Here is a 72089-nt window from a genome sequence, read left to right as displayed (position 1 = left end):
GTTGATTCAGTTCGGCACTTCGGAGCTTGTTTGTAATTTTTTTTAATCCAGATCTGGAAATCGGAGCAGGAAGTTTTTGTCAAACACTTCATTGGTGATAAATGAATATTTGACCTGAGGCTTTTTTTAACCTGTCGATTTGATTTTTAAATGATTTCAATGACTTTTTGATGTCAATACTTCTTGTAGCTCAGTTGCATGTGTTGTGTTTTATGAATTGTGGATGGATTTATCAACTGAGAAATAAAGTTGAACAGAAATGATCATGAACTCTTAAAGATGATGATGAAAGAAAAGGTAATATTGCATATAAAATTAAGTCTAAGTATGAACTAACTTGCGCAATACAATTTTTGTGGGGATTAGTGCTTGGGCTCACAATTATTTTTTTATGTTTTTTTTTTTTTTACAGGAGTATACTCATCAAATCTGCATTTATTTGATCAAAAATACAGGGTAAAAAGTGGAACATTATTATGAAATAAAACAAAATGTTTCTATTTAAATATACATTAAAATCTATTTTATTTCTGTGATTTTCAGCATCATTACTCCAGTCTTCAGTGTCACATGATCTTCAGAAATCATTCTAATATGATGATTTATTATCAGAGTTGTGCTGCTGAACTGTGATACTTCTTTCAGCATTCTTTGATTAATGAAAGTTAAAAAGAAGAGCATTTATTTAAAATAGAAGTATTTTCTAACAATAAACACTAGAGTTCAAAAGTTTTGGGTCAGTAAAGTTTATTCTTTCTTTCTAAAAAAAAAAATAGAACTCTTTTAGGATGTATTGTTGATTGTTTTGATTCAGATCGGCGCTTCGCAGCCTGTTCGCGACTCGGTTGATTCAGTTCGGCACTTTGGAGTCTGTTTGTGATCTTTTTTTTTTTATTCAGATCTGGACATCGTAGCAGGAAGTTTTTGTCAAACATTTCATTGGTGATAAATTAATATTTGACCTGAGGCTTTTTTTAACCTGTCGATTTGATTTTTCAATGATTTCAATGACTTTTGGATGTCAATACTTCTTGTACCTCAGTTGCATTTGTTGTGTTTTACGAACTGAGGATCGATTTATCAACTGAGAAATAAAGTTGAACAGAAATGATCATGAACTCTTAAAGATGATGATGATGAAAAGAAAGGTAATATTGCATATAAAATTATATCTAAATATGAACTAACTTGCGCATTACAGTAAATATTCTTACTCTAACCTTAAATCAGTGAAAAAATGTTTGGCTCAGTTTACAGAAAAGTGTACGTTACACATCCTTGCATTATGATGCAACATTATTTCCTCCTCAGATGAGTATTTAAACATCTTTATTTTTGTGGGGATTAGTGTGTAAGTGCGTGGGATCAGAATTATTTTTTTATGTTTTTTTTTTTTTTTACAGGAGTATACTCATCAAATCTGCATTTATTTGATCAAAAATACAGGGGGGAAATTTGGAACATTATTATGAAGTAAAACAAAATGTTTCTATTTAAATATACATTAAAATCTATTTTATTTCTGTGATTTTCAGCATCATTACTCCAGTCTTCAGTGTCACATGATCTTCAGAAATCATTCTAATATGATGATTTATTATCAGAGTTGTGCTGCTGAACTGTAATACTTCGCGACTCCGTTGATTCAGATCGGCACTTCGGAGCTTGTTTGTAATTTTTTTAAATTCAGATCTGGACATCGGAGCAGGAAGTTTTTGTCAAACCCTTCATTGGTGATAAATGAATATTTGACCTGAGGCTTTTTTTTTAACCTGTCGATTTGATTTTTATATGATTTCAATGACTTTTTGATGTCAATACTTTCTTGTACCTCAGTTGCATGTGTTGTGTTTTATGAATTTTGGATGGATTTCTCAACTGAGAAATAAAGTTGAACAGAAATGATCATGAACTCTTAAAGATGATGATGAAAAGAAAAGGTAATATTGCATATAAAATTATATCTAAGTATGAACTAACTTGCGAATACAGTAAATATCTTACTCTACCCTAAATCAGTGAAAAAATGTTTGGCTCAGTTTACAGAAAAGTGTACGTTACACATCCTTTTTATAATGATGCAACATTATTTCCTCCTCAGATGAGTATTTAACATCTTTACTTTTGTGGGGATTAGTTTGTAAGTGCTTGGGATCAGAATTATTTTTTTTATGTTTTTTTTTTTCTTTCTTTTTTTTACAGGAGTATACTCATCAAATCTGCATTTATTTGATCAAAAATACAGGGGGAAAAAATGTGAACCTTATTATGAAGTAAACAAAATGTTTCTATTTAAATATACATTAAAATCTATTTTATTTCTGTGATTTTCAGCATCATTACTCCAGTCTTCAGTGTCACATGATCTTCAGAAATCATTATAATATGATGATTATTATCAGAGTTGTGCTGCTGAACTGTAATACTTCGCGACTCCGTTGATTCAGATCGGCACTTCGGAGCTTGTTTGTAATTTTTTTAAATTCAGATCTGGACATCGGAGCAGGAAGTTTTTGTCAAAACCCTTCATTGGTGATAAATGAATATTTGACCTGAGGCTTTTTTTAACCTGTCGATTTGATTTTTAAATGATTTCAATGACTTTTTGATGTCAATACTTCTTGTACCTCAGTTGCATGTGTTGTGTTTTATGAATTGTGGATGGATTTCTCAACTGAGAAATAAAGTTTGAACAGAAATGATCATGAACTCTTAAAGATGATGATGAAAAGAAAAGGTAATATTGCATATAAAATTATATCTAAGTATGAACTAACTTGCGCAATACAGTAAATATTTTTACTCTACCCTAAATCAGTGAAAAAATGTTTGGCTCAGTTTACAGAAAAGTGTACGTTAAACATCCTTTTATAATGATGCAACATTATTTCCTCCTCAGATGAGTATTTAACATCTTTATTTTTGTGGGGATTAGTTTGTAAGTGCTTGGGATCAGAATTATTTTTTTTATGTTTTTTTTTTTCTTTCTTTTTTTTTTTTTACAGGAGTATACTCATCAAAACTGCATTTATTTGATCAAAAATACAGGGGAAAAAATTTGAACATTATTATGAAGTAAAACAAAATGTTTCTATTTAAATATACATTAAAATCTATTTTATTTCTGTGATTTTCAGCATCATTACTCCAGTCTTCAGTGTCACATGATCTTCAGAAATCATTCTAATATGATGATTTGTTATCAGAGTTGTGCTGCTGAACTGTGATACTTCTTTCAGCATTCTTTGATTAATGAAAAGTTAAAAAGAAGAGCATTTATTTAAAATAGAAGTATTTTCTAACAATAAACACTAGAGTTCAAAAGTTTTGGGTCAGTAAAGTTTATTCTTTCTTTCTAAAAAAAAAATAGAACTCTTTTAGGATGTATTGTTGATTGTTTTGATTCAGATCGGCGCTTCGCAGCCTGTTCGCGACTCGGTTGATTCAGATCGGCACTTCGGAGCGTGTTCGCGACTCCGTTGATTCAGTTCGGCACTTCCGGAGCGTGTTAGCGACTCCGTTGATTTCAGTTCGGCACTTCGGAGCCTGTTCGAGACTCCGTTTGTGACTGTTTGTGATCTTTTTTTTTTTTTATTCAGATCTGGACATCGTAGCAGGAAGTTTTTGTCAAACATTTCATTGGTGATAAATTAATATTTGACCTGAGGCTTTTTTTTAACCTGTCGATTTGATTTTTCAATGATTTCAATGACTTTTGGATGTCAATACTTCTTGTACCTCAGTTGCATTTGTTGTGTTTTACGAACTGAGGATCGATTTATCAACTGAGAAATAAAGTTGAACAGAAATGATCATGAACTCTTAAAGATGATGATGAAAAGAAAGGTAATATTGCATATAAAATTATATCTAAATATGAACTAACTTGCGCATTACAGTAAATATTCTTACTCTACCTTAAATCAGTGAAAAAATGTTTGGCTCAGTTTACAGAAAAGTGTACGTTACACATCCTTTTTATTATGATGCAACATTATTTCCTCCTCAGATGAGTATTTAACATCTTTATTTTTTGTGGGGATTAGTTTGTAAGTGCTTGGGATCAGAATTATTTTTTTTATGTTTTTTTTTTTATGTTTTTTTTTTACAGGAGTATACTCATCAAAACTGCATTTATTTGGTCAAAAATACAGGGGAAAAAGTCAAATATTATTATAGAGTAAAACAACATTTTTCGATTTTAATATACATTAAAATCTATTTTATTTCTGTGATTTTCAGCATCATTCCACCAGTCTTCAGTGTCACATGATCTTTAGAAATCATTCTAATATGATGATTTATTATCAGAGTTGTGCTGCTGAACTGTGATACTTCTTTCCCGCATTCTTTAATGAATGAAAAGTTAAAAAAAAGAGCATTTATTTAAAAATGGAAGTCTTTTCTAACAATAAACACTAGAGTTCAAAAGTTTGGGGTCAGTAAAATTGATTCTTTCTTTCTAAAAAAAAAAAATAGAACTCTTTAAGGATGTATTGTTGATTGTTTTGATACAGATCGGCGCTTCGGAGCCTATTCGCGACTCTGTTGATTCAGATCGGCACTTCGGAGCGTGTTCGCGACTCCGTTGATTCAGTTCGGCACTTCCGGAGCGTGTTAGCGACTCCGTTGATTCAGTTCGGCACTTCCGGAGCGTGTTAGCGACTCCGTTGATTCAATTCGACACTTCGGAGCCTGTTCAAGACTCGGTTGATTCAGATCGGCAATTCAGAGCGTGTTCGCGACTCCGTTGATTCAGTTCGGAACTTCCGGAGCGTGTTCGCGACTCCGTTGATTCAGTTCGGCACTTCGGAGCCTGTTCAAGACTCGGTTGATTCAGTTCGGCATTTCAGAGCCTGTTCGTGACTCGGTTGATTCAGTTCGGTGCTTCGGAGCCTGTTCGCCACTCCGTTGATTCAGATCGGCGCTTCGGAGCCTGTTCACGACTCGGTTGATTCAGTTCGGCACTTCGGAGCCTGTTCCCGACTCGGTTGATTCAGTTCGGCGCTTCGGAGCCTTTTCGCGACTCGGTTGATTCAGATCGGCGGTTGATTCAGTTCGGCACTTCGGAGCCTGTTCGCGACTCGGTTGATTCAGTTCGGCGCTTCGGAGCCTGTTCGCGACTCGGTTGATTCAGATCGGCGGTTGATTCAGATCGGCACTTCGGAGCCTGTTCGCGACTCGGTTGATTCAGTTCGGCGCTTCGGAGCCTGTTCGCGACTCGGTTTATTCAAATCGGCGCTTCGGAGCGTGTTTGCGACTCAGTTGATTCAGTTCGGCACTTCGGAGCCTGTTCGCGACTCGGTTGATTCAGTTCGGCGCTTCCGAGCCTGTTCCCGACTCGGTTGATTCAGTTCGGCGCTTCGGAGCCTGTTCGCGACTCGGTTGATTCAGTTCGGCACTTCGGAGCTTGTTCGCGACTCGGTTGATTCAAATCGGCGCTTTGGAGCGTTTTCGCGACTCCGTTGATTCAGTTCGGCACTTCGGAACCTGTTCGTGACTCCGTTGATTCAGTTCGGCATTTCAGAGCGTGTTCGCGACTCGGTTGATTCAGTTCGGCATTTCGGAGCCTGTTCGCGACTCAATTGATTCAGATCGGGACTTCGGAGCCTGTTTGTAATTTTTTTAAATTCAGATCTGGACATCGGAGCAGGACGTTTTTGTCAAACAGTTCATTGGTGATTAATTAATATTTGACCTGAGGCTTTTTCTTAACCTGTCGATTTGATTTTTATATGATTTCAATGACTTTTTGATGTCAATACTTCTTGTACCTCAGTTGTATGTGTTGTGTTTTATGAATTGTGGATGGATTTCTCAACTGAGAAATAAAGTTGAACAGAAATGATCATGAACTCTTAAAGATGATGATGAAAAGAAAAGGTAATATTGCATATAAAATTATATCTAAGTATGAACTAACTTGCGCATTACAGTAAATATTTTTACTCTACCCTAAATCAGTGAAAAAATGTTTGGCTCAGTTTACAGAAAAGTGTACGTTACACATCCTTGCATTATGATGCAACATTATTTCCTCTTCAGATGAGTATTTAACATCTTTATTTTTGTGGGGATTAGTGTGTAAGTGCTGGGATCAGAATTATTTTTTTTATGTTTTTTTTTTTTTTTTACAGGAGTATACTCATCAAATCTGCATTTATTTGATCAAAAATACAGGGGGAAAAATTGGAACATTATTATGAAGTAAAACAAAATGTTTCTATTTAAATATACATTAAAATCTATTTTATTTCTGTGATTTTCAGCATCATTACTCCAGTCTTCAGTGTCACATGATCTTCAGAAATCATTCTAATATGATGATTTATTATCAGAGTTGTGCTGCTGAACTGTAATACTTCACGACTCGGTTGATTCAGTTCGGCGCTTCGGAGCCTGTTTGTGATCTTTTTTTTTTTATTCAGATCTGGACATCGTAGCAGGAAGTTTTTGTCAAACATTTCATTGGTGATAAATTAATATTTGACCTGAGGCTTTTTTTTAACCTGTCGATTAGATTTTTCAATGATTTCAATGACTTTTGGATGTCAATACTTCTTGTACCTCAGTTGCATTTGTTGTGTTTTACGAACTGAGGATCGATTTATCAACTGAGAAATAAAGTTGAACAGAAATGATCATGAACTCTTAAAGATGATGATGAAAAGAAAGGTAATATTGCATATAAAATTATATCTAAATATGAACTAACTTGCGCATTACAGTAAATATTCTTACTCTACCTTAAATCAGTGAAAAAATGTTTGGCTCAGTTTACAGAAAAGTGTACGTTACACATCCTTGCATTATGATGCAACATTATTTCCTCCTCAGATGAGTATTTAACATCTTTATTTTTGTGGGGATTAGTGTGTAAGTGCTTGGGATCAGAATTATTTTTTTATGTTTTTTTTTTTTTTTACAGGAGTATACTCATCAAATCTGCATTTATTTGATCAAAAATACAGGGGGAAAATTTGGAACATTATTATGAAGTAAAACAAAATGTTTCTATTTAAATATACATTAAAATCTATTTTATTTCTGTGATTTTCAGCATCATTACTCCAGTCTTCAGTGTCACATGATCTTCAGAAATCATTCTAATATGATGATTTATTATCAGAGTTGTGCTGCTGAACTGTAATACTTCGCGACTCCGTTGATTCAGATCGGCACTTCGGAGCTTGTTTTTAACCTGTCGATTTGATTTTTAAATGATTTCAATGACTTTTTGATGTCAATACTTTCTTGTACCTCAGTTGCATGTGTTGTGTTTTATGAATTTTGGATGGATTTCTCAACTGAGAAATAAAGTTGAACAGAAATGATCATGAACTCTTAAAGATGATGATGAAAAGAAAAGGTAATATTGCATATAAAATTATATCTAAGTATGAACTAACTTGCGAAATACAGTAAATATTCTTACTCTACCCTAAATCAGTGAAAAAATGTTTGGCTCAGTTTACAGAAAAGTGTACGTTACACATCCTTTTTATAATGATGCAACATTATTTCCTCCTCAGATGAGTATTTAACATCTTTATTTTTGTGGGGATTAGTTTGTAAGTGCTTGGGATCAGAATTATTTTTTTTATGTTTTTTTTTTTTTTTTTTTTTTTTTTTTACAGGAGTATACTCATCAAAACTGCATTTATTTGATCAAAAATACAGGGGAAAAAATTTGAACATTATTATGAAGTAAAACAAAATGTTTCTATTTAAATATACATTAAAATCTATTTTATTTCTGTGATTTTCAGCATCATTACTCCAGTCTTCAGTGTCACATGATCTTCAGAAATCATTCTAATATGATGATTTATTATCAGAGTTGTGCTGCTGAACTGTGATACTTCTTTCAGCATTCTTTGATTAATGAAAAGTTAAAAAGAAGAGCATTTATTTAAAATAGAAGTATTTTCTAACAATAAACACTAGAGTTCAAAAGTTTTGGGTCAGTAAAGTTTATTCTTTCTTTCTAAAAAAAAATAGAACTCTTTTAGGATGTATTGTTGATTGTTTTGATTCAGATCGGCGCTTCGGAGCCTGTTCGCGACTCGGTTGATTCAGTTCGGCACTTTGGAGTCTGTTTGTGATCTTTTTTTTTTTTATTCAGATCTGGACATCGTAGCAGGAAGTTTTTGTCAAACATTTCATTGGTGATAAATTAATATTTGACCTGAGGCTTTTTTTTAACCTGTCGATTTGATTTTTCAATGATTTCAATGACTTTTGGATGTCAATACTTCTTGTACCTCAGTTGTATGTGTTGTGTTTTATGAATTGTGGATGGATTTCTCAACTGAGAAATAAAGTTGAACAGAAATGATCATGAACTCTTAAAGATGATGATGAAAAGAAAAGGTAATATTGCATATAAAATTATATCTAAGTATGAACTAACTTCCGCAATACAGTAAATATTTTTACTCTACCCTAAATCAGTGAAAAAATATTTGGCTCAGTTTACAGAAAAGTGTACGTTACACATCCTTTTTATTATGATGCAACATTATTTCCTCCTCAGATGAGTATTTAACATCTTTATTTTTGTGGGGATTAGTTTGTAAGTGCTTGGGATCAGAATTATTTTTTTTATGTTTTTTTTTTTTTATTTTTTTTTACAGGAGTATACTCATCAAAACTGCATTTATTTGGTCAAAAATACAGGGGAAAAAGTCAAATATTATTATAGAGTAAAACAAAATGTTTCTATTTAAATATACATTAAAATCTATTTTATTTCTGTGATTTTCAGCATCATTACTCCAGTCTTCAGTGTCACATGATCTTCAGAAATCATTCTAATATGATGATTTGTTATCAGAGTTGTGCTGCTGAACTGTGATACTTCTTTCCGCATTCTTTAATGAATGAAAAGTTAAAAAGAAGAGCATTTATTTAAAATGGAAGTCTTTTCTAACAATAAACACTAGAGTTCAAAAGTTTGGGGTCAGTAAAATTGATTCTTTCTTTCTAAAAAAAAAAATAGAACTCTTTAAGGATGTATTGTTGATTGTTTTGATACAGATCGGCGCTTCGGAGCCTATTCGCGACTCTGTTTATTCAGATCGGCACTTCGGAGCGTGTTCGCGACTCCGTTGATTCAGTTCGGCACTTCCGGAGCGTGTTAGCGACTCCGTTGATTCAGGTCGGCACTTCGGAGCCTGTTCGAGACTCCGTTGATTCAATTCGACACTTCGGAGCCTGTTCAAGACTCGGTTGATTCAGATCGGCAATTCGGAGCGTGTTCGCGACTCCGTTGATTCAGTTCGGAACTTCCGGAGCGTGTTCGCGACTCCGTTGATTCAGTTCGGCACTTCGGAGCCTGTTCAAGACTCGGTTGATTCAGTTCGGCATTTCAGAGCCTGTTCGTGACTCGGTTGATTCAGTTCGGTGCTTCGGAGCCTGTTCGCCACTCCGTTGATTCAGATCGGCGCTTCGGAGCCTGTTCACGACTCGGTTGATTCAGTTCGGCACTTCGGAGCCTGTTCCCGACTCGGTTGATTCAGTTCGGCGCTTCGGAGCCTGTTCGCGACTCGGTTGATTCAGATCGGCGGTTGATTCAGTTCGGCACTTCGGAGCCTGTTCGCGACTCGGTTGATTCAGTTCGGCGCTTCGGAGCCTGTTCGCGACTCGGTTGATTCAGATCGGCGGTTGATTCAGATCGGCACTTCGGAGCCTGTTCGCGACTCGGTTTATTCAAATCGGCGCTTCGGAGCGTGTTTGCGACTCAGTTGATTCAGTTCGGCACTTCGGAGCCTGTTCGCGACTCGGTTGATTCAGTTCGGCGCTTCCGAGCCTGTTCCCGACTCGGTTGATTCAGTTCGGCGCTTCGGAGCCCGTTCGCGACTCGGTTGATTCAGATCGGCGGTTGATTCAGTTCGGCACTTCGGAGCCTGTTCGCGAATCGGTTGATTCAGTTCAGCGCTTCGGAGCCTGTTCGCGACTCGGTTGATTCAGATCGGCGGTTGATTCAGATCGGCACTTCGGAGCCTGTTCGCGACTCGGTTGATTCAGTTCGGCGCTTAGGAGCCTGTTCGCGACTCGGTTTATTCAAATCGGCGCTTCGGAGCGTGTTTGCGACTCAGTTGATTCAGTTCGGCACTTCGGAGCCTGTTCGCGACTCGGTTGATTCAGTTCAGCGCTTCGGAGCGTGTTCGCGACTCGGTTGATTCAGTTCGGCACTTCGGAGCTTGTTTGTAATTTTTTTTAATCCAGATCTGGAAATCGGAGCAGGAAGTTTTTGTCAAACACTTCATTGGTGATAAATGAATATTTGACCTGAGGCTTTTTTTTAACCTGTCGATTTGATTTTTAAATGATTTCAATGACTTTTTGATGTCAATACTTCTTGTAGCTCAGTTGCATGTGTTGTGTTTTATGAATTGTGGATGGATTTATCAACTGAGAAATAAAGTTGAACAGAAATGATCATGAACTCTTAAAGATGATGATGAAAAGAAAAGGTAATATTGCATATAAAATTAAGTCTAAGTATGAACTAACTTGCGCAATACAATTTTTGTGGGGATTAGTGCTTGGGCTCACAATTATTTTTTTATGTTTTTTTTTTTTTACAGGAGTATACTCATCAAATCTGCATTTATTTGATCAAAAATACAGGGTAAAAAGTGGAACATTATTATGAAATAAAACAAAATGTTTCTATTTAAATATACATTAAAATCTATTTTATTTCTGTGATTTTCAGCATCATTACTCCAGTCTTCAGTGTCACATGATCTTCAGAAATCATTCTAATATGATGATTTATTATCAGAGTTGTGCTGCTGAACTGTGATACTTCTTTCAGCATTCTTTGATTAATGAAAAGTTAAAAAGAAGAGCATTTATTTAAAATAGAAGTATTTTCTAACAATAAACACTAGAGTTCAAAAGTTTTGGGTCAGTAAAGTTTATTCTTTCTTTCTAAAAAAAAAATAGAACTCTTTTAGGATGTATTGTTGATTGTTTTGATTCAGATCGGCGCTTCGCAGCCTGTTCGCGACTCGGTTGATTCAGTTCGGCACTTTGGAGTCTGTTTGTGATCTTTTTTTTTTTATTCAGATCTGGACATCGTAGCAGGAAGTTTTTGTCAAACATTTCATTGGTGATAAATTAATATTTGACCTGAGGCTTTTTTTTAACCTGTCGATTTGATTTTTCAATGATTTCAATGACTTTTGGATGTCAATACTTCTTGTACCTCAGTTGCATTTGTTGTGTTTTACGAACTGAGGATCGATTTATCAACTGAGAAATAAAGTTGAACAGAAATGATCATGAACTCTTAAAGATGATGATGAAAAGAAAAGGTAATATTGCATATAAAATTATATCTAAGTATGAACTAACTTGCGAAATACAGTAAATATTCTTACTCTACCCTAAATCAGTGAAAAAATGTTTGGCTCAGTTTACAGAAAAGTGTACGTTACACATCCTTTTTATAATGATGCAACATTATTTCCTCCTCAGATGAGTATTTAACATCTTTATTTTTGTGGGGATTAGTTTGTAAGTGCTTGGGATCAGAATTATTTTTTTTATGTTTTTTTTTTCTTTCTTTTTTTTTTTACAGGAGTATACTCATCAAATCTGCATTTATTTGATCAAAAATACAGGGGGAAAAATTTGAACCTTATTATGAAGTAAAACAAAATGTTTCTATTTAAATATACATTAAAATCTATTTTATTTCTGTGATTTTCAGCATCATTACTCCAGTCTTCAGTGTCACATGATCTTCAGAAATCATTATAATATGATGATTTATTATCAGAGTTGTGCTGCTGAACTGTAATACTTCGCGACTCCGTTGATTCAGATCGGCACTTCGGAGCTTGTTTGTAATTTTTTTAAATTCAGATCTGGACATCGGAGCAGGAAGTTTTTGTCAAACCCTTCATTGGTGATAAATGAATATTTGACCTGAGGCTTTTTTTTAACCTGTCGATTTGATTTTTAAATGATTTCAATGACTTTTTGATGTCAATACTTCTTGTACCTCAGTTGCATGTGTTGTGTTTTATGAATTGTGGATGGATTTCTCAACTGAGAAATAAAGTTGAACAGAAATGATCATGAACTCTTAAAGATGATGATGAAAAGAAAAGGTAATATTGCATATAAAATTATATCTAAGTATGAACTAACTTGCGCAATACAGTAAATATTTTTACTCTACCCTAAATCAGTGAAAAAATGTTTGGCTCAGTTTACAGAAAAGTGTACGTTAAACATCCTTTTATAATGATGCAACATTATTTCCTCCTCAGATGAGTATTTAACATCTTTATTTTTGTGGGGATTAGTTTGTAAGTGCTTGGGATCAGAATTATTTTTTTTATGTTTTTTTTTTTTTTTTTTTTTTTTTACAGGAGTATACTCATCAAAACTGCATTTATTTGATCAAAAATACAGGGGAAAAAATTTGAACATTATTATGAAGTAAAACAAAATGTTTCTATTTAAATATACATTAAAATCTATTTTATTTCTGTGATTTTCAGCATCATTACTCCAGTCTTCAGTGTCACATGATCTTCAGAAATCATTCTAATATGATGATTTGTTATCAGAGTTGTGCTGCTGAACTGTGATACTTCTTTCAGCATTCTTTGATTAATGAAAAGTTAAAAAGAAGAGCATTTATTTAAAATAGAAGTATTTTCTAACAATAAACACTAGAGTTCAAAAGTTTTGGGTCAGTAAAGTTTATTCTTTCTTTCTTTCTAAAAAATAGAACTCTTTTAGGATGTATTGTTGATTGTTTTGATTCAGATCGGCGCTTCGCAGCCTGTTCGCCGACTCGGTTGATTCAGATCGGCACTTCCGGAGCGTGTTCGCGACTCCGTTGATTCAGTTCGGCACTTCCGGAGCGTGTTAGCGACTCCGTTGATTCAGTTCGGCACTTCGGAGCCTGTTCGAGACTCCGTTTGTGACTGTTTGTGATCTTTTTTTTTTTTATTCAGATCTGGACATCGTAGCAGGAAGTTTTTGTCAAACATTTCATTGGTGATAAATTAATATTTGACCTGAGGCTTTTTTTTAACCTGTCGATTTGATTTTTCAATGATTTCAATGACTTTTGGATGTCAATACTTCTTGTACCTCAGTTGCATTTGTTGTGTTTTACGAACTGAGGATCGATTTATCAACTGAGAAATAAAGTTGAACAGAAATGATCATGAACTCTTAAAGATGATGATGAAAAGAAAGGTAATATTGCATATAAAATTATATCTAAATATGAACTAACTTGCGCATTACAGTAAATATTCTTACTCTACCTTAAATCAGTGAAAAAATGTTTGGCTCAGTTTACAGAAAAGTGTACGTTACACATCCTTTTTATTATGATGCAACATTATTTCCTCCTCAGATGAGTATTTAACATCTTTATTTTTGTGGGGATTAGTTTGTAAGTGCTTGGGATCAGAATTATTTTTTTTATGTTTTTTTTTTATGTTTTTTTTTACAGGAGTATACTCATCAAAACTGCATTTATTTGGTCAAAAATACAGGGGAAAAAGTCAAATATTATTATAGAGTAAAACAACATTTTTCGATTTTAATATACATTAAAATCTATTTTATTTCTGTGATTTTCAGCATCATTCCACCAGTCTTCAGTGTCACATGATCTTTAGAAATCATTCTAATATGATGATTTATTATCAGAGTTGTGCTGCTGAACTGTGATACTTCTTTCCGCATTCTTTAATGAATGAAAAGTTAAAAAAAAGAGCATTTATTTAAAATGGAAGTCTTTTCTAACAATAAACACTAGAGTTCAAAAGTTTGGGGTCAGTAAAATTGATTCTTTCTTTCTAAAAAAAAAAAATAGAACTCTTTAAGGATGTATTGTTGATTGTTTTGATACAGATCGGCGCTTCGGAGCCTATTCGCGACTCTGTTGATTCAGATCGGCACTTCGGAGCGTGTTCGCGACTCCGTTGATTCAGTTCGGCACTTCCGGAGCGTGTTAGCGACTCCGTTGATTCAGTTCGGCACTTCCGGAGCGTGTTAGCGACTCCGTTGATTCAATTCGACACTTCGGAGCCTGTTCAAGACTCGGTTGATTCAGATCGGCAATTCGGAGCGTGTTCGCGACTCCGTTGATTCAGTTCGGAACTTCCGGAGCGTGTTCGCGACTCCGTTGATTCAGTTCGGCACTTCGGAGCCTGTTCAAGACTCGGTTGATTCAGTTCGGCATTTCAGAGCCTGTTCGTGACTCGGTTGATTCAGTTCGGTGCTTCGGAGCCTGTTCGCCACTCCGTTGATTCAGATCGGCGCTTCGGAGCCTGTTCACGACTCGGTTGATTCAGTTCGGCACTTCGGAGCCTGTTCCCGACTCGGTTGATTCAGTTCGGCGCTTCGGAGCCTTTTCGCGACTCGGTTGATTCAGATCGGCGGTTGATTCAGTTCGGCACTTGGGAGCCTGTTCGCGACTCGGTTGATTCAGTTCGGCGCTTCGGAGCCTGTTCGCGACTCGGTTGATTCAGATCGGCGGTTGATTCAGATCGGCACTTCGGAGCCTGTTCGCGACTCGGTTGATTCAGTTCGGCGCTTCGGAGCCTGTTCGCGACTCGGTTTATTCAAATCGGCGCTTCGGAGCGTGTTTGCGACTCAGTTGATTCAGTTCGGCACTTCGGAGCCTGTTCGCGACTCGGTTGATTCAGTTCGGCGCTTCCGAGCCTGTTCCCGACTCGGTTGATTCAGTTCGGCGCTTCGGAGCCTGTTCGCGACTCGGTTGATTCAGATCGGCGGTTGATTCAGTTCGGCACTTCGGAGCCTGTTCGCGACTCGGTTGATTCAGTTCAGCGCTTGATTCAGATCGGCGGTTGATTCAGATCGGCACTTCGGAGCCTGTTCGCGACTCGGTTGATTCAGATCGGCGGTTGATTCAGTTCGGCACTTCGGAGCCTGTTCGCGACTCGGTTGATTCAGTTCAGCGGTTGATTCAGATCGGCGGTTGATTCAGATCGGCACTTCGGAGCCTGTTCGCGACTCGGTTGATTCAGTTCGGCGCTTAGGAGCCTGTTCGCGACTCGGTTTATTCAAATCGGCGCTTCGGAGCGTGTTTGCGACTCAGTTGATTCAGTTCGGCACTTCGGAGCCTGTTCGCGACTCGGTTGATTCAGTTCAGCGCTTCGGAGCGTGTTCGCGACTCGGTTGATTCAGTTCGGCACTTCGGAGCTTGTTGGTAATTTTTTTTAATCCAGATCTGGAAATCGGAGCAGGAAGTTTTTGTCAAACACTTCATTGGTGATAAATGAATATTTGACCTGAGGCTTTTTTTTAACCTGTCGATTTGATTTTTAAATGATTTCAATGACTTTTTGATGTCAATACTTCTTGTAGCTCAGTTGCATGTGTTGTGTTTTATGAATTGTGGATGGATTTATCAACTGAGAAATAAAGTTGAACAGAAATGATCATGAACTCTTAAAGATGATGATGAAAAGAAAAGGTAATATTGCATATAAAATTAAGTCTAAGTATGAACTAACTTGCGCAATACAATTTTTGTGGGGATTAGTGCTTGGGCTCACAATTATTTTTTTATGTTTTTTTTTTTTTTTACAGGAGTATACTCATCAAATCTGCATTTATTTGATCAAAAATACAGGGGGAAAATTTGGAACATTATTATGAAGTAAAACAAAATGTTTCTATTTAAATATACATTAAAATCTATTTTATTTCTGTGATTTTCAGCATCATTACTCCAGTCTTCAGTGTCACATGATCTTCAGAAATCATTCTAATATGATGATTTATTATCAGAGTTGTGCTGCTGAACTGTAATACTTCGCGACTCTGTTGATTCAGATCGGCGCTTCGGAGCCTGTTCTCGACTCGGTTGATTCAGATCGGCGCTTCGGAGCCTGTTCGCGACTCGGTTGATTCAGTTCGGCGTTTCGAAAGCCTGTTCGCGACTCGGTTGATTCAGATCGGCGCTTCTGAGCGTTTTCGCGACTCGGTTCATTCAGTTCGGCACTTCGGAGCCTGTTCGCGACTCGGTTGATTCAGTTCGGCGCTTCGGAGCGTGTTCGCGACTCGGTTGATTCAGTTCGGCACTTCGGAGCTTGTTCGCGACTCGGTTGATTCAAATCGGCGCTTTGGAGCGTTTTCGCGACTCCGTTGATTCAGTTCGGCACTTCGGAGCCTGTTCGTGACTCCGTTGATTCAGTTCGGCATTTCGGAGCGTGTTCGCGACTCGGTTGATTCAGTTCGGCACTTCGGAGCTTGTTCGCGACTCAGTTGATTCAGATCGGGACTTCGGAGCCTGTTTGTAATTTTTTTAAATTCAGATCTGGACATCGGAGCAGGACGTTTTTGTCAAACAGTTCATTGGTGATAAATTAATATTTGGACTGTGATATTCTTTCAGCATTCTTTGATTAATGAAAAGTTAAAAAGAAGAGCATTTATTTAAAATAGAAGTATTTTCTAACAATAAACACTAGAGTTCAAAAGTTTGGGGTCAGTAAAATTTATTCTTTCTTTCTAAAAAAAAAATAGAACTCTTTTAGGATGTATTGTTGATTGTTTTGATTCAGATCAGCGCTTCGGAGCCTGTTCGCGACTCGGTTGATTCAGTTCGGCACTTTGGAGTCTGTTTGTGATTTTTTTTTTTTTTTAATTCAGATCTGGACATCGTAGCAGGAAGTTTTTGTCAAACATTTCATTGGTGATAAATGAATAATTGACCTGAGGCTTTTTTTTAACCTGTCGATTTGAATTTTCAATGATTTCAATGACTTTTGGATGTCAATACTTCTTGTACCTCAGTTGCATGTGTTGTGTTTTATGAATTGAGGATCGATTTATCAACTGAGAAATAAAGTTGAACAGAAATGATCATGAACTCTTAAAGATGATGATGAAAAGAAAAGGTAATATTGCATATAAAATTATATCTAAGTATGAACTAACTTGCGCATTACAGTAAATATTCTTACTCTACCCTAAATCAGTGAAAAAATGTTTGGCTCAGTTTACAGAAAAGTGTACGTTACACATCCTTGCATTATGATGCAACATTATTTCCTCTTCAGATGAGTATTTAAAATCTTTATTTTTGTGGGGATTAGTGTGTAAGTGCGTGGGATCAGAATTATGTTTTTTATGTTTTTTTTTTTTTTTTTTACAGGAGTATACTCATCAAATCTGCATTTATTTGATCAAAAATACAGGGGGAAAAATTGGAACATTATTATGAAATAAAACAAAATGTTTCTATTTAAATATACATTAAAATCTATTTTATTTCTGTGATTTTCAGCATCATTACTCCAGTCTTCAGTGTCACATGATCTTCAGAAATCATTTTTATATGATGATTTATTATCAGAGTTGTGCTGCTGAACTGTAATACTTCGCGACTCCGTTGATTCAGATGGGCACTTCGGAGCCTGTTCGCGACTCGGTTGATTCAGATTGGCGCTTCGGAGCCTGTTCGCGAGTCGGTTGATTCAGATTGGCGCTTCGGAGCCTATTCGCGACTCGGTTGATTCAGATCGGCGCTTCGGAGCGTGTTCGCGACTCGGTTGATTAAGTTCGGCACTTCGGAGCGTGTTCGCGACTCGGTTGATTCAGTTCGGCACTTCGGAGCCTGTTCGCGACTCGGTTGATTCAGTTCGGCGCTTCGGAGCGTGTTCGCGACTCGGTTGATTCAGTTCGGCACTTCGGAGCCTGTTCGTGACTCCGTTGATTCAGTTCGGCATTTGGGAGCGTGTTCGCGACTCGGTTGATTCAGATCGGGACTTCGGAGCCTGTTTGTAATTTTTTTTAAATTCAGATCTGGACATCGGAGCAGGAAGTTTTTGTCAAACCCTTCATTGGTGATAAATGAATATTTGACCTGAGGCTTTTTTTTAACCTGTCGATTTGATTTTTAAATGATTTCAATGACTTTTTGATGTCAATACTTTCTTGTACCTCAGTTGCATGTGTTGTGTTTTATGAATTTTGGATGGATTTCTCAACTGAGAAATAAAGTTGAACAGAAATGATCATGAACTCTTAAAGATGATGATGAAAAGAAAAGGTAATATTGCATATAAAATTATATCTAAGTATGAACTAACTTGCGCAATACAGTAAATATTCTTACTCTACCCTAAATCAGTGAAAAAATGTTTGGCTCAGTTTACAGAAAAGTGTACGTTACACATCCTTTTTATAATGATGCAACATTATTTCCTCCTCAGATGAGTATTTAACATCTTTACTTTTGTGGGGATTAGTTTGTAAGTGCTTGGGATCAGAATTATTTTTTTTATGTTTTTTTTTCTTTTTTTTTTTTTTTACAGGAGTATACTCATCAAATCTGCATTTATTTGATCAAAAATACAGGGGAAAAAAATTTGAACATTATTATGAAGTAAAACAAAATGTTTCTATTTAAATATACATTAAAATCTATTTTATTTCTGTGATTTTCAGCATCATTACTCCAGTCTTCAGTGTCACATGATCTTCAGAAATCATTCTAATATGATGATTTATTATCAGAGTTGTGCTGCTGAACTGTAATACTTCGCGACTCCGTTGATTCAGATCGGCACTTCGGAGCTTGTTTGTAATTTTTTTAAATTCAGATCTGGACATCGGAGCAGGAAGTTTTTGTCAAACCCTTCATTGGTGATAAATGAATATTTGACCTGAGGCTTTTTTTTAACCTGTCGATTTGATTTTTAAATGATTTCAATGACTTTTTGATGTCAATACTTCTTGTACCTCAGTTGCATGTGTTGTGTTTTATGAATTGTGGATGGATTTCTCAACTGAGAAATAAAGTTGAACAGAAATGATCATGAACTCTTAAAGATGATGATGAAAAGAAAAGGTAATATTGCATATAAAATTATATCTAAGTATGAACTAACTTGCGCAATACAGTAAATATTTTTACTCTACCCTAAATCAGTGAAAAAATGTTTGGCTCAGTTTACAGAAAAGTGTACGTTACACATCCTTGCATTATGATGCAACATTATTTCCTCCTCAGATGAGTATTTAACATCTTTATTTTTGTGGGGATTTGTTTGTAAGTGCTTGGGATCAGAATTATTTTTTTTATGTTTTATTTTTTGTTTTTGTTTTTTTTACAGGAGTATACTCATCAAAACTGCATTTATTTGATCAAAAATACAGGGGAAAAAATTTGAACATTATTATGAAGTAAAACAAAATGTTTCTATTTAAATATACATTAAAATCTATTTTATTTCTGTGATTTTCAGCATCATTACTCCAGTCTTCAGTGTCACATGATCTTCAGAAATCATTCGAATATGATGATTTATTATCAGAGTTGTGCTGCTGAACTGTGATACTTCTTTCAGCATTCTTTGATTAATGAAAAGTTAAAAAGAAGAGCATTTATTTAAAATAGAAGTATTTTCTAACAATAAACACTAGAGTTCAAAATTTTTGGGTCAGTAAAGTTTATTCTTTCTTTCTAAAAAAAAATAGAACTCTTTTAGGATGTATTGTTGATTGTTTTGATTCAGATCGGCGCTTCGGAGCCTGTTCGCGACTCGGTTGATTCAGTTCGGCACTTCGGAGCCTGTTCGCGACTCGGTTGATTCAGTTCGGCACTTCGGAGCTTGTTCGCGACTCGGTTGAATCAAATCGGCGCTTTGGAGCGTTTTCGCGACTCCGTTGATTCAGTTCGGCACTTCGGAGCTTGTTCGCGACTCGGTTGAATCAAATCGGCGCTTTGGAGCGTTTTCGTGACTCCGTTGATTCAGTTCGGCATTTCGGAGCGTGTTCGCGACTCGGTTGATTCAGTTCGGCATTTCGGAGCCTGTTCGCGACTCAGTTGATTCAGATCGGGACTTCGGAGCCTGTTTGTAATTTTTTTAAATTCAGATCTGGACATCGGAGCAGGAAGTTTTTGTCAAACAGTTCATTGGTGATAAATGAATATTTGACCTGAGGCTTTTTTTTTACCTGTCGATTTGCTTTTTAAATGATTTCAATGACTTTTTGATGTCAATACTTCTTGTAGCTCAGTTGCATGTGTTGTGTTTTATGAATTGTGGATGGATTTCTCAACTGAGAAATAAAGTTGAACAGAAATGATCATGAACTCTTAAAGATGATGATGAAAAGAAAAGGTAATATTGCATATAAAATTATATCTAAGTATGAACTAACTTGCGCAATACAGTAAATATTCTTACTCTACCTTAAATCAGTGAAAAAATGTTTGGCTCAGTTTACAGAAAAGTGTACGTTACACATCCTTGCATTATGATGAAACATTATTTCCTCCTCAGATGAGTATTTAACATCTTTATTTTTGTGGGGATTAGTGTGTAAGTGCTATGCGCACACACACACACACAGTTTGGGATCAGAATGATTTTTTTATGTTTTTTTTTTTTTTTACAGGAGTATACTCATCAAAACTGCATTTATTTGATCAAAAATACAGGGGGAAAAGTTAAATATTATTATAGAGTAAAACAAAATGTTTCTATTTAAATATACATTAAAATCTATTCTATTTTCTGTGATTTTCAGCATCATTACTCCAGTCTTCAGTGTCACATGATCTTCAGAAATCATTCTAATATGATGATTTATTATCAGAGTTGTGCTGCTGAACTGTGATACTTCTTTCAGCATTCTTTGATTAATGAAAAGTTAAAAAGAAGAGCATTTATTTAAAATAGAAGTCTTTTCTAACAATAAACACTAGAGTTCAAAAGTTTGGGGTCAGTAAAATTTATTCTTTCTTTCTAAAAAAAAAAGAACTATTTTAGGATGTATTGATTGTTTTGATTCAGATCGGCACTTCGGAGCCTGTTCGCGACTCCGTTGATTCAGATCCGCACTTCGGAGCATGTTCGTGACTCGGTTGATTCAGATCCACACTTCGGAGCCTGTTCGCGACTCTGTTGATTCAGTTCGGCGCTTCGGAGCCTGTTCGCGACTCTGTTGATTCAGATCGGCGCTTCAGAGCATGTTCGCGACTCCGTTGATTCAGATCGGCACTTCGGAGCCTCTTCGCGACTCGGTTGATTCAGATCGGCGCCTCGGAGCCTGTTTGCGACTCGGTTGATTCAGTTCGGCACTTCGGAGCCTGTTCGCGGCTCGGTTGATTCAGATCGGCGCTTCGGAGCCTGTTCGCGATTCAGTTGATTCAGTTCGGCATTTCGGAGCGTGTTCGCGACTCCGTTTATTCAGTTCGGTGCTTCCGGAAGGTGTTCACGACTCAGTTGATTCAGTTCGGCATTTCGGAGCCGGTTCGCGACTCAGTTGATTCAGATCGGGACTTCGGAGTCTGTTTGTAATTTTTTTTAATTCAGATCTGGACATCGGAGCAGGAAGTTTTTGTCAAACAGTTCATTGGTGATAAATGAATATTTGACCCGCTTCGGAGCCTATTCGCGACTCGGTTGATTCAGACTGGCGCTTTGGAGCCTGTTCGCAACTCGGTTGATTCAGTTCGGAGCGTTTTCGCGACTTCGTTGATTCAGTTCGGCATTTTGGAGCCTGTTCGCGACTCGTTGGATTTCAACATCTAAAAAAACAAACATTATTTTAATCCTAGTAAAAATAAAGATAACTTGATGTTATTCTGAAGTTTACTCTCCTTAATGTATCATCATTTTGATTTGGTATGTAATAATTTAGAAACTTTGTTATCACTTATTCTAATTATTACTTAATGTCATAATTTGGACTATCTAATAGTTTTTACTTTTTTGTCATAGTTATGACTGTCAGTTTTGGCTTAGTAAGTTATTTTGATTTTATTCTCATTTTAACCTTTTTTGACATTTTATTTTATACTTATGACTTTATATGTCAATTAAGCTTTTTTTATTTAATCATTTAAACTTTTTGGTCATAACCCTGACTTAATATATTGTATTTTTGATTTAGCATGTCATAATTTAGACTTTTTATCTAATAAATTCCACTTTTTTGTCATAATCATGATTTAATTTAAATATATGACTTGTATTGTTTTTTTTTTCTGGTCAGAATTATGACTTGATTATATACACATATAATAATTTGTACTTTGAATCTCATAATTCACTTTTTTTTTTATGGCACGATTTCCACTTTTCTATCTAAATTTTTACCTTTTTCTCATAATTTCATTATGATTTACTATATGTCATAATATAGACATTTTATCTAATAATTTAGATTTTTTTGTCAATTATGATTTAACATGTCAGAATTTTGACTTTCTGATAGATGTTAAATCTGAGTTCTGACATTTTATTGAAATATAATTTTACCTTTTTTTCATAATTTTGATTTAGTATAATTTGGACTCCTAATTTATATATATATATATTTTTATTTATTTTTTACCTCAATGTCATTTTTTCTCAGAATTTAGAATTATTTCCTAATTATTACTTATTACCTATTATTACCTATAATTATTCCTAATTATTATTTTTGTTGTTGTTGTTGTCATAATTAATATGTCATACTTTGGACTTGGCAGACGTAATAATTTTGATATTTTGTCAAAATGTCAACTTCTTAAATCTAATTTTTGACTTTTCCATTAAAACTGACATTTAATTTCATAATTGACTCATAAGGATCAGCATATAATAACCTGGACTTTTCAATCTCATAATTTGGATTTATGTCCATTCCTCTGAAGTTGTCGGACTATTTTACTCATAGCAGAGAGGGTTTTTTGGTCAGGTCATTCTGACACAATCTTTCCGTCTCTTTTGGTTTCTGGTGCTTTGATAGAAAGCTGTGATTTAGCTGCTAACCCGAGCATGGCTCACGGATGGAGAGAGACAGCGGCTGAAATCTCTGATTGATGGAGGAGCTGAATAGACGAGCTGGCAGCGAAGCACAGTATCATTCATTGTAATGCATTCACCCTGAATATGAGCATGACTCTGCTGCACAGATCAGAGGGGGGAAATAAAAGCCAAACAGACAAAGTACACTTAATAGACGCTACTGATGATTTCTCTACTGTAATTTAGTTTTTCTTTTTCGAGATTGAGATTTATACAACATCTGAAAGCTGAATAAATAAGCTTTCTATTGTTACAATATTTGGCTGAGATACAACAATTTGAAAATCAGGAATCTGAGGGTGTAAAAAAATCAAAATATTGAGAAAATCACTTTTAAAGTTGTCCAAATGAAGTTTTTAGCAATGCATATTACTAATCCAAAATTAAGTTTTGATATATTTACGGTAGGAAATTTACAAAATATCTTCACGGAACATGATCTTTATGTAATATCCCAATGATGTTTTACATAAAATATATACTTTTTTAACTTTGACCCCAAAAATGTTTTTATTGCTACAAATAAACCCCATTTTGTGCTCACATATGTTCAAGTAAAGTGTACTCAACATTTATTTCAAAGATCAAGGAAAATCTTATTTTCCATTATATGAAATACCACTGAAAATAATCAAATGACCACAGCAGAGAACCACACATGATGGATTGTATGTTGTGATAATCTCATAAAAATGTTTGTGTCAATAACCGTCAGATGCAGAGAAACTATAAATGTCTGTGTGTTGTGTTGTAATATGTCGTGTTATGTCATAGTTGCATTTTTTTGGCAAGCCAAACCCTAGTAATCTGCAAACATTTGCTCATTGCAGTTTGGCTGTATTCCCAATAGTATAGTGTTGAATTCTGCAGCATATTGAGCTCAGCAGGTTGTGTTGTGGTTGATGATCAAGTCAACATCCTGAAAAACAGTCCTTCACAAACAGACCACAAAAGAAAAATCAATTGTTGCTTAAAAAAATAAAATAAAAAATAGAACTAAGTTGTAAATGTGTACTGTATATTTTGCAATTCTGACTTTTTTTTGTCTGGTTTAAGGTCAATGTTTTTTTCAGTTATAAATTTATGGATAAATGACTTGATGAAGTATGGTTGTATGGTTGTTTACAACAAAATCAATAGTTTTACAAATTTCAGTTCTTTGTATCAAAAGGAACTAGCCTGAAAAGTATTCTAGCATCAGTCCCTCCAGAAAAACGCAGATTTTTTTTGTGATTGTTGCGGGCAAAAAACCTTGATTTTGCGGCAGGTTTTCTTAAAAAATGCGATGGAATATGCGGGATATTTTTGCAATTTTATGCAGTGAAATTGCGGGAACTTGCCAAAACTGCGGATTGATGAAAAAGAGAAAAAAAGGTGACCCCCCCCCCCCCCCCCCAACACCCTGTTATCACTAGGCTACTACCTTACTGTAAAGAGTCATTTCTTATGACTTCCTATGATAAGCAAGCATACTAAATCACATACTATTTAAGTTCTCATTCTGTTTTATTTCAGACCTTAATTAACACATGGCTCAAACTTACAAAACATTGAGTCAAACAAGTTCTCTAGCTTTACAAAAGGAATATTCAACTACTTCCTACACACAAATATACAAATGCTGTTTTACAGGAATTGCAAAGTGCAATCTCTTATTGCAACGTAAATTATTTTACATACTACTAATATACTTACAACTGTAAGGTTTTGGTACTATTCTGTAACAAAAAGTGCAATCTTACAACTGTAGAGGTGAATCAACTTCTGAATTAACTACAACAGTCCGCTGTGAAAATGAAAACTAACTGTGTAGCCTCTAACACTGGCCTATCATTCGCCATCCTCATCCCTCTCTCAAAATAATTTGCCCCCACTGTCAACACACCGGTAACTGCTTCGCGCGGTCTTTTGCGCTTATTTTTGTTGGCAGATGAGAATGCGTCCTTCACCCTGGTTTCACCGCGGGGTTCGCCGATGATGTTCACGTCGCGCAATTACGTCACTTCATAAGGTTCCCATTGGGAAATAATGGCGATTTACTTGTGTGAAGTAAACGCAACATTTTTCAATTTTCTGCTAAGATATATTTGACTTTTTTGCAACGAAAATTATTATTATTATCAAATCATGCTACCTCCGCATATTTTGCTTCCTGAAATTGGGATTTTATGCGGCGAAAGTGCAGCGTATTTGAAAATATGCGACCCCCGCATAAATATGCGGCCCTTGGCTGATTATGCATTAAATCACGCGATCGCATAATCGCGTTTTTCTGTTGGGACTGTAGCATTAACTGAGTGAAATGTATGATGTATGTATGTATCAGATGTATGTGTATTTAGCAAAAGCATAAGTAATCTATTTTCTGAGAATGCACAATACTTATGAATCATTAGCCTATTAAACCATAAAACCAGTTTGCTTATAATTACTATAATACGTTAAAATAATGATATGAAATAGTCTAAGTCATATGGAAGCCAACGGGAAGCCTTGCACATTCAAGTTACAACTACCACTATGGACGGAAAATATCAATAAATTAAAGTTGCTAACTAAGGCTAGGCTACTATCTATTAGACTGAGTTTTGTTAACATCTACACCAGCCCTAAACCTAACTTTGCATAAATGCAAATACAGTATTTAACTGTTGTTAAGCTGACAAACACGTGTGTGTGGATTGCGCGCGAGATTCAGGGGGCGTGGCCAATATGACTTCGATTCGTCCTAAAGTGAGTTCTTGTTTGTGTCTCGTTCTGTTCCACATTATGGCCTCTAAAAAAACAGGGCGTCAAACACTCGTTCCGTTCTTCTAGTCTCATTTTCAAAACAAACATGTCTCCTCGCGCGCGTTGTTGTAGTGTTTATCATCGCTGTCAGTGTCGGGTTCAGGCGAGGGCGCGCGTTATCGGAGCGTTGCAGACGCGCTTCTGTCAGCGCAGGCCTCGCCTGTCCGGCCCGCTTTAGCTCTGGGTGTTTAAAATTAGATTTAACATCTATCATTTCTGTTGGCTGAATAGCTCGGTGTCAGGGTTTGGCAGAGGCCATCCGTCACCGACCGTGTGTCTGCCCCGTCCCCGTCCCCCAGACCATCCGTCAAAGCAGCGTCACCGCGGGAGCGCGCGCGTACTGGACAAGACATGCGGAGCCACACGAAGGGGTTTGTCTGCAATAATATGCAGACACTCGTCACCAGAACAACTCATCGTTTTCATCCAAAAATGAAAAAAAATGATTATTATATGTATATAATTAATTAATTATCAGTCTCAGTGGTGATAATCGTTAGGTTCATATTATTCTAACCATATTTTGTAAGTTAAAAAAGTAATGATTTAATTATATTGAATGTTTAAATGACTAAAAATATTTTTATTGTTTGCCACTATAAAGTAAAATTATGATTGAATTAATTACGATTCAAGTTCATTTTATTTTTGCTAATGTAAGTAAAATGACAATTTAAATCATTATAATTATTTTTTAAATGCTAACATAAGTTTAAAGAGGTTTATATTCATATAATTAAAATAAATATAATTTAATCTATTATAATTTAAAAATATATTTTTAGTTTTTATTAGACAAATGAAATTTAATATGAATTAAATAATTATAATGTAAACATTTAAATTATTATATTAAAAATATATATATTTTAGATAATCTAAGTAAAATTCAGATTGAAATGATCATAACTCATGTTGTCAAAATGTTTTTGCTACTATATTTACAAATTAATGTTATAAAGTTTATAATTTAGATTATTATAATTTTAAAATGTTTTGGCTACTATAAGTACAATTTATAACGATTTAATAAATGATAATTAAATTTATTTTTGAACTTAATTTTTAATTTTATTCATTTTAGTTTCATCATTCAATATTCAATATAATTAATGATTATTTTTTTCAAAATCAAATGTCTTGTGTGTGTTATTCTAAAGTGAAATATGACTCAGACGTGTCCTTGGGTTTCATGAGATCTGACCTTGTATAGGACCACAAACACACACTAAACACATCAGAGAGACTTCATGTGTTTTTAGTGCATGCATGCATTTTCATTCTAAACATAAACGGTTCTACAGAAGCGAGATGTTGATGTGAGCTGAGGCTCCAGCATTGATTATCCTGCAGCTCTTGCTGGGTTTGTTGATTAAATCAGTGTGAGGTCAGGAAAATCCAGCCGCATCTCTGTGTTTGGAGGACTCAGAGTCCAATCAGAGCGTGTTAAAACACCTCCAACACCTCGTCCTGAAATAGCACCTGAGCCGGATGAACATTATGAAAGGTCAGAACTCAGCATGTGCTTTCACTGTGAGTCGAAGCCTCGCTGCACGAGTCGCTCTAATGATGCACAAGATGAACACAGTCCTGTGATGCTGTTGTGTTTCTGACTCCTTCTGCTCTCTGGATTCATTCACTGTGCATCTCAGTCTGAAATATCTCATGAGCTGTTCCTCTCTGACTCACTGACTTCCTCCTGGTAAAAAGCCATTTGCAGTGCATTTAATGCCATGTGATGTAACATGATGCATTTTGGAAAGAAACTATAGATGCAGTACTAAATATGAAAAACGTTCACAATGCTTTTATTGTGAGTGTTCAGTAATTCAGTCAGCCAGTATGGGGAAAAAAACAACAGTATAATTTATTATATTAATTTAAATAATTATAGTTTAAATGCTTATATATACAATTCAATCATTAAAATTAAAATTGAATTAAATTTCTATTTGCTAATACAAGTATGATTTAATATTTTAATTGACCACCGTTATAAAAAAAAAACTTCAAATATGATTTGTTATATTAATTCAAATATTAACTCATTTAATATAAATAGTTACTGTGGGCTAATTTAAGTGTATTTAAATCATTTTTAAATATATACATTTAAATCATTTTAATGTTTACAATTATTTTACTTCTTGCTAATATATAATTTAGTAATTTAATTCAGTCATCTATTATTAAAAAAAAATACAATTTGTTATATTAATTTAAATACTGTTTATTATAATTAAATGTAGCATTTGTTTGTTAATTTAGGTATAATTTAAATGCTTATAATAAAAAAATATTTTATTTTGCTGATGTAGTTATAATTTGTTATATTAATTGGAATAATTATAACTAAAACTATTACAATTAAATGTTAATTAAAAAAAAATCATTTATTTCAGTCAGCCATAGTATATATAATTTTATTAAAATTATTTTATAAATTATATTTGTGTTAAAGTATAATTTAAATGATTTTTTATCACCTGATACCGTGTATGAATATTTTAATTTCACATATAGTTGTATAATAATTCCTTTTTTTGCATTAAAGTGAAAATATGAAAGCATTTACAGTGCATTTAAACAAACTTGAGCAGTATTTAGAATATCCAGCATGAAATATGAAATACTTTCATGATGCTATTAAGGTGTTTGTTAAGTAATTAAGTCATTCTCAGCCGTTATTAAAAAGTAAGTGAAACAACTGATGAAAGTGTTCATGCATAAGTTAACCTGACCTCCTCTAGTGTTGTATCTATTGGTTTATAGTTCCTGGCTGTCATCACTTTGTGCTTCTCTGTCTCTTTTGCACGTCACGTCTGTCTGCCGTGTTCCTGTGATTGGTGTTTTCTCACTGTCATCGGTGTCTTCTGGTTCTGCTCTCTGTGAGATGTTAGGTGGAATTAGCTTTGATTTCCAGCTGACATTTCTGCTTCCTATTTTTAGCTCTATTTGAGCTCAGAACACACCTGTGATTGTACGCCGCTCGTGTGATATTACTGTCATCTCACCTTCCATCTTTGTCTTTCATCGCATTCTGCGTTTGCTTCACAACGCTTGCTCTGTTTGACAAAGGAAAGAAGTTTCATAGTTTCTTCACACGTCACAACCAAATATATTCTCTGTCTCCCTTTGCATATGTTGTCTCTGAGTTTTGACTGTGCATCTGCTAAAGTTTCCCTCACTTTGGAGCTCTCACATTCACGTTCTTGTCTTTTCTTAAACCTCATCACTACAGCGACTGCAGATCATTAGATGTTTGAGAACATCTTAACATCCAAAGTTGGTGTGCGGAAATAGGACAGAAATAGGAACGAGGTGTCCGTCAACCGATTGCATCACAACAAGTCCTGCATTAAAACGTTTGTTTCGGTTTTGCTTATTTAAATCTTTAACCTTAAAGAAATAGTTGACCCCAAAATAAAAGTTTGCTAAGGTCATCCAAGATTAGGATGAGTTTGTTTCTTCATCAGATTTGTAGAAATGTAGCATTGCATCAGTGTCTCATAAATGGATGCTCTGCGGTGAATGGGTGCCGTCAGAATAAGAGCCCAAACAGCTGATAAAAACATCACAATAATCCACAGCACTCCAGTCCATCAGTCAATTGTGGATTATTGTGATGTTTTTATCAGCTGTTTGGAGTTTCGTTCTGACGGCACCCATTCACTGCAGAGGATCTTTTGGTGAGCAAGGTTTTTTTTTTTTTTTTTTTAGCAAGTTCTTTTAAAAATGAGCAGTAGTAATGGTGGTTTTGCATCAGTATAGCCAAATTGTAGTTATTCTGAATATTTTGACAACGTTCATGTTTATTGGCTCGAGACCAGCAAGTTTACAGGTCCAGATTTTTCCATCTTAAGAGGAAATGTGATTGGATCAATGCAAGCCTGTCTGTGTGCAATAGAAATGTCAGTGTATTTAGGTTTTACCCAGTGTGCATTGCTCAGAGTCATGCATAACGACTCCTCCTGCGTTCTTCAGTAAAGTCTGATGTATTTCTGTCATGTTTTAATCAACTAATCTTGCGACTGTGTGAAATGCACACCTCTGATTTCACAGTTATCTTGCTCTTTCCTCAGGCTTAGTTTGGAGATACAAAAACTAAACACAGTGTCATACCTTTTTATATCACCTAGACATTTTCTCAACTCATTTTTGTTTCACATTCAGAGCCCTATTTTCAGCCAGCTCGGATGTATTCATCTCCTGGTTTGTGGATGCTGTATGTATTTTCATGCACCAGCGATGGTTCTGGAAACACTGGTTGTGTTTATTGACTGGCCGAGTGAATTGAACACAATACATCTCTCTTTAAGATTAAGGATCCAGAGCGTGAAATCCAGGCCTCTCTCGACTCTAATACAGATCAGAAATATGCCAATATACAGAAATACAGGTTCAACCGCCTTCAGGGATTTCAGATTGAATCAGATTCTACTGTGCATTCAGTTAACCAGAGTAAAATCATAGTATTTTTATGTAAAAGTCTCTAGGGTATATTTGTAGCAATAGCCAAAAAAACCTTGTATGGGTCAACGTTATAGATTTTTTTTAATGCCAAAAATCATTAAAGATCATGTTGATTAGTAAAATGCATTGCTAAGAATTCATCTGGACAACGTTAAAGGTGATTATCTCAATATTTAGATTTTTTTGCACCCTCAGATTCCAGATTTTCATATATTTAAATAAATATTGTCTGATCCTAACAAAATGGAAAAATCTCATTTATTCAGTTTTCAGATGATGTTTTGACAAATTGACACAAATACACTACCCACCTTTCTTTTAAACATTTAGTTCATTCATGATTTGGACTGGGCTCATGTTTTTCAAAAAGCATCATAAGCATTATGCAAAAAGCATTATGGGCTGAATAAAATAGAAACAGAATCAAGCAGATTCATCAAGATTCAGTCAGATTCGAAACATTAGGTTCAGTCAGATTCGTGCCAAACCTTTCATTGTTTGACAACAGAGATCATATGTTTTGCTCCCCAGCGGCCTCATAACTTCTTCAACCAAAAGTGTTCAGAAACAAAATATGAAATGTTAAAATGTGAAATATTCCCTGCAGTCAAGATTGTGAGTCAGTCATTGGTTTATCGTGCACCGCACACAACAACAAGCAGGCGTTTGAGACTGAACATCTCTCAGAAACGGTTTATACAGAGATCTGGTGAGTCCTGTGGGTGCCGTGATGCAGCCCTGCGATCGATCGCTTAGAAATGGTTGATCAATGGCCGCGTGCAGACTCTCTCAAACGATCTGAAGCGACTCTCGTGAGACGAGAGAGAGGCACTGCATCTGAATCAGAGAGCTGAGATGCATGAGCGAACCTCTCTCGGTGTGATGTGGCAGTGCTCTGAAAGACTGTTAGCACCATCAGCAGCGGCTAATGTAGAGAGACCAGGCCTGTCTGGAGCAATCTCAGAGAGAGAGACTAATAGAGCCACTCAGAGAGAGAGAGAGAGAGAGGGGGGGGGGGGGGGGGGGGAGGAAGAGAGAGGGAGAGAGAGGGGGGGGGGGGAGAGAAACATTTGAAATGTATCTATTGAATGTCCATTATTTTCTAATATTATTTAGAAAAAGATGCATGTTCATTCATGCTGTCATTTGATCTCACTTCATTGATATATTAATAAATTAAATTAAATTAAATTAAATTAAATTAAATTAAATTAAATTAAATTAAATTAAATTAAATTAAATTAAAGCTGCGGTTGGTAACTTTTGACGCTCTAGCGGTTAATAAACAGAACTGCTTGCGTCTTGCGGAAGAACATCGTAGCCGGAACTACTTCTCTCTGTTTATGTCTATGAAGAATCACAAAGGTACTGGGTTACTCCGCCGCGGTACCCCCGAAGCAATCTAAAATAGTCCGGATATAAACACTTATTATAGGTGCACCCTAGTGATTCAGGACAAGCAAAAAACACGGTTTGGAAAATGGATTCATGGTGTACTCACTTATTATATACATTTTTCTACATTTTGAACACAAACAAAGTTACGGACCGCAGCTCTGATTGGTTGTTTCTTACCGGGAGTGATGGAGTTTCTGCAAATGGCAATAGGAGCACTGGGAGGAGCCAGAGGAGCTTGATTTTTTCACAGATTATCTGTCTCATATTCTACTGCCAGGACATAATGACAGGTTTAACAAATATGTAAAAAATATATTTTTACAAAAGTTACCAACTGCAGCTTTAAATTAAATTAAATAAAAAATTAAATTCATGCATTTAGCAGACCCTTTTATCCAAAGCGACTTGCAGTGTATTCAGGCTAACATTTTTTACCTATCATGTGTTCCCGGGGAATCGAACCCACAACCTTGCTAGTTATTTATTTTGTTTATATATATATATATATATATATATATATATATATATATATATATATATATATATATATATATATATATATATATGAACAGCATATATTATTGATTATTATATTGCTCAGTCTGAATGTAGTATCAGTAATATTTGGCAAATCAAAACGCTTTAATCAAGAAGAATGGACAGATATCACACCTGAAAAAAAAGCTCAGTTTTCTAATGAAAAGATGACAGTGTCTGCAGTCAGTGCATGTAAAAAACACACTGCAATTAAAGAGAAGGAAGGATGAGAATCAAAGCGAAACACTCTTAAGGTTTGGGAAGGAGGTGTTGAAAGAAATTCATCAAATAATGTTTGGTAAGTGGTTTCGTTCTGCGGGCGGCAATTTATCATCGTTACCGAGTGAATCAGGAGGGAAGGGAATCAATGTAATTGGGGTGGAACGCTGACAAGACTCGCTTTAAAAACACCTCTTATTCCCTCCTGACAGCACAAACTTTGCTCCTGTGCTGCTTTTACTTTGGCTCCAGAAGAAATCCAATCTGCTTTTCAAGTAGTTCTGGTTGGGCAGGGAAAAGCTGCTACTCCAATTACAGGTGTGTATAAAATCATGAATGACTTCATATTTCAAATGTTTCTCAATGAGATGATTCACAATTTAAAAAACAACAACAACAAGAAAAACACAGAGATACCAACATTTTTCAAAATATCTTCTTGTGTGTTCAACAGATGGGAGAAACTCATTCAGGTTTGGAACAAGTGCAGGGTCAGTAAATGATGACTTGATTTTCATTTATTAATTTTTTAAAATGATGCTTCCTAAAGTTTTTTTTTCACAGATGATGCCATAGAAAAACATTTTCATTTCCCCAAAGAACCTTTCAGTGAACAGTTTCTTAAAAGAACATTTTCTTTCCCTTAGAGTCATTAGAAATGCATCACAGAAATAAATTACAATAGATTCTCATTTCAAACAGTTATTTGAAGTTATCAAATTATATCACATTTTTCTGTATTTTTGATCAAATAAATTCAGCACTGGTGAGCAGTATTTCTTATATAATATGATTTTTCAAAATCACAAAAATATTCAGTCATCAGATATGAAAGACAGGACCTGTATTCAATATTTCAGATGTTTATCAGTAGATGTGAGACATTCAGAGGACGGTTTATCACTCATCTTTAATAAAGCTACATGCAGTAATCTGAAGGTCCTCTCTGGAAGTGTTTTGACCTTGCACTGAGCTCATGCTGTTGAAGGCCGCTGTGAGAACAGCATGCTGGGATACTACAGACACACAGCGGCTCCAAACAACACCAACACAAGGAATAAAGAGCCTGATCTGGAAACTGATGGACTTCAGACACAAAAAGCAGCAATCAGCATCTGACGGGAAGAAACTGTTCACAGATCTGTGAGTGCATCCCTTCACTGACACAACATAGTTTTCCACTTCTTTGCAGAATTTAAGTTAAATGGTACATTTTGAACTGCTTTTGTTATTTTGTTAACTGCATTAAATCTGATGCTAATATGTGTAATTAGATTTTTTTTGTTTGTTTTTTTGAAGTTGACATAATTAAATCAGGTAATATAAGGTCTTTTTTTTTTTTTTTTTTTTTTTGCATAGATGCAGTGTTGTGTAATTATTGAAATTTCAGCTTTTTAATTGAAAATTGCCAGTGGTATTTTAGTATCGAATTTTTATTTTCTATAGTTTTCTGTTTTCATTTTAATTTAAGTTGAAGTTTTAGTAATTGTTTTTTTTTTTACGTAGTTTTTAATGTATATATGTATACACACACACACACACACACACACACACACACACACACATATATATATATATATATATATATATATATATATATATATATATATATATATATATATGTGTGTGTGTGTATGTCCTATATTTTATACATTTTATTTCTAAATGAATTATATTTTAATTTAAGTTGAACTAAATTAAATATGAGAACTATTGCCTTCACAGCTAGCTAAAATAAAAAGATTTAATATTTTATTTTATTGCAATTTTTTTAATTGTTTTGGTTTCAGTTTTGGTTAATATTACTAAACCTATATCTTACTGTTTCATTTTGATTAATTGTGCAGCCCTATTTATCTATTTTAATTCGGAACTATTTTCGATTTGATTAATTATTAGCGAGCACCCAGTGGTTCACGTTTAGGAAACTGTGGTCATTCTCAGCTTTATTTATTCTGCAAAAATGTGCTTATGCATTGCATTTTGCATTGATTAATATCAATGAAATTGGAAATTGTGAAAAATGATATAAAAATGAAATAAACAAGCAGCATTAGTTTGTTGAATGCAGACGAGCTCAAAGCTGGCAGACAAGCAGTTAATGCCATAAAACTCTTTTGATTTCACAAGGTGTTTAAAGTGATTACAAGCGATTATTGTGGCTTCATGATGGTGTTAAACAGATAGTCAGGGTTCAGTCTCTGCTAGCAAAAGAAAGAGCATAACAACAAATCATTGTTTACCGCCAGAATCCACTCAGTGACCATGGCAACCCATTCCCGCCAAACAGCTGACCTAATGTAAAGGTCAAATGGTTTGTTGTGTTACATCACCGCAGAATTTTCAATCTTCTCCACGACTGAAGGATTCCAACATTCCGAAACGGAACAAGGAGCTCGTCTCGATACCTGTTCTGGAGATTTGTTTTCTTCAGTAATGAAAAAAAAGTTCAGATAATGGAACAGCTTAATATATATTGATTTTATAATGTTGTGGAAAGGTTGTTTGCTAATAAGAAGCGAATTGGTTTCTTTCTCGGCGCCAGGCAATCAGAAATAGCCATGTGGATCTGTGGAGAAATTTAGACTTCTCGCACTCACATACACACTCGCAATTTATCTTGGAGCAAATGGAAAAGCACTGAGAGAGAAAATAATTTCACCGCACCTTCCTCAGTGCTTTCCGAGACAAGAAATTCTGTGAATTCATCAGTGGTGAAATATTATCACAGTTTAACAGCGGCGGATGAGAACAACAGATGGACCTAAAACACAGAGAAAGAGAGTTTTCAAAGATGTGTGTTTAATATATGAGGCTATGAAACAGATGCCTTTTTCAGTTTTTCTAATTTTTTGTATCTAAAATATGTGATAAATGAAACAGTGATTAAGGGCGGGGCTTGGTTGTATGATGAAGAAAGGGGCGGAGTTTAATCATACTAAATGGCTAAGGAACTTATCCAATTTCTATGACAATGACTATACTAAAAACTTTGTATTTTGGAAAAGTTTTGCATACATAAAACAATGTTGTCAAAATGATCCTTGTTCACACGGATCCACGAAAACAACTAAAAATGCTGTATTTTGCATGCCAGGCCAGTAGCTGGCGATATCAGTTTTTAAAGAAACACTAGATTAGAAATATGGCTGTAGACTGAACATGTAATATATGCACATGATGACACCGTTCACAAAATACCTTTTTGTAATGTACACGATGATGACATTATTGTTTTCAAAAACTTTGAAACCCATTCTCAAATGTTTGCATTTTTAGACCCCCAAGATATTATTGTTGTGTAAATGAACAGCCAAAACTCATGAACATTTGCATTTTTAGTTGGAAACGGTGTTGTGTAAACGCCCCCTAAATGACTGGAAAAGTTCTGCACACATCAGAGAAAGCTGTCATTTCACTAGAAGAACAAGTTATATTTTACTGCAATTACAAAATCAAAAAAAAATTAAATAAATAAACATGAGATGGATAGATCGTTCACAACAAGATCTATAACATGCATAAAGAAAATGCAACATATCCATATACGATCATGTTAATGTAATGTATGACATTTTTATTAGTAGAGAGACTTTGTTACTACTTCAGAACAGGTTTGGAGAAATGCAACTGTTGTATCACTTGACCACCAAAAGCTGTCTGCAGTGAATGGGTGCCGTCAGAATAAGAGTCCAAACATCTGATAAAAACATCACAATAATCCACAGCACTCCAGTCCATCAGTTAACATGAAAAGCGACATGTTTGTAAGAAACAAATCCATCATTAAGATGTTTTTAACTACCAACTGTTGCTAAAATATGGATCCATAAGCTGCAATATTGCTTTCTCCAGTGAAAAGTCATCCCATCTGAATCAGGAGAGAAATCTGCACAGATCAAACGCAGTTTACAAGCCAAAACAGCCCTAAACAGTTAAAACATCTTAATTAATGCTTGATTTGTTTCTTACAAATATAAGCTTTTGGTTTCTCAAGACATTATCTGATGGACTGGAGTGCTGTGGATTATTGTGATGTTTATATCAGCTGTTTAGACTCTCATTCTGACGGCACCCGTTCACTGCAGAGCATCCATTGCTGAGTAAGTGATGCTACAGTATTCTACATTTCTCCAAAGCAAATTTCATTTTTGGATGAACTGTTCCTTTAAGTGTTAACATCCCTTATTTATCCTCTTTCGCATCTCCATTTCATGTTCGGTTTAGTCACACATTTAAACGTTTATCCCCACTGATATGTAATTTGTGTTTGTGCGGCACACCTGCTGTAATTAAACACAAGCATGCCGTCAAACACCTATGATTTAATGTGTCGACTCAAACGGGACTCGCCCGGCCCTTAACGACTTCAAACCAGACTTCACACACTGCTCTCATTTACATATTAATGACATTTTCATGCTACGTTTCACTTTACGCAGTGTCACTAACCGCAGAGAGACAGTGGAAGAGAATAGAAGAAAAGGCAGATGCATAATAACAAGCTGTAAAACAGTGAAGGTAGCTGTGAACAAAATCATAATTGCACACTGGTGAGTTATGTGCCCCCCGAGCGCCTGTTGAGCTGTGAATATACTGCAGATGTAGACCAGCAATAAAAACAATAACAGAAGAATAGTGCGAACTGGCACTAACGGTCTCAGATAAATGTGAGAAGTGACTAGCATGTGGTTTAAATATGAATGAGGGGCTGTTGGCGTGTTTCTGATAACAGTAATCCACGAAACACAGTGTTTCCTGCTGTGAGATAAAGAAACGAATTCAAGGGAGGGAAAATAAGAGAAAGTGCAGAATATAAAGCAGACAACAACTCTACATGCAGACTAGTATACAAGTTGCATGGTTTACTATGGTAATTTTTTATAAGGACATACTTTTCTCAATGCATTGCACAATAAACAGTCAGAAGCTCTTCTAGTCAAGCTGCTTAATTTAGATCATTTATAACTTATAAAATAGTTTATTAAAATTAGATGGATGAGCCATATGTATCATTAGTGCTTTGAGTACTAAATTGTGTAAAATTATTAGGCATTTTTATCAATGTAGTATATTTTAGTAGTATTTATGTAATCTTTATAATATTTTGAATTAGCTGTGTATAGTATATTTTATATAGAATATTTAAGTTTACGTTATGTGCTTTAGCCATTTTTATTATGTATTTTTTAATTTTTTTGTTTAGAAAATATGAAAATCTTAGTAATTTACTTATGTTGTATTTAAGTGGAAGTTTTTCATCTAATCAAAAACATTTTTGATGAAAATGCAATATTGTTACTATTTAAGATTTTCATGATTTATATGGAACTTAAAAAAAATATTTTATTCTTTTATACTAAAGTCAAGTGTTTTTTTTGGGGGGGGGGGGGGGGGGGGTCGGCACAGACCTTAAAGGGTTACTCCACCACAAAATGAACACAATTTCAGCTATTTTGGATGAAAACCAGGAGGCATTGTTTTAAACGTCCATATAAAAATCACCATCTCCACCAAATTGCACATTTTTGTTCAGCCTTTGAATAAAATTTAGCTGTTTTCCTCCATACTTTAATTTATCAGAATATATAAGCCATAAAGGCCTGAAAGATCAAATATGATACTTGACAAAAACACATATGCATGCAAACTTTTATTTAAGACATTTTGTTCTACAAACATTTCCATTTATGCTTTCTGATACTCTCAGTATCAGAGTAACCGCCGTGAAAGTCAAGAAGTGCAAAACTTTGTGGAAACTTGGAGTGTTTGAATTCATGCAGGTCACATCAGACATTAATCAGACTCTTTCTCTCTCGGCCACATGCTGATTCACCTGATCTGCCAATCTCTCCAACCTATTTATCAATGCTTACGCGAGAAGAGACGCCGTCATTTCACAGGTCAATTCACTCTAATTATGGCGTGGCGATTTAATCTGCTTTTAAACAGCCAGACAGACACTTTAGAAAAATTTCATTAACCTCCCAATTTTCAATCTCTTCTGTTTATTAGACGGTGCATCTTGCTACCGCTGGCATGCTGATGAACAAAAGTGATTTAGATCAGACAGACAGAGGGAAAACAAGACAGGTCTATCCAGACAGCATTTTAAGGCGGCAGACGCCAAAGCTTTTCCAAAAGGTGAGCAGAATAATGAAGATACCTTAAAAAAAGCATCAGAGAATGCAATCCCACAATGCCTCTTTAAAAAAACAAAAAACAGTGGTTCTCAGTTCTGCTTTTTTAAAAGCTATTTTGGTCCTAATGCACTTATTAAATCTTTTAGCTGTCAGGCTCCAAGGGACACACAGGTAATCAGGAATATGATTGTAATTTGCTAGTGATTTCTTCTTGATTGGTGATGTGACGGGTCAAGAGAGCTGCAACAGTAAAACTCAAGTTCAGAAAAGGAAACGATTTTGCATTTGTCTGTGTCAAACCTGATAAGCGTGGCCCGACTCTTCCTCATCACGGTTCTGTGCTTGTCATATTTTTAATTGAATTTCCAGTGGAAGTGTAATCAGACGATCATATACCTGATTACCTGCGTGACCCTTGGAGCCTGACAGCAAAAAATCACAAGTCTGATTGCTTAGAAACCCGAGCAATAATGATAGTGATTCTTGACTTAATTTTTATGTTCTTATATGTGTGAATTTGTATTATACAGTTATTAATTTATAAAAATGAATATACATTTTTATCTACTGTAATAGTAATGCAACATAAAAATCAACATGATTTGGTTGAGAAAGCTCATAAAAATGACATAATATTCACGGTGTATGCATATGTTACAGATGTGCTGCATTAAAGCTGATGCAGGGTGGAATAAAACTAAAACCAAAACTACATACTGACACAATAAATTTGTTTATTAACAAAATAACTATAACTAAAATGAAAGTGAAATGTGAAAATTAAAGTGAAAATACAAAAATAAAACCTAATTCAGTATATTAACAAAACTTTAATGGTCCTAACACTGGGCTGATGGGTAGTGATTATATCATACACCTATTCCTAACCAGTGTTATTTTTGTATTATTTATATACTATTTTAGTATTTATTAAAGGGGGGGTGAAATGCTATTTCATGCATACTGAGTTTTTTACACTGTTAAAGAGTTGGATTCCAATGCTAATTAAGTTGAACGTTTGAAGGAGTATTTCTGTTTCCAAAAATACTCCTTCCAGTTTGTCACAAGTTTTGGAAAGTTTTTTTCGAGTATGGCTCTGTGTGACGTTAGATGGAGCGCAATTTCCTTATATGGGTCCTGAGGCACTTCTGCCGGAAGAGCGCGCTCCCGTATAGCAGAGCAATGAGAGCACAACAGACTTCACTGATCAGAGCGAGAGCGTCGCGAAATGTCACAAAAGAAGTGTGTTTTTGGTTGCCAGGGCAAGACAACCCTGCACAGATTACCAAAATAAAAAAAAACAGCATTAAGGGACCAGTGGATGGAGTTTATTTTTACAGAGCATCAACGGAGTTGTGCAAGTGTTTGTGTTTGTTCCCTGCATTTCGAAGATGCTTGTTTTACAAACAAGGCCCAGTTTGACGCCGGATTTGCACATCGTTTATTTCTTAAGGATAATGCAGTCCCAACAAAAAAGGGTCACGATCGTGTGTTGGAACCGCAGACGGTGACTAAAACTGCGTCAAATATCTCGGTGTTGTTAACTTAGCTATCGGCGCATAAGCACATCAAGTAAACAACATGCAATGTTTTCATCAAACTGCACTTTCCACATGTACAGCTTAAAAAAAAAAAAAAAGACGACATAAAGTGGAACTTAGTCATTTTCCAAAACCGCTAAACAAATATATACAGTTTCAGTGCATACCACATAGAGACGTCCTGCTGTAGTCGTCGCTGCTGCTGCTCTTGTTAAATTTCAGCCTCTGGATCTGATTCTAGATCATAAATAAACGGCTGAATCTGACTGTTAGTCATGGTTTGTTTTGGTTGTTTTTTTCCTCACGGTAATGTCACAGTTTCCAGACGCTCTCAACGCAAAAGCCTACTGGCGCTCATGATTCTTTAGCTCCGCCCACACGTCACGCCTCCAGCCGGTCGTATTTTTCCGGGAAAAATCGGTACAGACTATCTTTCTCTTATGAATATAATAAAACTAAAGACTTTATGTTATGAAGGATGCAGTACTACTCTATAGGTACTCAAGATTAACAGGAGATTGAGTGAAAACGAGCATTTCACCCCCCCTTTAATATTTTGAATGTTTATTATATATTTTCAGTTTTCATTTTTTTTTTTTAAGTTTTAATTATTCTTTATTTTTTATGTGCTTTTGTCAATTTTTTTTCTATATAGCTTTAATTTATTCTTATTTCAGTTTTAGGTTTAGTCAGGTCAAGTCTGCTTTATTATCAATTGTTCCACATGTACAGCACATACATACAGAGAATTGAACATGCGTTACTCTCAGACCCTTGATGCATACAGATAACATTATAGAGCATAAAAATACAAGCAATTTTAATACTACAAATTAAACTTATTATATTTCAGTTAAATACCAATGCTATATTTCATTATATGTTTTAAGTTTGCATTTTTCAAATTTAAGTTTTTCATTAAGTTCTAGTTTTAATTAGCAATAACAGTGTTGTCCCCAGTGCCCTTGCTGTGACCTCCAGACTGCGCAGCTCCTACAGTAGACGAGGCGGGTCTGAACCAGTGTGTGGGGTTTGTGTTTTCATGCTGTGCAGAGGCTTATTGACTCCGCCCCCTGAGCAGATGTTAACTCCGCATCCCATCTGACCTCTCACACCTGTTTCAATTAGACAGCATCACCTCGTACCTGTACTCGCCGAGCTGGGACTGCCACACACACACACACACACACACAGGCCTCAGTGATGTAGCTCAGAAGCACTCAGCCATATATAAAATATTATATATATATATATAATACCATATGTAATATGTGACCCTGGAGCACAAAAGCAGTCTGAAGTCTCTGGGGTATATTTGTAGCAATAGCTAAAAAAAACATTGTATGGGTCAAAATTATTCATTTTTCTTTTATGCCAAAAATCATTAGGATATTAAGTAAAGATCATGTTGCATGAAGATATTTAGTAAATTTCCTACTGTAAATATATACAAACTTAATTTTTGATTAGTAATATGCATTGTCAAGAATTCATTTGGACAACTTTAAAGATGATTTTCTCAATATTTAGATTATTTTGCACCCTCAGATTCCAGATTTACAAATAGTTGTATCTTGGCCAAATATTGTCTGTTTCTAACAAACCGTACATCAGTGGAAATGTTATTTATATATTATTTATCTTTTTTGTATGAAATGGATACTTAAGAAAGTTTTGTGGTCCAGGATCACATATATATTTATATAAAATATTTTAGATAAAATTTGTGTGTACATCAGGGCTCCACACGATTATGACAAAAATCATAACTTTCGATTATTCCATTGAAATTGTAATTGCAATTATTAATTGTGATTATTACAATTTACATGCATGTATATAGGATTTTTTGGAGCAACTGCATGCCATATTTTTTATATGAAAATAAGCTGAAAACACTCTAACTGAAAAACATTTGTTGCTTTTTTTATATTATTAAGCCTCAAATGTCAGCTATACATTGGTTTCTTCTTTAAATAAAAAAGCAAAAATATGCATGGTGTTATAATGTTATATAAAACTAAAACAAAAACACGTTTTTGCATGCTTTAATTTAACATGAATTCATTACTGTGTTGAACTACAGATAGAGCACAAAAACTGCCCTTGTAGGCCAAGATATTAGCATATGGTGATTTGCAACCTGCTAAACAATGTTATTTTTGCGTGTCTGTATTTCATAAGCATCTTTTGCAAAGAATACTGTCAAGGATGCAGCATGCAAGACTCTTTAAGGTAAGTTTCCAGGGTCAAACCTGCCACATCTGAAAATGTTGCTATAGTAACTATTCATTTGGATGTGTGCTAAAACAGGAGGTGACATGCAAATATCTCCTTCTCCTTTATCACACCTCCTCTACAGCTCTCTTCAGTAGATGGAGGCTGAGAGTATAAAGCCTGGCGCTGTTTGACAGCCGTGTGATGTAAAGGTCTCCGGTCTCATTTCTCACCACGCAACTATTCATTATGCATGATATAATTCACAGATTTTTAAATATAGATGGTTTTTATACTCTAGTATGAAGGCATAATGGATTTCAGTTACATTATCTCACACAATTTCTACACAATTTCTTGTGAAGCAAAGCAATCATGCAAGTAAAAAAAAATGATTAGTGAAATTAAAGTATAAGTACGTAAAAAAGTCTGGTTGCACTTTATTTTACAGTACGTGTACTAACATGTACTTGTAGTGTACTTACAGTGTATTTATCTAAGAAAGTACTGGTAATACAAGGTAACTACATGGGGTAGGGTTAGGTTTAGGGGTAGGTTCAGGGTTAGTACATAGTTATTACATAGTTATTGTAATTACTATAATAAGTACATAGTATGTCCATGAGGAACAGGACTGTAAAATAAAGTGCTACCAAACCGTTTTGAATTGTTTTTAAAATTCAATAGCAATCAAAGAGTGAAAATGTTTCAAATTAAATCCTACATCAGTTTTTTTTTTCCAGTTTAATTGAGATTTACGAACATTTTCCACCTCCTTTCTAATCTATAAATATAAAACATGCCGCTGTACCTTTAAGACTTGACCTCTCAGGGTCAAATATGTTAATGAGCTCACTGTTGTGATGTCATAATCACAATGATTCTGTATGAGTCATTTTTTGTGTCATTAAATGGTCTTGTTCATTAAAGTTTAGGATCCATTAAATTACCGTAGCTATGTTTAATATGTATGTTATATTACTGCAGAAACAATGGCACAAATCTGCATATTAGACTACGGTATTAACTTCACAGAACACCACAGAAAATGAATGTCATGTGGTTGCAGAGGCAAATTAAATGCATATGGACAACTCGTATTTGCATATTCATGTCCACACATACATATTCATGTTGCACATTTGACTTGAAACTTGTCAAGAACATCTTCCAGCTTATATTTCACCCCAAATCAAAGAAAGAAATAGAAAATTATATTTTGCATACACAAAAGGAAGCCTATTGTCAGGTCCATGAAAAGGACAGTTATTGTTTTTATGAAAGCATATAGCAAATCTATATATTATATGCATAATACATAAATAAATTGTATCATATATAGAATAATAATCAAAATAATATAGAAACTATATATAAAGTTAATTTAGCATCAATGGGATAGTGCAGGATTTGTTAATATTTTGAAGTTTTTTTATATTTTCTGGTTTCATTTTTCAATTTAAAGTTATTCATGTTAATTATTTCTTAGTGCTTTTTCGTTTTTATAAAATAAATAATTTCTCATTAATAAAACAAACAATTTCTTAATCATTTTTTAACACACTCTATATGTTTTCTTTAACTTACTATTTTAACATGTTCAGTAAATTAATAGATAAATATATTAGTCTTACTGTAAAAGGGTTATTTTAGTTATTTTGGTATCTCAGAGATACGATTATAGCTTTTATGTTTTTAAATATTTTTCATTGTAGTTTTAGTTGTTTTGTTGTGTGTTTTTATCATTTTAAACACACACACACACACACACACGCACACACACATATATATATATAATATATATATATATATATTATATATATATATATATACACATATATATACATATTTACTTTTACATTTATGAATTTAGCATATATATTCTAAATTAAAAATATATATGCATATTATATGACTTGCAATGTATTTATATCTCATGGTTTTATGTTGCATAAATTTGTGCTTAATTGTCCTGAACATATCTCTTCAAACTTATTTACATTTCACTCCTGGTTATATGTGCCTTATATAATCGTGTATGTGACTAATTAAAATCCTGGACATGTTTTAATAACACACACCCATGTGCTACACTGTATATCCTACTGTACAAATATCATGCATCAGAATAACAGAGTAATTTGAAAAGCAAGACAATGTGCTCAAACGCAGCTCTGATGTGGCCTTCATTCTGGATTCATGATGGATGAATATTCCATGAGTCTATTACAAAATCACCTGTTCACGCTGGATTCGTGAGTGTTGTCTCTGTCTTGTCAAGTGTCACAACAGCCAGTCATCCGTGACACACAAACCAGGCCGGACAGAAGGGGTGCCCGAGACCCAAACATAAATGACGCCTTTTCAGTCACTGCAGCAGCTCTGCATTATTTAAACATCCAGTAAATATTCATCTGCTTTTAGAGCCAGAGGCCAGAAACATTCAACCTGCCATGCATCATGACTTCTTACAACACATTTTACTTCAATAATCGACATACTTGTGTTGCATTATGAATTGTTTTCAGACACAATAAATTTGCAAACACAAACCAAAAGCACAATGTTTTTACATAAAGTTTGTATTAAAGGGACAGTTCACCCAAAACTGAAAATGACCCCATGATTTCCTCACCCTCAAGTCCTCCTAGGACTTGACGAATTTGTATTTGACGAATCCAATGGGAGTTATATTATGTCCTGGCTCTTCCAAGTTTTATAATGGCAGTGAATGGGTGTTGAGATTTTTGAAGTCCAAAACATCTCTCCATCCATCATAAAAAGTGCTCCACACGGCTCCAGGGGGTTAATAGTTATTAAAAATCATTTGATTCTAGATTATAATAATTAGCTTATTTTATTATAATCACAATTCTATTGTAGGTGTTATAAAATTAAACAGGAGATATAATGTATTAGTATTTATTTTCATATTTTCACATTCATTGCACTTAAAGTATTAGTATTTATTAAAATTATTTTTTCTTGTTTTTTGATATGTCTGTATAGATTTAATCCACTTATATCTAAAATAAACTAGGGTTATTTTAACATGTTTATTTTAGTATCACTTAGATGTATTATTAATATTTTGAGTTACTTATTATTTTTATATTTTCTGTTTAATTTTAATGTTATATAGTTTGTACTGTTGTAGTGACGCGGCTGAATTGCGTCACTTCCGCGTCAGTCGCGCGAAAAACAGAAAACGGTTTAGTTTCTGGTGCGTGTGCTCTGTGCTGTTAGTCCACTTTTATACAAAAGAAACGTAAGAGTTTAATCATTAAATCACTCAGAAATCATCATGGATGTGGGGGATCTGCTGAATTATCAGGAACTGACGCGTTTAATGGCTTTATTCGGTTGAATTTGTCTATAGTTGAACTGTTCTTCTTGTATTGGCATAACGTTAATCTTAAACTTCAGTCCTGAATGAAGACATAAACAACTTTTGAATTGTTACACATGGTTTAGACTCGTTTAAGGTTGTTGTAAACAAATTAATCTTTTACTGAGCTTAGGTAAAAAGCTTAAAAGGTACTGTGGTGGTCTTGGATTTACCATGGTATTCAGATAATTACAATGTCCACGTAACGTTGTCATGTTATTGACATTGAAATAAAACCATGTCAACAAACTATGGTAGAATTAGCCACTTTTTATTTTAATTGTGTAAATTAGCAACTGAATAACATTTTTCAGGATTAATGTTTCTTGAAACTGAATGTGTTTATTAGGGTTTTATTCCAAAAATATCAGGATTTTGTATTGTATTTATTAAATTTATATTTATTAGTTTAGCAAACACGTTTATGCTAAAACAAAGTAAAAACATAAAACTTAACCAGCTTTCAAACACAAAATAGTAATTGTAAATAATTAGATTTAATTTATAATGTTTTTAGTGTAGCCTAGTATTATTATGTTATTGCTGATTATTATGTTCGATTGCTGATATTATACATATTTCTTGAAACAAAAAGTATACATTTTATTAGGATATTATTCCGAAAATATTAGATTTTTGTTTTGCATTTTACATTTATTAATTTAACAGATGCATATTATCCAAAACCAAGTAAAAAAAGTTTTATAAAGGCAGTAATACAAGCATATAATATTGGGGCTTACATTTTTTTTGTTTGTTAAATGTTTGTAGTTATTGCCAATATTAAAAATCTATACGGTTTTGCATATATTTTTTAAATAGCATTGAAAACTAGAGCTCCATTAAACACTTTTCATTTTGAACCCGAGAGAAAAACAAGTCTTGTTTAATACAGAGGCACACTGGTGTACTTGACCTTTGACCTCCTGACCTGCTGTGTGTTAACAGGGCAGGTTCACAGAGGCGGAGCTTGACCTGAATGACATCATCCAGGAGATGAACGTCATCGCTATATTATCTGCTGGTGGAGCTGAACGCTGTTCATTCTCTGCTCGTCCTCCTCAGACACGACAACACTGATATCCTTCACAAACTACGAGTGCTCTTGTATTAAGCTTTTTAAGCATTTTATACAAATATAAAAAGAAGCACCAGTGCTCACGAAATAATTACTTTTAATAGTAAGTTAGTAAATGCATGCTATCACCATCCTTTGGTATCTGTAATATTATAGTATTTTTGTTTAACATTTACCCATTAGATGATAATATTTATTAACTTAGTAGATGATTTTATGCAAAAACCATATCAGTCTTAATTTTACATTTTACTCCTATTTTATTTTATCAAAAGTATGCAAAATTGTATCAAAAGTATATGTATTTATATATATGTGTGTGTGTATATTGTATAGTGCGGTTTTAATACCCCGCCCCCATCCCAATTCTGGTAGATTAAATATTATTAATAAATGTAAAAAAATATTGGTTATCATCAATACAATTATAAGACATAAAAAAAACAATTGTATGAATAAAAAAGCTGTTTTCAGAACACAAAAATCATTATCTAAATGACCACAATAATAATAATAGTAATAATAAAGTTATTAGCCACAACAAAACAAATGTACACTTACTTTCAAAAGTTTGAGGGTCGGTAAGATCCAAACTGCAATTATTTGATTTAAAATATTTCATAAAATATTTAATATGTAATATATAAAATGTTAATAAATAGTGAAAAATTTAATTAAATACATTAATATTGTGAAATATTATTACAATTTCAAATAACTGTTTTCTATGAGAATATATAATAAAGTGTAATTTATTTCTGTGATCAAAGCTGTATCTTCAGCATCATTCTTCCAGTCTTCAGTGTCACATGATCTTCAGAAATCAGAATAATATACTGATTTACTGCTCAAGAAACATTTCTGATTATTAACAACGTTGAAAACAGTTTTGTTGCACACTACTTTTGTAAATACTGTGATACATTTTATTTTTTCTGATTTTTTGATGAACAGAAAGTTACGGACCCCAAACTTTTGAGCAGTAGTGAATATATATATATTGCTTATCACACATAAAACATAGATTGGCTGTAAAAAAAAAAAAAAAAAAATATATATATATATATTGTGCATCCCTATTTCAAATATGCTTGTAATGATTGATGTTATAGTAAGTCCTCAATGTGAATCACATATCAGCATCGCGGTGGATCTCCTGCAGGAGCTGACAGACATCGACACGCTTCACGAGAGCGAGGGGGGGCCGAGGTGCTCATCGACGCTCTGGTAAGAAAATATATATTTAGTAATCAGAGAATACACATCATCAGTGGCGTTACAGGAGATTACAGGCTTATTCACCAGCATTAGCAGGTCACGGTCCAGCGGCACAATGAGATTATTATGAGAAAATGACATGAATTACTGCTGCTTCGTGTTTGGCCTGATGTTTAGAGAGAAGCAGAGAGACTTTTGTTAAGGTTGTGCAATCACTGCTTGTGTCAGATGGAGCAGAGGAAACAGGAAGAGCTTGTGAACAATCACAGGCTGATTGGACCGCATGCATCTGATTGCTGCCGTTTTGTTTTTGTGTCGAGAAAACGCATTTGCACAGCTGAATAACTGTTTATCTGGCAGCACAACAAACAGGGTACAAAATAGGTCTTGAAATATATATATATATATATATATATATACATATATATACATTAAAGTATATTTAATAAAATGCATATTTTTATTATTAAAATATAGATGTAAAAAATTTAACAAAAATAAATAAATATATTTTTATAAAATAAATACAATACATTAAATTGATCAAGTAAAGGCATATGTAATGTTACAAAAGATTTCCATTTCAAATAAACGCTTTTTCTTTTGCACTTTCTGTTCATCAAAGAATCAGAAAAAATTTAATGTATTATAGTCTCCACAAAAATATGAAGCAGCACAACTGTTTTCAACATTGTTAATAATCAGAAATGAGCAGTAAATCATCATATTATTCTGATTTCTGAAGATCATGTGACACTGAAGACTGGAGGAATGATGCTGAAAATTCAGCTGTGCATCATAGAAATAAATTACATTTTACAATATATTACAATAGAAAACAGTTATTTTAAATTGTAATAATATTCCCTAATTTTATCGCATATTCTCTAAGTAGATACTAAATTTGATTTTGAACTTACTTCACAAACATTAAAAACTGTGTTCTTATGGGTAGTGTGAACAGTAAAACAGTAAGCCCCAAGAAGACGTGGTTTACAACGCCCTTTAGCTGTTATAAATTCACTGTAAACCACAGCTTCTCGGGGTTTATTGCTTTTATTAAACTGTTATTCCATAAACGTAGTATAAGGTCTCACAAAATAAAACAGAGCAAATAAAGTGTAACGGTATAAAAAAAAAACGGTGTTCTTCCACCGAACAAGCAACAGACAAACGTAAACAAAGGTGTGTGTTTGTAGAGTAATTCAGCTTCGAACGCAGCTCAACCAATCAGAATCAAGGATTTGAACTGTCATGTGACCTCCCAGGGTGAGTTTGAGCACTTCAGTGCCTTCATTAATCCTCTCCTGTGGCCTCATGGGATGGTAAAGTGTCCATCCGATGCACACGTTTCCAAGCTCCCAAACTACAAGAGCTGACAGATGAACTCTGTTTTTGCCAAGCTTGCCTTTGAAAAATATTCAGAGCTCTTTTTTTCATACTTTATGTGTGTATATATATAAAACTCCAGTAGCTCAAGCAGTGAAGTATGATGCTATCAGTCCCAGAGTCATGGGTTTATTTATTTATTTTTTTGATAATGCATGAACTGATAAAATGAGTGCCTTGAATACAGTGTAAGTCACTTTGGATTAAAGCGTCTTCCAAATGCATAAATGTAAATGCACGGACATATAACAAATAATAATTGTTTGTAATTAGAAATAATGTAATAAGAATAATTGATATAAGGTTTATTTATTCAGTACCAAACTACAAGTAACCACTAAACACTGGATTTTCTGGCTTTGACATTAAAATATATTCAGAATTGTTGTCATTGTTTTAGACACTTTGTAGCAACCAAACCAGATGTTCACGAGCACAGCTGTTTGTTTTCAGAGAAAATGCCTGATTTCAGATTTACCCTCATCTAAATGAAAATATGACATTTAATAATGCTTTTATTCAACATGGATGGATTAAATTGTTTTAAAGTGACAGTACAGATATTTATACATTTACATATTTATTTATTTAGATATATCTAATGCAAATAAATGTTATTTTGAACTCTTTATTCATCAAAGAATGATTAAATAAATGTATCACGGTTTTCACAACTGATCTCATCATTGATAATAACAAGCATTTATTATTAATGAGCAGCTAATCGGTATATTTTCATGATTTCTGAAAGATATCGAAGTAATGATGCTGAAAATACAACTGTGCATCACACAAATAAATTACACTTTAACAGAGATTCATATAAAAGGCATCTATTTTAATTTCTAAAAAAAAAATCACATTATTACTGCTTTTACTGTAGTTTTGATCTAATAAATAAAGCCTTGAAAAGCCTAAGACACTTCTTTCAAAAACATTCAAATCTGAATTATTCCAAACCTTTGGTAGAATATGTTTAAAATAAAACAAATGTCATTTAATGAGGGGAGAAAATGCCTAAATGTTCACTTTAAAGGTGTTATGTGTGTTGGAAACACCACACATGGCTTGAGTTTGCAGGTTTGGTTCTGGAACGATCCAGTTCAGCTGCAGAGAGAGATAAATGGTCTATCTGAATGGATTTAAACGGCACATTTCCTCTGTGTCTTCCTCTGCTGTTCCAGTTCTTGTGTAATCTCTTTCCCTTCCTCATGAGATTTCGCACCCTCGCTCTCTTTTCCTCCCACTCACCGCTGTGAGATTTTCTCCCATCATGCCTCTGATTGAGTTATCAGGTGTCCTCAGAGTCTTTTATAATACAAATGAGTCCCGAACTCCCTTGTGATGTGTCATATAGAGCTGTTCGCTCTGCTCGCTCTTCCCTTCGGTTTGTGTGTCCCGTGTTTTTCTTTTACTCCTGGTCTTGGCTGTAGTTCTGGTTTTTTTAACTCATGCTGGTGACATTTTCTCAGGGCCTAAGGCGAAAGCAAGATATTTTTTTAGCAACCTATTTTTAAATGGTGTCACAAGCAAAGAATATTCTTATTAAAGCAATAGTTCACCCAAACTTTTGCTCTTTTCCATACTGCAGTTTATGTTGACCGGGTCTGTCGAGCTCCAAAATGGACAGCAAATATACCATAAAAGTAGAATCGTGTGCTTTATCCCAAAACTAACGATCGCTTCTAGTGAGAAACTCGACAAAAAAAATTATATATATATTTTAGTATGACCTACTCAAATGTGTAATAATAAAACACATAGTATTTCCAAAGACGTTTATATAACATTTATTTTTTTAAATGCTTTTATAAGTTTAAAATGAATAAAAAATCTAAAACAAATATGATATAAAATATGTAAGTAAAATGTGTATTTTTATACATGCACCATCAAAAATGATAAATGAACATTTATTTATGCATTTAAGGATTTTTGCATTTATTTAGCATTTCAGGATTTAATTTATTAATTTATGGGATTTTATGTATTTATGCATTTGCTTGTGCATTAAAGCATTCATTCAAGTATTTATTCATGTTTAAGCATTTTGTTTTAATACATTTATTTATGCGATTAAGTATTTATATATGCAGTTGTTCATGCATTTTTATTTATGCATTTATTTTGTACATTTATTTATGCATGTATGGATTTCATTCTGGATTTCTGCATTTTTACTTTGCTTTAAACTAAATTGTAAATATAGATGTTATAATATTATTATTTATTTATTTACAAAAATATAACAAATATATTTAATTAGAATTAGAATATATTTATCATTTCATATTTATTTAATAAAATCCACAAGAATCGAACAGGAGAATTCAAACCTGACGGTCACTCGCTCTTTTGCACACAATGCTTATGTATAATACATGGCTCAAACCTCAGGTCATCAGGTCGTCCTTACCTTCAGCTCTGGATGTTAAATCAGTGATGAGGTTCATGTGTTCATGTGTTGAGTGAACGTCTTCTGATCTCACTGCAGTGTCTCCATCAGTGATCAGAGCAACTAGGTGAAGCAGACGCTGCAGAAACTAGGTCATAACACAACACACGACAGGCTTGCACTTACAGTAACAGCAGATCTCTCTGTCTTCTGTGGCAGCTGTGATCGAGAACATGGCCGGGTTTGGTCCCAGTCTGTGTAAAGAAGCAGGGTTTGATGGTGAGACACCCATCCGTCTCAGTTAACATCACTAGCACCTCCATTCACTGATTGGTGCTGTTCTCTTTATGAATGTAATCTGCTAATAGATGAAATCTGAGTCTGGCTGATTAGTAAGTTGGCTTGACAAACCAATATACTGTAACTGTACAAACATGGCACAAGTTTGATTAAAATCTCTACCATGTGTCCAAACACTGGGAAAGAGTTTTCAAACTACATCCACTGAACTTGGCACAGACGTACAGCTTGTTCTCAGTCTGGCTGTTTTGATTATTTATGCATTTTATTTTATATTATATTTTAATTGTGTATTAAATTTTTGGCTGTCTATTTTATTTATTTATTTAGAATTTATGTATTTTTGCATTCTTATTTAGAATGTTATTTTTATGATTTCGGCATTTATCATTATTGAAGCATTTCAGAATGTATGCAATTTTTGCATTTGTTTATGTACTTTATTTTGCATATTATGTTTGCATTTTTATTTATTTTTTCATTTGTGCATTTACTTAAGCACTTAATGCATTTTAAATAATTTATACATATATACAAGTAAACAGTATTTATTCATTTATTCACATTGGTTCAACTTGACCGTGTCTGAGTCGTTATTTTTGCTATTCCGTGCACAGATATGACACACTTGCAGCTTCCCTCAAAAATGCATAAATGAATGCTTGAATGAAAAAATAAATGCAAATTATAAAGCAGCTCGCTGACCGTGCAAAGTCATGTATAGTTACCATAATAAACAAAGCAAAGCCAATTAAGCAAAACCTGTAAATAATAATACAGCAATAATTCAGTATTTTAAAAGTGCATTAGTGTTTCCACTCGGAGTAGCTTACTTAGAAATGACTGCATTAAACTGGAAAAAGACACCAAAAACATTACACACTTCACCTTTAAGTTCAAAGTCAAGCATGAGATGTATATTTTATGTCAGCTGGCTGTACGTTATGACGGATTTAACTTGACCTTTTTTATTTTTTGAGCTGGATTTAAGATTTTCATAAGAGCTGTAGGCCTGCTGCCACCATCCACAATGTGTTTTATCCACGTGAGGTGAAATCCTCCTCAGATTTACCGCTGGCTGCTGGAATAAGAGCGTCATGCTGTTCAGTCTTAATGCTCCCTGAAGACTTCAGCACACCAGCAATTACACTGACAATAGAGAAGACGGCACACAGATCGAATGGGACGCTGCTGCCAAAGCCATTCAAATTGTGTGTTTGTTGTGTTCCCAAACAGGCCAAGATGCCTTTCGATGCCAGTAAGCTGTACTGCAGTGAAATACTGGCTATCAATGACAGTGAGTACAAATAAGAGACGGATTGCTGTGCTGTGATTGGCTGTGTGCGTGGGTTTATTACAGACTCCAGTGGATTACGTTCAAGTTTATAGCCAGTGCTACACTGCTGGTTTTACTCTACTTTTCAAAGTAATAAATTCATTGGATTACTGCTATTTTTGATGATAACGAGTTTGATAAAAGATTAAACATAAGGCCCTATTATTGTTCAAACTGCAGTAATTGAATTGTTTTATAAGTATTTTTTTTATCAAATATTGAAATTATAAAATGTTATGTAATTTCTGTATATTTCCTACCTTCCTTCCTGTTCATTTAAAATGCATTTCATTATTTTATCCTTTAACTTTTTTTTACAAGATTATTGTTAATTCTTAATTTTCATGACAATTTGAGTTTTTCTTTATTAATTTCTATTTCTTTATTTAATTTTTGTTACTCTTTAAGTAAGGTTTTTAATTGTATTCATTAACATTTTTATGTGGTTACTGATAATCCTTGATTTTGATGACAATCTTCATAAAAGGCTTTATTATTTATTTGTTTGATTACATTTCTTGCATTTAATTTTTTTGTGAGATCCTATTAACGTTCTCCTTTCAGGTGTTAAAGCATCATAATCCAGCCACACCGGAGGAACAGGAAATGATGTAGAATCTTTTTGACACGCTCTGTTCCTGCCTCATGCTTCCAGCCAATCGTGATCGTTTCCTCAGGGGGGCGGGGCTTCAGCTCATGAACCTCATGCTCAGGTCTGTCTCTGATTGACAGCTACAGTTTATGCTCCCTAACTTATTGAGTTTCACTATTAAGTAATAGTTTTAAATGTGATTTATGTTTATAAATATATATATATTCCCATATTTACGCAGTGTTTTCTCTGCGTCTCTTAGACATGTGAAATGTTTTCCCGTGGTGTAGATAAACTGTTGTTTGTCATTGGCGGACGGATGAAGGAAGTGCCAGTATGACGGACAGCTACATTTCCCTGGAGCGAGGCAATGATAGTCAGCTTCCATCTGTACAGTCCTCTCCCGCAGAGCCCTTTCAGACTCCTACATGCTGTTTAGATCAGGTTTTGTGTTATACAAACCAGGAGAACATTTATACAGCGTCCTCCTAGACTTTAGAACAACTCACGAATGAGTCAAGTGAAGAAAAAGAGACAAAGGCTTTGTGAATGAACATCAGTTTTCTTTTTCTAAAACATGCTTCTGCTTGTGTTTCTTCAAGTCCAAGATCTTTTACTCTCGTGTCCAATTTTAGCCAAGGCAGGTTTGTTTATTAACAATTCAAATTACTTTGCAGAAAAAAAAGAAACTATAAGAATTACAGAAAAAAAGAAGTAAAAACAGTTGTTAGGGTTAGACTATTTGTTTATTAGTAAAATTAGCAATCATGGTTTTCATTATATGAATTAAAATTGCTCTTAATATTTTAAGTAAATTTATGCATTACAATTAGTATTATTATTTTTGTCATAAGTAATGGTAATATTATATATTAACTTTATATTTTATGCGCCATATAATATTGTATAATGAAATTCTGTTAATTTATTTTAAGTTTAATGTGGAATATAATATATTTGTTATTTAGTTTAATACATATATAGTTACATAAAATAACAAATTAAATTAAATATTATTTATATTATATTTTCTAATGTTGCAATATAATCAAATTGTTATATTATTTTGTTATGCATCATAATAAAATATTGCGTTATATGTATATTTTTGATACCACGAAATTATTTGACTCAAAGTGCACTAATGTTTGATGCATAAAATCATATATATATATATATATATGCAAATTTCTCATTTCGATGCCAAAAAAGTACTGCTCTGATTTCTAAAATTCTAAAAACTTTTCCCCTTAAATAGTTTCTAAGTAGTTTCTACTTGTTTATAGTTTTAGTTTAGTCTGATTGTAGTACTTAAAGTGTGCCAATGCTATATTTCTCATTATATGTGTGTTCAGGGAGAAGAAGATGTCTCGAGTCAGTGATCGGTCCAGAGGGGTCAGATAACTGTCACAAGTTTGTGAACATCCTGGGCCTGCGGACCACATTCCCTCCGTTAATGAAGACGCCCAAGAAGATGAAGATAGTGGGGATATCGGACAAGAAGCATGAAGGTTTGTAGAGTTATGCCTGTAAATGCCTCTTTCTCCGTTGCAGCTCTGTTTTGTTTCCAGTTCAATATTATTTCTCACTAGTTTCATTCTTTTTGAAATGGATTTAGTTTGGTGGAGTTGCTAAATTAGCGCTGAACACACACACACACACACAGGCGTTTGTAATATGACGGCGAGTTCACAGTTATATATTTTCTGGGCTATTATTCAGCCGGCAGTTTATTCTGCGGGGAGTGATGCTCTTATTGTTTTGCCACAGCGATACAAATAAGCTCCTCACATTATTCTTAATGCTTATTAGAGACCTGCAATGTGAGAGTGAGAGAGAGTGAGAGAGAGAGAGAGAGAGCGAGAGAGAGAGTGAATGAGTGAGTGAGTGAGTGAGAGAGAGAGCGAGAGTAAGAGTGAGAGAGAGAGTGAGAGTGTGTGTGAGAGAGTGAGTGAGTGAGTGAGTGAGTGAGTGAGTGAGAGAGAGAGCGAGAGTAAGAGTGAGAGAGAGAGTGAGTGAGTGAGTGAGTGAGTGAGTGAGTGAGTGAGTGAGTGAGTGAATGAGACAGAGAGAGAGAGAGAATGCATCTCACTTCTGCTGTAATTTCATGCGCTTGCACACCAGAGTAAGAGAGTTTGATGGATATGAATGTGTAAGATGCATTTGGAAAGTGTGGAAAGAGTCCTGTCTGAAATCAAGCTGAACTGGACTTTATTTTTAAAAGCAGTCTTCAGTCGCTGGGGTATATTTGTAGCAATAGCCAAAAATACATAGTATGGGTTAAAATTATTATGCCAAAAATCATTAGGATATTGAGTAAAGATCATGTTCCTTGAAGATATTTTTTACATTTCCTATGGTAAATATATCAAAACTTAATCTTTGATTGGTAATATGTATTGCTAAGAATTCATTAAGACGCTTTTAAAGGCGATTTTCTCCACATTTCTTTTTTTTTTTTGCACCCTCAGATTCCAGATTTTCAATAGTTGCATCTCAATCAAATATTGTCTGATTCTAACAAATCAAACATCAATGGAAAGATGATTTATTCAGCCTCAGATGATGTATACATCTCAATTAAATTTTTTTATATATATATATATATTTTTTTTTTAGCAAAGTCAGCTGATGGTGCAATATTAAGACTAACTGCAACATTATAAAATATTTCTTAACTCCCCAGATCTCTTTGCGTTTACATGTGTGCATTCAGCAGTAATTTTAACCAAAGCATCTTAAAGGAGGAGGACTAAACACAGTTTGGTAAAATTAGTGAAACACTGCTTTATTACTGGTTATTTAATATAAATTAGTCAGTAAGTATATTGTTCTAAGTATGTTATTATTTTTATTTTATTTTTATTTTCAGTTTACCATTTTTGCATGACAATTAAGCACATTTCCCATAAATAAATAAATAAATAAACACCACTGTTCAAAAGTTTGGGAACAGTAAGATTTTTTATGTTTCTGAAAGAATTATCTCCTGCTCATCAAAACATTTATTTGATAAAAAATACATAAAAATCTGTTAAACTCACAATATTATCACAATTTAAAGTAACTCTTTCTATTTTAATATCAATATAATTAATTCCTGCTTATATTCCTATACATATATAGACCAAAAGCTAAAAAACTCATCATTGAATATAATTTTCTCCCAAATTAAATTATTTAAATCTGCATACGTGTAAAATATATTGCATGTCCCAATATATCAAATTTGTCCAGAAAAGTGATTGTTTATCCTTGAAAATAAAAAACAACACTTGCACCCATTTTTATTTTTGTAAATTGGTTTGTTTGTTGTGTAAGGAAACGCGTTTATTATGACGTTGTCATGCGAAATATGAGATTAGCATCTTAATTCTTCACACCAAAAGGAAGATGCAGCGCTTAATTAATTACCAGCTTTGACGACTGAGAGTTTGAGTGATTAAACGGCTAAGCTTGAGGAAGTTTAGTCGGATCCCTGTTAACCCCTCTCTGAAATGTATTGACTACACCACGCGCTCACATTAGCATTCGTAATTAGCTGATAAGAAAGCACGCTTTGTGTTTGCAAACAAACCAGAAAGATTTAGCAAAGCAACATTATGTCTTCTGCCCTACTGCGTTGTGTGCAAGTCTCTTATTGATGGATAATAGTTGAAAAGAACTGGGAAGAACAGCATAAAAAGTTCAAACTTGAGCTAAACTTCTGCAGCGTTAATCACCAGACAAATGAGCGGCGTCTTTCTTTTGTGTGGAGGCCTGAAGTTGACCGTCGGCAGGTAAACAGTCCTGACAGACTCCAAGAGAAGAGACGAGCTCGAGCACAAGAGCCGCTTCGGCAGAATAATTGCATGTTGTTGAGCTGGAGAGCGGAAGAATGGAGAAATGATCAGGATGGGTTTCAGCTAATGATGTGTGAACGCCGGCGAGTCGTGACACGCTGGACATCTGTCTCACGCTCGCCGTGAACTTTGAACTCATCAAGCAATTGAAACGTACTCGGTTAGAAACGCCTTGAAAGCGTTTGGCTGTTTTCTCCAGTGTGTGTGTGTGTGTGTGTCTGAGACTCAGGGAAGCACTCTGAAGTGTTTAAGTTTTGGGATGAGGGTCACAGAAACATCGCTTCGGGGGCCACTGATGATGAATATCCTCAGGTTAGCACAAAATAAATTTGAGACTCCCGACAGGGGCCCGATAATCCTGGATCATTTTCACCAATGTTATTTTTATGCCCCAAGACACTCTTGTAGTGCCATTAAGATGCCATCATCATTTTTTTATATATTTATAATTATTTTTTACTTTATTTTCTGTTTTCATTTTGGTTCTACTTTTAATAGTTTATTTTTTATTTTTACAAATGTTTGTTATTATCCCTTATCTATAACGTTTGCATTGCATTTTATTTCAGATTTAACTGTAAATGATTAGTGTAGCTGAAAAGATCGTTTTTTACCTTTTATTTCAAGCAACAATGTATTGTATATAAATTGTTTATTTTTGGTGGATAATTCCTGCTAGTTATTTTATCATTGAAACACTATATTATTTGGTTAAGATTTTAGTAGTTCAGTAGTAATAGTAGTAGTTTATCATTTTTATTAGTATATTTTATTAGTGAACAAAAGGTACACTTTTAGTTTTCAGTTACTTGAACTAAATGAATAACAGAAATAAGCGTAAGCTTTTTTCATATATTATTTCAGTTAATGTTTGTTTTATTTCAAGCAAAATAAATGTTTTAATAAAAATTAATACAACTTAGTTTTTATTTTTAGATATTTAATTTTTAATTTTTGTAGTTTTTTTTTTGTGTTTGTCATTTTATTTTATTTCAATTTTACTTTACAATTTTACAATTTTTTTTTTCATTACCATTTATTTTGTTTCATTATTATTTTTTCAAAATTATTTTTAGTGGATAATTCAATTATTTTAGTATCATCGAGATACTATTATAGTTTTATTATTTTTTTTTTTATTTTTTTATTTTTTTTTCATTTTAGTTAACATTTTAATTATTTTGTTAGTTTTGTGTTTTTTATTGTCCGTATAGGTCGCCATTAATTTATTTGAGTAAATTTAGTTAAATTCAATTATAAAAAAAATGTATAGTTTTTTTTTTTATTAGATTTTTTTCTAATTTTATTTAAAGCTATTTTATTATTTTTTTTATTTTGTAATATAACTCTAATAAGCCTGATTCTGACTCCTGCATCTAAAAACTTTCTGTTTGTGACTCATTTACTCGAGCGGTTTGTCCGAATGTCTCTCGTTCAGAGACTAATCATTCTTTGGAGAGATGTAAGACAATGTTTAAGACAAACCCATTTGCTTCGACGTCTCGACAGTGACTCAAAATTGGCCAAATGTGAACCAAACTGATGGCGGAGGGGAGCAGCAGCACTTCATTTATTTCTATTGATTGTCTTTTAACTGCTTTTTAATCTCTAATAATTGCGGGAAGTGCTTGAATCGTTGTGCTAAATTGGATCAAAAGCGTCGGTGTAATTGCGCTGATCTCCAGAGCTCTGTTAATTCTCCCGTCTGAAATGAAACGTGGATTCGGATCATTGTTACGCCGTCCTCAACGGTTTCACTAATGGATTCATTATTGAAAATGAGCAGTTCTTTTGCTGCAGATTCGTACCATGATATTGGGATAATCCGCTTTGTTTCCAGGGATTTTCTTCAACTGTAACAAAACATTTTTGTGTCGTCTCTCTATGGAGAAGATATAATGTAGTCACATATAGGAGTTTAGGATCATGTATCTCTTCATGTCTTATTTCTCAAAGCGTGCAGATGTAGGAATTTTTTCTGCTCAGTCCTTGAGAACGGTTTTGAAATCCCAAGCAAGCTCTTAAAAACAGTGTTTGGCCAAAAATGCAAATTTTCATTTATTCAAGCATCTTTTTTCTGTGAGCGAGTATTGAGTTTGTTAAGCTATAAAAAGGACAAAAACTATTTTAAAGCACAGTAAAAGCAGTTCTATTGTGCAGTACGTTATGTCTGCTGAAGCTGAAGGCACATGCATGAAGCTTTGTATGAAGAACTTTACATTTAAAAAAAAAATGACGGCATTGATATTTTTTCGACAATGTATTAATTCTTTATTAATTATATGCATGTGTGATGCATTTTGATAAATACAAATTATAAATTAATATTTCCTTTTATAAATCTAATTCATAAATCAATTTGTCAGTTTAAAAATATATATTTTTATTAATCATATACACATTACTTTTTAATTGCATGTATATTTTCAATTATAAATATTTTTCAGTTATATTTCCAAAAATATATTTACTTTATTTTAATAATAAATAATTTACTTTTATGAATTAATTTTGTTTAATTATTTGCATATGTTTGATGTATTTGTATGAATTATAATTGATACTTTATGATATAATAATTGTAGATATCATTTATAAACAGATTTTTCAACTTTATAATTAGTCTATTTATTAATCATATTTTTTACTTATTATTATTATTATTATTTATATTATAGTTTCTAAATCATAACTTTTTATGTATAATAATTTTTTTAATAAGAGTGTGTGTGTATATATATATATATATATATATATATATATATATATATATATATATATATATATATATAAACATTTATTATTTGCATATGTGTATAATGCATTTTTATTCATTATAATTGAGAAATATTTTATTAAATAAATATTCTATGAAAACAATTATTCATCATAAATAGGGACGGGTACCGAAACCCGGTATTAAAATGACCCCGGGGCTAAATTATGAAAGACCGTAGTATCAGTAAGATCTGACGGTATCGGTTCTGCTTTTGGTACTGGAGGGGAAAAATCAATGTACTATGTATTTTTGCTTAATAATGTTATCGTGTACATTTTATCTCACCAAACATTTCTAATGTGTGATCATATTAAGACCTTTGTCTGTGAGATCTGTGAGATCTGTGAGATCTCTCATGTGCGCCGCGGAGGCTGTCTGTCAGTCACATACACACACACACCACAACAAGCACGACGCACGCACAGGCGGAAACACAAGCAATCTGTCAAAGCATCTTTCAAAAGTGCATTATGTGCAGACAGAGAAATGATAAGTTTTCGACTGCCTAACACAACACCAAGTAACATAACACAAAGTACCGATAAGAATACCGTTAAAGTACCGGACCGTTAAGCAGTATTGGTAAGATTAGTAATACCGTTAAAACCTTAACAATACCCATCCCTAATAATATATATGTATACAAATACCTTTACAACAAAATCAGTTTAGAGTGCATGTATTTTTAATTGGGAAAATGTTAATGACTTACCAAAGCTAAAATGGTCCAATCCCATTCTTAGAATTTTCATTTAGCCCTTCATTAGGCGATTCAAGTTTCAATATTTGTATTCGTCACATACAAAATTATATAGAGCATATATAACCAGCAGTGAAATGTGAGTACCGCCCCCTCTGGATGTCCCGCCTCTTTCACGACTCGCCAGCCAATGGCCTTTCTCCATGTTGTTACATCACTCCATGAGTGATGTAGCTGTGTATCCGAGTCCTGTTTCCTGTGTGTAATGATGACAAAAGCTTTCCCGCGGCAGAGCTGTGAGATAACACACTTATCTCAGACCTCTCTGCTCTCATCCGCTCCCTGCGGCTGTATTCCTCACCCCAGACACTAATAACGTTCACTTTTCCTCCCTCGCTCCTGGTGGCCGCTCACGCTCCTCAGAGTCGCCTTGAAGACCCTGGACATCGCAGTGCTGACCGAGCACTTCCTCTCTGGCGTCTGTTGATGAATGTGTCGCCTCCGTTTACCCGCGGCATTAGCATGCGTAATGTGTTTGTTAAGAGATGCATGCGCACTGATGTTTAAACTCATCTGTATTCAGCGGCGAAGGAGGCCAAGGCCAAATTAAATGGTTTTATCAAGGCCGTCTGATTATGGATTTTGAGTGCTTGTGCGAGACAGCTTTTAAATATTGATTTTTTTACCTGATGAAGAGTAACTCTAATGGACATAATGTTATAGAGGACGTCAAATGTTGTTTGGTGCAGAATAATCATCATCAAGCGCTCATCCAGTGAATAAGAGAAGATCAAACAATGCTGAAGTGCATTAATATTTTCAGACTTAAATAGAGTTTGTTTCTTCATCAGATTTGGAGAAATGTTGCATTGCATCAGTGTCTCATAAACGGATGCTCTGCAGTGAATGGGTGCCGTCGGAATGAGAGCTGATAAAAACATCACAATAATCCACAGCACTCCAGTCCATCAGATAATGTCTTGTGAACCCAAACGCTGTGTTTGTAAGAAACAAAATTCATCATTAAGATGTTTTTATCAGCTGTTTGGACTCTCAATCTGACGGCACCCATTCACTGCAGAGCGTCCATTGATGAGACACTGGTGCAATGCTGCATTTCTCCAAATCTGATGAAGAAACAAACTCGGATGACCTGAGAAGAAGTAAGTTTTGTGCAAATGTTCATTTTTATGTGAACTATTCCTTAAGAAAGTATTCGGTGTGTTCTTTTACAGTCCCCGAGTCCTTTATGATTGACTCATTGAAGGGAAATAAGGCGTCAGATCAGATTTGTGGTTGTGTCTGATGTCTTGTTTGACTCGCTCTAACGCTTCCTCATTAGTGTGTTTTTCTAGGACCTTCACACACTTCACTCCACGTTCATTAAAGCTTTTCCAGCAGCATCCTATTTTCCATTTGCTGCAGTTATCTGAGGCAGTCACAGACAGTTCTTCAGCAATTTCTCCTTTTATGTTTTGAGTAACTTATAACTTTTGGCTCTGTGTGGATGCTTTCCACAAAACTTTATTGTTTTTGTAGCAGTAGATGAAAATGGTTTAAAAGGGGCAGTAAAGACATGAATAATTAGTGATGGGTGGTTTGAACAAAAATTTATATCACAGTTTTTTTCTAAATTATGTTTCCCCGTTTATGACCTTCTTGTTTTAAACCTAGCCAGAAAACCAGCAAATCATCATATTATAATGATTTCTGAAGATCATGTGACACTGAAGGCTGGAGTAATGATGCTGAAAATACAACTTTGATCACAGAAATTAATTATATTTTAAAATAAATTTTCATAGAAATCCATTATTTTAAATCGTAATAATATTTCAGAAATTGTACTGTTTTTACTGTATTTTTAATAAAGTAAATGGTGAGCAAAAGATTGTTTTTTTTAAACCCCTTCTGATCAGTAGTTTATCAAACCCAAATAGCGTAAAAAAAAAAAGTGATTCAAAGGCAATATAAGCATAGATTGAGATCACCCAGATAACAAAAAGAGCACTAGAACATTTCTGCATAACTCAGACTCTCATATTCAAATTTGTTTTGCAGTTTTACCATCTCTTCTTCACCACGTTTGATCAGAAGTGAAAATGCAAAAAGAGAAAGTTTGAAACTTGTCTATAAAACAGCAGTGGAACCTCTTGTGTTCACTTGGTTTGATCTTCCTCGTCTAGAAGAGCACATCGCCGTCACCTCCCACTCATCGCTCGCTGCTTTTACTTCATGTAAAGTGAATGCATGGTTAAATCAGGACACTAACGCCTTGTTTTCTTCTGGTGTGCTCCATCATCGCCTCCATGATGAAGAACCTCAGAGGGCAGCAGAGAAGTCGTCTCCTCAGCAAGTTCACGACTGCGAGAAGCTGACGGTACGGCTTTATTATCTTCTGCTTCTAAAGACGACGAGAAAAGAGCGCTTCAGGAGAGAAGGGTTTAATGCTGCAATAAAGATGATATAAAGTCTTCTAGTGTTGTGATGAGCATAAAGTCTAATTCTTTTAGAAATGAAACCTTGACGTCTTGTTTATGAGTTAATATAAAATAGAATTTACAAACTTAAAATAAAAGCCTTTCACAAAAACATTTAACAGAAATGTACTGTGGTTAGAAATTTAAATGATTGCACATTTGTAATAAACTCTGAACCGTTGACAAGTTCTGCGATTGAAACTTTTATCAGTATCCTGTTTTCGTTTTGTTTTCGCTTTTGCTTTTCAGTAGTATGTTAGTTTTTTGTTTGCTTTTATTTATTCATTATTTTATTTGTTCTTCTGTGCTCTCATCTATTCTTTCTTTTGAGTTTGACATTTGTTCTTTGTTTCAAATATTGGTTTACTTTATCTTTGCTATTTTTTGCTATTTCTTAATCCTCTTACTTTTGTTTGTTCATTTGTTTTCTAATCATATTTTATAGTTAATTTTTTTGGTGTTTTCACTTTTTTTTCCTTTCATTTCTTTCAACTTAATCAATTTTTTTGTTCTTTATTTCTTGACATTTTGTCTGGTTTGCTTTTGTTTGTTGGTTTTTGTTCTTTTTCCTGTTGTTTGTCATTGTTTTTAATTCATTATTTCTCACCTGATTTGTTGGTTTGTCAGTTTTCATTTATTCTTCGCTTTGTTTGTCGTTGTTTGTTTTTGTCTTTGTTTTGTTTGTCTTTTTTATTTGTTGATTTATCAATTCTGTAATTAGTCTCATTTATTTCTCTTTTGATTTGTTGGTTTGTTCATTTTCATTTATCCTTTTGCTGTTCTTCTTTTATACAATTATGCATGGTTTTATTTTTTATTTGAAGTCTATTCATTTATTTTAAACCCATTTCTTTTGTTTGGTCTTTCATCAGGTTTCTTTATTTCCTGCCATTTGTTTTGGTTTTTGTTTGATCTTTTTTAATTATTATTATTTTATTAATCCCTTCTTTCATTTGATCTTTATTTACTGACCTGTTTTGTTTGCTCTTGTTTCTTGGTTATTTATTTCTATTTCTTTCTTTGTCCGTTAGTTTATCAATTAATTACCTCACTGTTAATTCATTGATTTCTTTTTTCATTCTATTGTCTTTTTCAGTTTCTTGGTGTTCACTCATTTTCCTTTATTCATATGTTCTATCATTTGTTTTCATTAGTTTTGTTTGATCTTTGTTTGTTTATCTTATTTTATTTATGCATTTATTAATTATTTTCCTTTCAGGTTTGGTTTGCTCTTGTTTGTTCTTTCCATTCTATTTTTCTCGTTCTTTATTTCCCTTGTTTTATATAGTTTTGTTGAGGCTGGTGTTGTGTTCAGTTCTCTCCAGTGCTATACGTCTCCTTTAGTCTCTGCCGGGGGTCTCCATCGCTCAGCAGTCACTTCTCTTAAAATAACCCTCACAGTCCTGCTGGGGCCGGTTTCATCACTCTGACAGCTGCAGTGCATTATGGGTCGTTTCTCCAGCTAAAAGATTTCGGCCGTATGGGCATCACGCCTCGCTTCAGTTCGTCTTCAGATTGTCACAGGAAATACTCGGAGGAGGATGACGAATGCTTCTGCTTGTCTTTAACTAACACAGACACCATTCGTCTTCTTAAATCATTCTCCGAACTCAAATGCGTGTCCTAAAGCACATCTTGTGTTTGTAACACGCTCGTCCTCTGCAGGTCGACAGACTCATGGAGCTGCATTTTAAACACCTGGAAGCCGTTCAGCTCGCAGACGAGAGGATGGAAGGAGAGAAGCACGTAAGATTCACACTTGATTGGCAGTTTCTCCTCAGCGAGAAGTGAAGATAAGAGCAAACCTACCAGACTCAGACCTCACTGTGGGATCTGTAGGACACTCGACACGCTTCCCGCTCGCTCCACTCCACTTTACAGATGAACGCTGTTAAACTTTTACTCTAAAGGTGCTCTTACAGGACCTGGTGTCTGTGTAGTCACAACTGGACAAACACCCAAACAAACCTCACTGTTGGGCTCCACTTAAAGTCTCATTGCATTTCAGACAACTCGTGTTGGCATCAAACATGTGACCCTGGAGCACGAAACCGAGATATACATCATCTGGAAGCTGAATAAATCATCTTTCCATTGATGTGTGGTTTGTTAGGATGGGACAATATTCGGCTGAGATACAACTATTTGAAAACCTGGAATCTGAGGGAGCAAAAAAAAAACAAAACGAAATACTGAAAATCATCTTCAAAGTTGTCCAAATTAATTCGTAACGATTATGGACCCTGGACAACTCTAATGTTATCTTATATTACTACTGTTATTTATTTTTCTTCAACGTAATTTTAATAATAGCAATCATAATCCTAAAAATAATAAGCAGATTTATATGATAAATAAATACAATAAATAAATATAAGTAAATATAAAAAAAATATCAAAGGAATTTATAAAATGTGATATATATACATATTAGTTTTATTATTCTGCGTATTAATCTTAGCATGCTTTAAATGTGCATTCATTTGAAACTTTACATTTAATCCAAAGTTTATTAAAAAAACAATGAAAGAAAAAACATTAATGCAAAAATTTACAGAATTCCAAATATGATAGTATTCCTAATATATTATTGCTTATAACTTTTAAAATCTATTATTATCATTATTTTTAACATTGTGAATGCCAACATTTGCATTATAACAATATTGCATATAATTATATTATTTATTATTAATAATACAGGAGTATTAATTAAAACATAAAAAATCATATTTTAAAATCTATTATTATTGTAATTGTCTTTATTAAAAAGAGTAACATTAGTAATAAATATTTATTTGACATTTTGTAACGTTTATTAATGGAGAATGTAATTGGCGTGCGCTCATTGGTGTGTTCACTTTTACAGCCGCTCTTAGTCTCGTCCAATCAGGTTTTAGAGCTGTAACTCTCATGATGTAAGTTGTGGGTTTCAGCCAGCGTTAATTAACGTGGAGATGATTGAAGGCAGAAGCTAACTGATGATAATTGTCAGATTGAGCAGTTATTCCACATTGTGTTACTGTATTTCACCAGCCAACATCCCTGAATGTGTGTTGTGTTTGTAGGGTAGACTGTGCTTCGTGTGTGTGTGTGTGTGTGTCGGGGGATATTGGTGTGTGTGTGTTGAGGATGTGATCTGGGCACTGATGTGGACTCCTGCAGCTCATGTTTCATCCATTCTTGTGTGTGTGTGTGTGTGTGTGTGTGTGTGTGTTCAAGATGGTTTTCAGGGATGTTTCAGCTTGGACTGAGTGAATAATATCATTTAGTTTTAAGCCTTCTAAACATATTCGATATATAAAATGCTTTTCAAAAGGTTTGAGTCCGTACAGTGTTTTTGAAAAGTCTCTTCTGCTCACCAAGACTGCATTTATTTGATGAAAATACAGTAAAATTGTGAAATATCATTATAATTTAAAATAACTGTTTTTTATTGTAATATATTGTAAACTGTAATGTATTTCTGTGATGCACAGCTGTATTTTCAGCATCATTCCTGCAGTCTTCAGTGTCACATGATCTTCAGAAATCAGAATAATATACTGATTAACCGCTCAAGAAACATTTCTGATTAATATCAATGTTGAAAACAGTTGTGCTGCTTCAGAACTTGTGAAACATTTCTTTTCTTCACGATTCATTGATGAATAGAAAGCATTTTTTTTTTAAATAGAAATCTTTTGTAACATTATAAATTTCTTTAATATCACTTGTGGTCAATTTATTGTGCCATTGCTGAATAAAAAATGTCTGTAAAAAAAAACTGTCCAAATTTATGGACCGTAGTGTATCTTAAATTTTTTTCTACCCTAAACAAGATCATTAAAATGCAGTAAAAGTCAAGGATTATATCACAAGATTGATCAGGCCCCAATGCAAATCTTACTTTAACCTCAGTTATTGCATAATTGTCTGTTATATTTACCTTAAAATTATTTTATCCTATTTTTCATTTTAGTTTGGCGTTTGCATTATATTGCATTAGTAACAGCAAGCCTCCACAAGTGTCTATGTTTGTGGTTGCCAGATTTCAAATCTTGAAAAATCCCCTAATCTAATTTTTCCTAAATTTTCAGCCAAATGGTTTACTTGATGTTCTTAATGTTTTTTTATATGCATCATCACACAACTAACAAATTTGCTTTATTTTTATATGGTGACCAGCAAAACCACTGAGCATTTTGTGAATGTTCAATTTGCCGCTCAGCTCTTGTTTCTGGTCTTTGTGCAGGTGTTTTGATTTAACTGTGTGTGTGTGTGTGTGTGTGTGTGTGCTTCCACCTTATCTGAGGTACTGCTCTTCTTCAGAGGCCTATAAATCGTGTCTCAGAAGCGGTGACAGGACTATGACTGTGGAAATGTCTGCTCGTGTTTCGCAGCACCAGAGCTCCCTCCAGATGGATCAGCGTTCGAGGCTTTCTCCGAGTGCTATAAAAGTATATCACCCATAGCAGAGCCCTTGTTTAAAAACGCCTCGGAGTGCTGTCAGCGCCGCGCTCATGTGAACCCGTCTCGCCTCCTTTTACTGTCTAATGACAGCTACAAATTCTTTCTGAATTGCATTTCCTAAACACAGACCCCCATAAACCCCCTCTGCGTTCGGTGTGCTCGTCTTCTGCTTTTCTGGTTTTGCCGCAGCGCCCCACATGTGAGCACACACACACACACACACACACACACGGAGGAAGTGTTGGCAGGGTGTGCTGGGATTAATTTAGTCTCTGTGTGTCCCGTGAGACTCAATCACAGGTCCCGGCGCTGCTTTGTTCTGCCTGTCATATTAACACCTGTGCCAGCCTGCGGTTCTCCAACAGGAAGTGACTAAAAATCACTGTTTCCCGGAGGTGAAGCCGCTTGGTATTTGCACTTGTGTAATTGACTTGCCGAAGGCTGTACCTCTGTAACAAGACTTGAATAATTCCTGCGAAAGATGGAAACAGTCTGTTCTGACAACGTGATGATTATAAACATGTTTTTTGCCCGCTCTTTAAATCAGCCTTAAGTAGGAACTAAACTCATTAAATCAGCATGAAAAATATTTACTTTGTTAAAGGATTTGTTCCCTTCCTGAATACAAATTTCCTGGTAATTTACTCATACGAGATGTTATTGTCTTTCTTAGTTCAGTCACAAAGAAATGATGGTTTTTCAGAAAAACCTTCCAGGATTTTTCTCCATTTAATGGACTTCCGTGGGGACCAACGGGCTGAAGGTCCAAATCACAGTTTCAGTGCAGCTTCAAAGAGTTCAACACCATCCCAGCCGAGGAATAAGGCTCTTATCTAGTGAAAAAAGTTGTCCTGCGTTACCTGTTTGAACTGGAGCACACAGATGAAGCGCTAACCGTGTGTGACCTTTCTAATGGGATTCCATAATGCATGAAGTCCAGCTAGTTCAAGATGTGCATTTGTGGTTGAAAAGTATATTAATTTCAATTTTTTGTAGGAAATGGCTGATGGTTTCACTGGATAAGAGCCTTATTCCTCGGATGGGATGGTGGGACTGTGATTTGGACCTTCAGCCCCTTGGTCCCCATTGAAGTCCATTATATGGAGAAAAATCCTGGAATGTTTTCCTCAGAAACCTCAATTTGTTTGCAACTGAAAACAGTGCATTGCATTCAATGCATGCATTTCATAAGCTCATGCATCGAAAACCATGTCCGCATGCTCTACTTCTTGAGCTACACGAATGAATGCTTGCAGCAGTAATCACAAATTGATTTGAAAAGGGACGGCCACTATTGAGATGCTCTGCAAGGTGAATCTGACCTTCATCCTGCACGCCCTGCTCAAAATCCCAATGCAAACCATGTTTAAAGGACAAAATCACATGCTGTCCTGAGTTACACTGAATGTGCTTTGACCTGTCCTGAGTTGTTGGAGAATGGCTGAATGGTTTAGCCAAAATTTAAGCGCTGTTTTCTCAGAAAGCCTCTCGCCGTGATCAGAGCCACGTTCTGTGTGTCTTCAGCAGCCCGTGACGGCCAGCTCTCGCCAGCATGCTGTTCCTGCGGCATTCCCTTTGTGTTCACAAGCCTTTCTGCTCGTGCACACTCTCACACACGTGTGCGCTTGCCAGCGTTTTATGCTCGAAAAGATTGAAATCCCCTGGAGAGGCCAGTGTCAATTGCCGCAATTATGGCACTCAACAAATGCCAAACATCTTTGTCCCTTTAGATTCATCTGCAGGTGCTGTAAAGCTGAGGTGTGTGAAAAATCACCTTTCTGAAGTGATCTGAGATCACCATCCAGAGCCTTTTTAACATGCATGGTGCTGCGAATCAATCTGCATGGGACTTTCTTGCTATTCATTTTTCATATCACCAGCAAAGCTTAATGACTATCCTAGGACAACATGATAAAACAGGTTAGCAAAGTGTGTATTAAAACATGCTAGGAAACATTGTTAAAACGTTAGCAACATGTTAAGTCAAGGTAGCAATATGCTTAAACATGTTGACAACATGCTAATAATGATAGAAAACTGTCTAGCAACATAATGATAGAAGAATGTTAACAATGCGTTAATCATGCTAACAACATGCTAAAAACATTCTTGCAACAAGTAAATCATCTTCAGAAAATGCAGAAAAATACATCTAAAATGTTTAATAAATAATCAAAAAATGGAGACAACATGTTAATCATGCTAACAACATGGTAATTGTGCTAAATAAATGTTAGCAAACATGTTAATCATGCTAGAAACACATTAGCAACATACTAATCATGGTATAATATTGCTAACAACACTGTAATTGTGTTGCGAAAACATGTTAGCAACATGCTAATCATGTTAAAAATTGGTTAGCAACATGGTAACGATGGAACCAAGCTAAAAATTTGTTAATCATGCTAGAAACATGCTAAATATTCTAGAAACATGCTTGCAACGTTAATAAAAAAAAAATGCTGACAACATGCTGATCATGCTAACAAGATGGCAATTGTGTTAGAAAACATGTTAGCCTCATGCTATAAAAATGCTAGCAGACATGTTAATCATGCTAGAAACAGCAACATGCTAATCATGATGGAAACTTGCTGAAAACACTGTGTTAGAAACATGTTAGCAACATGCTTATCATGTTAAAAACTGGCTAGCAACATGGTAATGATAGAAACATGTTAATCGTGCTAGAAACATGCTTGCAAATATTTTAATCATGTTAGAAACATATTATCAACATGCTAAAAACACTGTTATTGTAATATTTTTATAACAATGAAATGCATATGCCACCTTAATTTTAATAACTTCAATACATCAGCTTTACATCAGCTAAAAGGATTTATTTGAAGCTTCCACCTAAACAATAAAGAAAACAGTTACAATTTAAGAAATTAAGGAAAGAGCTAAATTACAATATCAAATATGTAAATATAAATGACCGCATCAAATGAAATACAACATATATCAAAAAAAAACTAAATAATGTACTCCAAAAACAAACACAAAAAGAGTCAAAAAACACTAAAATTAACCTTTATACATCTTTTATAATACTTTTTTATTAACAAATATTATTTTATTTTTATTTATTTTTTGCTAGATGCGATAAACCATTCCATAATTTTATACTCCCAAATCTTATCGAGTACTGATCTCTACAAGTGAGAATTTTAGGAAGATGAAAAAAAAAACATGTGAGAAATATTGTTATTATAAATAGTAAGAACTTGAAGAATCTAAAATAAAGAAGGTGATTACTTATATTCATCTGATCAGGTTGCAATCCTAACAAAATGTTTCTGGAGGATGAAAAGAGTATATATATATATATGAAAAGAGTATATGTATATATATTTAGTATTATGTATTTTTATAATATAATATAAATATGTTTTTTTTTTTTTGCATAAATTGAAGGCAGCACAACGATCTATTATTTTTATTTTATTTATTTTATTTGAATACTAAGCCAAATTTAAATATATATTTCCATAACATTAATGTGATATCGTGGGGTAATTGTGTTATTGTCATTTTTCAATGCACAAAAAAACTAAATAAATGAATAAATAAAAAGTTAATTGTAATAACCAACGAATCAAACATGTTTTACACAAGCTTGTTTACCTAAAAGTCAGGTGAATTCTGAAATCCTTTGTATATTGCCATTTATCTCATATTGGTCTTTCAGGACTTGCAAACCTTAAGCACTTTAATCTGAATTTGTTGAAGTTCACTGGTGGTTTTGTCACTAGTTGAGTCTCAGGCTAAAGCGTGTAAAGCAGCGTCTCATCAGGTGTCAGGATTGATTCGAGTCGTTCATGAACACACGTGCTGAAGCAGATTCTCTGTTGCTAAAGCTAAAGGTTTGCTGTGCACTGCAGTGTATTTCTCTCTTTATTTCCACGAGGTGTTCGGCTTCGCCCACTCTTCAGCTCAGAGCACCTTGATTAAGTCTCAACAGCTGACCTTCTTTTTTTTACAGCTACA

At 34.3% G+C, this 72089-nt stretch overlaps 1 protein-coding gene and 1 long non-coding RNA gene across 5 annotated transcripts; one reads left to right on the top strand and one right to left on the bottom strand.

Annotated features, from left to right (window-relative positions):
* Nucleotides 1–47743: 47743 nt before the first annotated feature.
* LOC113075741 (beta-catenin-like protein 1) lies at nt 47744–65677 on the top strand. Of its 4 annotated transcripts, XM_026248433.1 has the most exons (7): nt 47744–47837; nt 53149–53209; nt 53813–53961; nt 54103–54284; nt 55196–55351; nt 63480–63541; nt 65307–65677. In XM_026248433.1, the coding sequence occupies exons 4-7, from the start codon at nt 54269–54271 to the stop codon at nt 65430–65432; spliced, it is 360 nt and encodes a 119-aa protein (XP_026104218.1). In that variant the 5' UTR covers nt 47744–47837; nt 53149–53209; nt 53813–53961; nt 54103–54268; the 3' UTR covers nt 65433–65677. The 4 variants fall into 4 exon arrangements, 3 of the variants coding, with proteins under 3 accessions (XP_026104218.1, XP_026104219.1, XP_026104216.1); XR_003281036.1 differs by lacking the exon at nt 54103–54284; XM_026248434.1 differs by lacking the exons at nt 47744–47837; nt 53149–53209; nt 53813–53961 and having other exon boundaries at nt 54020–54284.
* On the bottom strand, nt 50232–61256 carry LOC113075742 (uncharacterized). Its single transcript, XR_003281037.1, has 3 exons — nt 61174–61256; nt 51634–51866; nt 50232–50692 (listed from the first exon to the last, which is right to left on the bottom strand). It is a non-coding gene; the product is annotated as an uncharacterized LOC113075742 (long non-coding RNA).
* Nucleotides 65678–72089: the final 6412 nt, after the last annotated feature.

This window comes from Carassius auratus, unplaced genomic scaffold, assembly GCF_003368295.1.
Source record: "Carassius auratus strain Wakin unplaced genomic scaffold, ASM336829v1 scaf_tig00017589, whole genome shotgun sequence".
Lineage (NCBI taxonomy): Eukaryota > Metazoa > Chordata > Actinopteri > Cypriniformes > Cyprinidae > Carassius > Carassius auratus.
The sequence above is the reverse complement of the archived record's forward strand: the minus strand, read 5'-3'. Positions and strand labels throughout refer to the sequence as shown.

What these genes read in the sequence shown, in the direction of transcription:
- LOC113075741 (XM_026248431.1), top strand. Translation starts at nt 55,165, where the DNA reads ATGCTATATTTCTCATTATATGTGTGTTCAGGGAGAAGAAGATGTCTC. An exon ending in ATCGGACAAGAAGCATGAAG is followed by an intron (nt 55,352 to 63,479) that starts GTTTGTAGAGTT and finishes TCCATGATGAAG; the next exon opens with AACCTCAGAGGGCAGCAGAG. An exon ending in ACGACTGCGAGAAGCTGACG is followed by an intron (nt 63,542 to 65,306) that starts GTACGGCTTTAT and finishes CGTCCTCTGCAG; the next exon opens with GTCGACAGACTCATGGAGCT.